The 72089-nt window shown below is 37.5% G+C and overlaps 3 protein-coding genes and 1 long non-coding RNA gene across 5 annotated transcripts; 1 reads left to right on the forward strand and 3 right to left on the reverse strand.

Annotated features, from left to right (window-relative positions):
- Nucleotides 1-5391: 5391 nt before the first annotated feature.
- On the reverse strand, nucleotides 5392-10699 carry LOC126708976 (la protein 1). The gene is made up of 10 exons (XM_050409031.1): nucleotides 10527-10699; nucleotides 10309-10387; nucleotides 9788-9937; nucleotides 8909-9051; nucleotides 8338-8486; nucleotides 7751-7852; nucleotides 7255-7666; nucleotides 6774-6921; nucleotides 5866-5944; nucleotides 5392-5746 (listed from the first exon to the last, which is right to left on the reverse strand). The coding sequence occupies exons 1-10, from the start codon at nucleotides 10575-10577 to the stop codon at nucleotides 5647-5649; spliced, it is 1413 nt and encodes a 470-aa protein (XP_050264988.1). The 5' UTR covers nucleotides 10578-10699; the 3' UTR covers nucleotides 5392-5646.
- Nucleotides 10700-20025: 9326 nt separating this feature from the next.
- LOC126708758 (uncharacterized) lies at nucleotides 20026-25934 on the reverse strand. The gene is made up of 6 exons (XM_050408684.1): nucleotides 25689-25934; nucleotides 25411-25543; nucleotides 24647-24745; nucleotides 24447-24534; nucleotides 24114-24175; nucleotides 20026-20536 (listed from the first exon to the last, which is right to left on the reverse strand). The coding sequence occupies exons 1-6, from the start codon at nucleotides 25799-25801 to the stop codon at nucleotides 20384-20386; spliced, it is 648 nt and encodes a 215-aa protein (XP_050264641.1). The 5' UTR covers nucleotides 25802-25934; the 3' UTR covers nucleotides 20026-20383.
- On the forward strand, nucleotides 24619-25678 carry LOC126708759 (uncharacterized). The gene is made up of 2 exons (XR_007649260.1): nucleotides 24619-24745; nucleotides 25411-25678. It is a non-coding gene; the product is annotated as an uncharacterized LOC126708759 (long non-coding RNA).
- A 5129-nt stretch (nucleotides 25935-31063) lies between the features above and the next one.
- Nucleotides 31064-34953, reverse strand: LOC126709349 (uncharacterized). 2 transcript variants are annotated; one of them, XM_050409558.1, is made up of 4 exons: nucleotides 34737-34930; nucleotides 32807-32902; nucleotides 32136-32208; nucleotides 31064-31378 (listed from the first exon to the last, which is right to left on the reverse strand). In XM_050409558.1, exons 2-4 carry the CDS (start codon nucleotides 32889-32891, stop codon nucleotides 31318-31320), a joined length of 219 nt encoding a protein of 72 aa, XP_050265515.1. In that variant the 5' UTR covers nucleotides 32892-32902; nucleotides 34737-34930; the 3' UTR covers nucleotides 31064-31317. The 2 variants fall into 2 exon arrangements, with proteins under 2 accessions (XP_050265515.1, XP_050265516.1); XM_050409559.1 differs by having other exon boundaries at nucleotides 31334-32003; nucleotides 34737-34953.
- Between the last annotated feature and the right edge of the window lie 37136 nt (nucleotides 34954-72089).

Here is a 72089-nt window from a genome sequence, read left to right on the forward strand (position 1 = left end):
TTTTCTTCGTGCTTTGTTAGCTTCTAACTTCTCTTCAGGCAAGACATCCTCTTTAAGAAATAACACTATAAAGTCTATCTAGTTAGGTCACACCCTAATCTGATGGATATGGACCATCTCTCTCTTCATCTCAATAGGCTTGCACAAGTCTTCAACAAGGATAACTCGAGGTAAGCCCTGTGCCGAAGAGATTGCAAGAGTGATCAGAGAATCAGCATGGGTGTTTCCATTTCTGGGGATATGCTGTAAGTTGAAAGACTCAAACCTTGACTGTAAACGCTTAACCTGATTTAAATATTCTTGCATTCTCACATCCCTAGCCTCTAACTCTCCTTTCACCTGGCCCACAACTAATCTTGAATCCGAAAATATCTCAATTGCTTTTCCTCCCAATTTCTGAACCATGGTCATCCCTACCAGTAGGGCCTCATATTCACCCTCATTGTTTGTGGCCGAGAAGCCCAATCTCAAGGATTTCTCAATAGTGATCTTCTCAAGAGATATTAGAACTAGCCTCATTCCAGATCCTCTTTGATTTGCCGCACCATCAACGTATACCTTACAGGATGAAGGTTTTTGCAAGGAGACCACACCAACCGATTTTCCATCCATGTTCTGCTTTTCAACTTTTTCTTCCAATGGAGATTCAATGAACTCGGCCACCAAATCTGCGAGAACTTGACCCTTGACAGAGGTGCTAGCCATGTACTTGATATTAAAAGCCCCTAGGATTGTACCCCACTTGGCAATCTTTCCAGTGTAATCAACATTCTGAAAAAGTGATTTAAGCGGAAGTTGTGTTATGACAACAATTGAATGGGATTGGAAATAGTGGGGGAGCTTACATGTAGCATGCACGACCGCCAAAATGACTTTTTCCAGTGGTAGGTAGCGCACCTCGACCTCACACAATGATTTGCTCACATAGTAAACTGACCTCTACACACCACCATCAACCCGCACCAGCACCAAGCTCACTGCATGGGAAGCTACCACAATGTAAGCAAATAAAACCTCATCCACCTCAGGCTTGGACATAATGGATGGCCGAGATAGGTATTCCTTCAGCTGCTAGACGGTTAGGACACACACCTCGGTCCATTCAAATCTCTTCCACTTGTTCAACAGCTGGAAGAAAGGCCTACACCTATCTACTGACCAAGAAATGAATCGTTTTAGAGCAACAGTCATCCCTGTCAACTTCTGGACCTTTTTGGGATTCCAAGGTGGCCGTAAATTGTTAATTGCTTTAATTTGGTCAGGGTTGACTTCAATTCCGTGATGAGTGACTATATACCCCAAGAATTTCCCTGAACCAACACCAAAAGAACACTTAAAAGCATTAAGGCGCAGCTTGTGTTTCCTTAATACCTCAAAGATATTGCCAAGGTCGTTAACATGCTTTGACTCTAACTTACTCTTAACCATTATATCATCTATATAAACCTCAATGTTTTTTCCTAACTGTGGCTCAAACATCCTGGTCATCATCCTCTGATAAGTAGATCCCGCATTCTTTAAACCAAAGAGCATCACCTTGTAGTAGTAATTCCCAATAGGAGTAACAAAAGCTGTCTTCTCTTGATTATCCAAAGTCAAAGGTATTTGGTGGTACCCTTGAAAGGCGTCCAAAAAGCTCATCCGAGGATGGCCTATAGTGGCATCCACCAACTGATCTATTTGAATCTATTTGAAGCATAGGGAAATGATCCTTGGGGCAAGCTTTATTCAGATCTGTAAAATCTACACATACCCGCCACTTCCCATTCTTCTTTTTCACTACCACCGTATTGGCCAACCACTCAGAGTAGAACACTTCCTTAATAGCCCTAGCCTACTTAAGCTTGTTCACTTCCTCCTTGACAGCATCAGAATGCTCTTTAGATGAGCGCCGAGGTGGCTGCTTCTTAGGTTGGACAGCTAGGTTGACATTTAGATGATGACAAATGAAGTCTGGGTCCACCCTAAGAGCTTCATAAGCATTCCATGCGAACACATCAATATTCTTTCTTAGAAACATGATCAACTCCTCCTTCTCTCGAGGAGGCAATTGAGCTTTGACATGAAAAAACTTCTCTGGATCACCATCTATAACAATTTCCCTCCAGCTTCTCGCACTTTGCCCCTTCCAACACCACATCTGTAGACAAGATCGAGATCTTTGACTGCTATGAGCCCCCCTCAGCGGAGGCCGAGGACTTAACTCCTGGCTGATGCATAATTGCAGATACCAAGCACTGCCTAACCATAGATTGACTCTCAATTAGTTCCTCACTCTGGTCTCCGGACAGATACTTAACTTTCGAATGCAAGGTGGAAGAAACGGCTCCTAAGGCATAGAGCAAGGGCCTTGCCACAATGGCAGTGTAGGGGGAATAAGCATCCACTACAATGAAATCCACTTCCACCACTTCGGACCTCGCCTGTACTGGTAATCTAATCTGACCCCGTGGAATCACAACTTTCCCATCAAAGCTTACTAATGATGAATCATAAGGTGCTAAGTCCTCAGGTTTCAACTTCAGCCCCTCATATAGATCAAGATACATGATTTCTGCACCGTTGCCCTGGTCTACCAACACCCTCTTCACATTATAACCTTTTATCCTGAGGGTGACTACTAAAACATCATCATATGGCTGTATAGTTCCAATTTTATCCTTATCCGAAAAACTCAATACCGGTCGAATCTCCACCCTAGCCCTCTTCGACTCAGAATTAGAGTCCTCGGCAGGTGGCTGAGCTACAGACATCACCTTGGAGGGATGAGAATCAGTTCTCCCAGGAGTAGTAAAGATGACATTAATTGTGCCCAAATGGGGCCTTAAAGAAGCATTCCCCTGAGCACCAGATCCTACTTGGTCTCCCTGCCCATTAGATCGATACAAAAACTGCTTTAACCTTCCATGTCTGACCAATTGCTCCAAATGGTTCCACAAAGTTCTACAGTCCTCGGTGGTATGTCCTCGTTCCTAGTGGTATTGGCAATGAAGACTTTGGTCACACCTCATGGGGTCTCCTCCCATCTTGTTTGGTCATTTGAAATATAGCTCAATCTTGATTTTCTCTAAAACTTGATGTACTGGTTCTCGGAACATCGTGTTAACTACTTGAAGAATCGTAGACCCAGATTGCCCAGCAAAATCCCTTCGAGGTCTGTTATTATTGTATCTATCTGACTTAAAATCCCTCCTGTCTTGAGGGTAACCTTAGCCTTTCCCTTCCCTTGCTGCTGATCTTCCTCAACTCGCTTGTACTCGTCAATACAGTCCATAAGCCGACGCATACTCCTTACCAGCTTCTTGGTCAAGGACTTTCTCAAATCATGCTCGGCAGGTAAGCCGACCTTGAAAGTCCTTAAAGCCACATCATCAAAGTCTCCATCGATCTCGTTGAACATCTCTCAATATCTGTCCGAATACATTTTCAGGGTCTCCCTTTCTCTCATGGACATAGATAATAGGGAATCTAAAGGCCAAGGAATCTTACTGCACGTAATAAAGCGAGATCCAAACGCTCGAGTGAGTTCCTTAAAAGAATCAATGGAACTTGCTCATAAGCCATCAAACCACCTCATGGCCATGGGCCCTAAGTTGGAGGGAAACACCTTGCACATCAAGGCTTCATTCTTGGAGTGCACAGTCATTCTCTGGTTGAAGTGGTTTACGTGTTTCACAGGGTCTGTTTGACCATTGTACATGACGAACGTGAGCTGAGTGAACCACCGAGAAAGTCTCTCTCCCTCAATTCTGTGCGTGAAAGGTGATCTGGAAATTTGGTTGAACGCTCTGCTCATCGCATCATTTCCCAAGCCTTTGGAAGATGAGCTCATGTTCCTGCGCTTATGGCGATAGTCCTCATCATACGAGAAAGACTCACTAGGAGGAGTCCTTAACCTGGGTCTATAACTACCATTCTCCTCATCGTCAGAAGAGAAATCAGAATTGGAGGGAGTTCGCCTTTATAGTTCATGGCGCAACTTCCTCTTTAGATGATCAATCTCCAGTTGCATGGCTCTGGTGTTCTCCTCATGAGAAAGGTGGCTCCCGCTTCGAGACTGGCTCCTACTAGTATGGATGGTATACACACTAATCTCCCAATCCCTTCTTTGCTCAAGATTAACAAAATGATCTCGACGTTGGGACCCTATAGATTCCTCCAGATTCGGACCTGAACCTACCATAGTTAGACGTTAAACTCACTAAAATACAAGAATTCCCCATAAACTGCGCCAATTGTAAGGTCATAGTTTGGCTCCCAAGCCGAAAGAATGGATGAACTTAGGCCCAAAAAATCCAATACAATGAATTTGTAAAGAGTGGGTTGGAAAACTAGGTTTTATTGAGTCAAACAAGAAGTAAAGTGGATCCAGATGACAAGAAAATAAAGATAGACTGGTTTAATGTAAAGAAAATCGTTATCGGCATAATCCGAGGAGATTAATTATTATATATTTCTTCTCAAGTTTGATTACAAGTTCAACTATTGATTGCTACAGTGTTTTCCTCTCAATTTCTATATCCCTTCCCTTCAGGGTTTGCCTTCTATTTTATACTATCTTTCTTCTTTCATCTCTACCCTCCACGTGTAGGGTAGATTACTAGTGTTGATCCTTGTCCCATCAGCACCTTCCTGAAATCGCTGGTAGTAGCTGTAAGACTGAAAACTACTATTTAGGTATCACCTCCACATTAATGCAACCAATTAGTTAGGTCCAGATCTCTTTAAATATTTTAGAACTTCCTTCTATCCTGTGATTCTGTGATGCTTATCCGTGTCAATAGAATCTTCTGGAACATAACCCTAGATGGTAAACCACCCATTCGAACCTCATCTTTGATCAACTGAGGAGGCATTTGTCCTCGAACCACCCTCATAGACCCTTATGCTCAAAACTAACCTCTTCACTTACTAACACGAACTCCTCTAATGATGTTCACCCTTCCTCGAACTACTTCACGTCCTTGAATTAGGCCCCCGACCCAATATATACATAGATATATATTGCTGGGTCCAACACCCCTGCACCTTTTATGAATATGATATGTTTTAAATTTAATTTTTGCACGAGTTTATTAACTATTCTTCCAAAAACATTTCTTGTATTGCTTTTATGATAAATCTGCTACTGTTATCTAAAGCATTCATTTCAGAGTTAAAGATTTTAGTTCGTCTCACCATTTTAAGAAAATAGACTTCAACAAAAACATTTTAATAACTTTGTTTCGCTAATTTGAGTTCTTCCAGCATCAAAACAAATTATTTTTCTTTTTCAAGTTTTTCAAAAAGGGTTTCTTTTTCTTTCTTTCTGAGAGAGCAAAAAAGAAGGATTTCTCAGAGTTCTTCTATATAATTTCTTCATAATTACGACTTCCTAAAAGACAATTCATATTTACGAATGGTAACAAATAGAACCAAATAACAAAATTTGTTTAGTACATTGATAGTAGAAGGGATCGTTCAAAAAAAAGGCAATTTAGTAAAATTATTCAACACATTTTATACTATGAAAAGCATAAACTTATATAGCTAAGAGACACCAGGTGATCAATAAGCAGTGCGTACTTATTCACCAAAAGTCGAAAGGTGTCCAGAAAAAAATGATCGATAACCGATTTAAGCTTCACTGATGGCTGATGACTCTTATTAAGCTCCAACTTTCTGAGCTTTATTTGGCCGACCTGTTCCAGAGTCGTTTTCTCTAGAGCGGCCATGTTTCCCACCTCTATTATTGTATCTTCCTCCCCTAACAAGTGCAAATAAATTTTCACAAAAAGTGGGAGTAGTATTAAGTAGGGAATTTGCAGGTAAAACTTTTTGATCTAGATGAACGTGAAAATTGGTTGGATTTACACTCATACTAACCTTCCTCGGTTGCCCTTGTTATCCCGGCGCCTATCTTGATTATTACGGAGAAAGCTCCAGTACTCCTTTTCATCATCACCTGAAAGCATAGTGGGTAGAACACTCTATTAGTGACTCAATTCATAACATGCATAATAACTATAGTAATAAATTTCAACAAGGGATCAAACAGGCAACAATTGCATTACATGGGCTTAGGTTTTAGACAGTAAAAACAACATAAAATGTGTCACTATTAGCAATCACGGATCCAAATAATCTCCAAATGAACCTCTACTTCAACTGTTTGCAATGCCCAAATCACCAAGACTTTAGTGTACATTGCCTCATCTCATTAAAAGTCAGAATAAAGGTTGGCATGGCAGTAAATACGCTCAAAAGGAATGTAAAAAAAGACCGATAAATGTCATACACCCGTGAATGACACCACTCAGATGCATTTAATAAATTATTTTAGCCCCCTGAATAACAAAAAAGAATGACAGCAGCCATTCTTAATTTCCCATAAACATACATAAACAGAAGTAGTTCCATAGGTTAATTTCCCATAATTAATGAAAAGCCCCAAGAAAAGAAAAGATAATATCAAACCTTCAGCAACAAACTCAATTAGGAACTGTCTTACTGTACACAAAAAATAGTTTCATACCAGTCCACATGTGCTGCTATGTTTTCTCATGATTTACATCTCAACATCAATAGCAAACGCCAAGGTGAATAGCATCTCACTCTGTTGCATATTCATAAATTTTACCATTTCCCAAACTAGCTATGCTAGCCACTAACATAGTAGTTGAACATTCTAAAGACTAAAACTAGGAAAAGAAAATTAATCATCATGCAAGCACTACTGAACTTCTAAAAAACATTTTATATGCATGTGTGTGAAGATAAAAATTGCTGCCTACCAATTACTGGTTCTAGGGTGGCAATGAAATTCTTCACAGGGAGACCCCCTTGTTCAGCAAGGACAGCGGCAGCACGAGCTTTCTGAGCTGATTCAGGTTGCTCAAACCGAATGTATCCCGACTCTTCTCCAATCTTGAAATCAATGAACTTCACAGGAAAAAACAAAAGCACATACAGAGATATGTCAGAATCAAGTAAAAGAAAGCATAGTCCCAACCATTTGGGGACACTAATGGAGATCCTTTTCACCATCATGATCAAATAACCCAAGAAAAAGATGAGCAAATTTGCCAATAAGAGCACAGTCAACTTGGATTGGCATAATTATTTATGTTTTAAAATCACAATAGGATGAAAACATGAGTAAAGAGAGCTTTGAAGGATATGACATGAAAAATCATGACACTAAAACAAAAGGTGTAACATATTTCACGTGTAAAATCTCAAGCAAGGAAGTAGGAAGGGGAATCCACAAGATACCTTGACTTTGCCAAACTTTTGAAAGATGACCTTCAGATCCTCACGCAAAACAACGTTCATGTCATCCTTGTAGACAGAAGCAGCAGATTTCTCTTCTTTATCACCACCTGCTTCAGGAGAATCCTCTACGTCTTCAGTTTCTTTTTCTTCACTTCCCAAACCATTGTTCTCATCAACATTTTCTTTGTCATCCTTCTCAATATTCTCTCCAGGGGTTTTTTCATCTGTGCTAACATCATCTGCAACCATCTTTTCAGTTTCTGTATTCACATTTTCTGAGGAATCTAATCCTCCATCTGTTTTGCTAATAATTTTACCATCATTGGCTGTGTCATTAGTATCAATTTTTTCTGTGGAGCCACGATTTGACTTGCTCTTCAATGTAAATGCAACAATTAAGCCTTTTGGGTAGCTGCAATCATTATATATGGAGTTAACCACGTTAACAAATACATAGGCTGGGAAGATGGTAGAAAATAGGATATCAACTACTTACTTTGCTTCTGCATTTGAATTATTCTTACGATTTGAAACCCCAAGGGAACGAGACTTCTCATATTCCTCCGCCTCTCTAGCTCTCTCGACATCAAAATCCCTCCTGAAACAGGAAATTTCTGTTAGAGCACATATGCCAGGACAAAGGTACCACACAACCACAAGCACGAACAAAAACTCTTCTTCCCATAAGCAAAATGTCAAATAAACATTAAAGAATTTGACTTGAATGATAAATTCTTCAATCAGGAAATATCACATTACACAACATGAGCTGTTTTTTTTTTTCCAACTAGTTAATAATAATAGTCTTCTTAGGAGGTGAATGAACTACAAAATTAAATTGCATGAAAAATTCCACAGTTTTAGCTGTTCTCTTTTTTGGGTGAAGAGAATCAAGAACATCAACATCATTAGTGATGATAGCTTTCAGCATTGCCTCTGACAGATGAACAACATCAGACCACTAAAGTTACTTGTGAATGTTTTAGATGTTTCATCAAGTACACTCAAATGACATGAATTTCAATTTTAAAAACAATTCCCAAAGAAAGATTCTTAAAACCCCCAGCTAGAGGAACAGCTTACTTGGGTTTTAGTTCTAGTGTCACACCCGCATAAACCAAACTTTGCTTCAAAACCTTTTCAGCATCCTCCTCTGTAGAAAATTCGATCAAAGCAGTGCCACAAAAGAACTTCTTATCTCCAACATGACGAGGCAACCTCACACTATTAACCTGAAACAAGTTAAACCAAACTCTTATAAACAGGAGTGTAACTAAAGCAGCATATCTTTTCTCAGTAAATTGAGACACAAGATCTAAAAGTCTAAAAAAGCAATTGAGTTCATCATAGCATAAAAATTCAAAGAACTAATATTTCAAACCAACTTCATAATAAACAAAATCCGCCATCCTAAAAAATATAGAGAACTCAATTTTTTCTAATCAAGAAATGTATCCCTGGTCCAAACCTTATATGTGTGTAACACTTTTGAGCTCTATTTTTTTCTTTTTAAACTTAACCCACAGTAACTGCAATCTTATAACTACTAAAAGAACAACAGAGGGAAGCATGCCTCAAGAGTATTGATGCCAAGATAACTTGTTACAATCTTAGTTTCTTACTGAAAAACAAATGATATTGGGACAGCCAATACCTTGGCAAATTCATTAAAAAATGTCTCCAAAACTTCACGAGTCACGTTGTACTCAAAAGGTGATGCAGCTATTGTTTTTATGTCTAACTGCTCTATTACGTCTTCTGGCTTTAGAAGTTCTGTAGTCCTACCCACCTTTTTCCCTGAAACACAAAAACCAAGATTTTTTTAAGAAAAAAAAAAATATATATATATATATATATATATATAAGAAGTGTTAATCCTCAGAACAATCAATATAGACATAAGCTAAACAATCAATATAGATACAAGCTAAATTCATATACACTAAACAAATAGTACCAATAAAGTTCAGCCCTGTAATTGATTGACAAGATATAGAGGGAAAAAAAAAACAAACAACAATTATTAAATATTGATAATGAATTTCAGGGGAAAACTGAGAAATTCAACTAACTGAAATAGCTGAATCAAGAAAAATCTTGCGGGATGGTTTAATATTCACAGGTCCCAAATGATAAAAACACATGATTAGATGCCTTTTCCCAACATTATCTCGTTTTTTTTTTTTTTTTTTTCAGGACATATCTAATAAGGAAAGGTTAAAAAAAAATTCACTTTAGTAGATGGTGACATTGCTCATCATAGTCAAGTTTATGCAGACAAATTCACCAAAAATAGAAAAAGAATTAAATTTTTATGTTCTCCCAGCTCACAAAATACATAGAAGCTAAATCCATCTAAGGCACAAAACTCTGTCCAGTGTTTATCAATTTTCTCTTATTCCAATACAAGGACAGTATTACAACAAATATTTACACGTATATTCTATTTCCTTTCATTAGCTGCATAATCTTGGAAACCAATATGGAATACAGGAACAATAATAGCCTTGAAAATAAAAAATAAAAAACTCACCATCTTCAGAAAGTTTTAGACAAGTAGAAGTTTTAAGAGTTTCGGCAACCGCCTTAACAGTATCTTCAGGGACCTCATCAGGCTTCATGTTCCCCAAATTGAGATGACCTCTCATCCGAGAAAACGAACATATCAATGCCAAATCCACCACTATACTCTCAGTCAAGTTCAACAAAAAAAAAAGAAAAAAGGATGCATTGAAACAATACACAAATAATATCACTACCCAAAATCCCAAATCCCAAAACAAAGAGCTCAAAATACTCTGAAGGGTCAAAAAAAAATCTTTATTCACAACAGTACTTCATTCACACTTAATGGCAAATTAGGAGGATAGAAGCATAATTTTACACCTAACCTTGCTATTTTCTCGGAAAATCTTGCCCAGAAAAATTTTCCACCAAAGCAAACAGTGCTTTAGTATGTACCAACACAAACCCACGTACACACATATCATATATTTGCATACAGAGAGAGTATAAAGCGAAAAAAAAAACCAATGAACTGAAGAGCAAGGATACATCCATCTTCGCTCTCACTGATGGTTTTCTTGAGAAAATTGTCCCTTGGAAGATTGCTATCACTGAAGTAAAACTCAACCTGTAAACAAGAGCACCCAAGAAAAAAAAAAAAAAAAAAAAAAAAAAACCCATAAGCATTCAAATATACATAACACGAATTTCGAAGCCTATGAAAGCGAAACCAAAAAAGTAGCAAGAATCAGTGGTGTTTGTTTGACCTGTCGGAGAACTTTCTTCGCAGTTTCTTCGTCCAACGAATGTGTTGCCATCGTTGTACAGAGAGAGCTTGAAAAAAGAAAGCGATAGCGAGAGAGAGAGACACACACACAGAGACAGAGCGTGCTGTGTTATTTTGTGTGTTAGGGTTTTGTAGGACATAATATATTTGGGGGCTTTATGTATATATAGTACACTGTGTTTGAACTGATAAGTAGACCGGGCTTGTGAGTTAAGTTTCTCTCTACAGTTCCAATTCCTTTGGTTTTGTTCCTTTCCTTGCCACGTCAGCATGGGAACCAAACTGGGACCCACTTTTTAATTGTTCATTTTTTTTCCTAGTTTTAAAATTACCATATTATATATTTTTAATTGTTCTAATCCTTTCATCAAAAAAATTGTTCTAATCCTAAGTTTTATTCACCATACTATTAATTCATAAATTTTTTTAAGTATTTTATGTGCTCGAAGTGTAATAGTTAGGTCAAAATCAAAGATGACTTCTATATATTTGTATAAAGAGTAGACGATTCCTTTTTTTTAGTCCAATTATATAGACAATAAGAATAGATCTAGCGTTTTTCTTTTTAGGATGCATATATAACAATGTCAATGATATGATTAGTGTAAAAGAGACTTTCAATTTTTTAAATTGAAATTGGAATATGTTCTTGTTTATGATTTGGGTAGATTACATTTTAAATTCCATCAATTAAAGTGGATTCAAATTTACCCTTATGTTTTTAGAAATTTCAAATTAATCCATATACTCTAAAAGTTCAATTCAATTCAAACCATTAACTCGTTATATGTAAAGTTGAGTTGTGATTTGAAGTGAAATAATATGTATGTATAGTAGGCACGTGTTAAAATAGCTACACGTTAGAAATATCACTATAAATGGGTTTATGGTTTAAATTTAAATGTTTGTTTTTAAAAAATATATATATAGCTTAAAATGTAAAAGTTTTAAATTCAAATATTTTAATTGGTATAGGTAGAGAACTAAAAGAGTATATACTAAATATATCTTTATTGTTAATGATATTACAATGTTTTGACAGTCTAAGGAGTTTATTTTCAAAAAGACATGGTTGTCTTAGATTTTAGGATTCAAATCAATAATTTTGATTATAAAAAAAGTCAATAAATTTGAAGAATAATTACTTCTAGTTATGCAATTTTAACATGTAATATATCAGGTTTTAAGTATTTTGCTCTAATAAGAACACTTGTATTATAAATTAAACATAACAACATGCACATAAATGATTTCAAATCCACGTGTTAATTATAGACTATTTGAAGCTGTGAGGCCCAACAATATATGGGCCAAGCCCATTTGTTCATGGGAAGTTTTAAGGCCCAAGCCAAAGAAGATGGTAGTCCAAGCTCATTAGTGTAAAGCACACATGGGCCCAGAGAGGCAGCCGAGGACGGTGCAGCCCTCGGCTTGGTCCAAAGCTCCACCAAGAAAAGGGGCAAAAGTGGCATAGGGACAATCTTAAAAGAAAATCTGAAATATCTAGGAAAGGCTGCCCTTACTGCCTTTCCCAGACTGAACTTTGCACCTAACAGAGCCGTGTTCTTTAGCTTTATCAGCTACTCCCAACGACTTAGGTATGGGACAGATGGGACAAGTATCAGTCTTGGAAAGGTCGACCCTACACGTGGACGAAGGAAATTGAACGCATGCTAGTATAAAAGAAAAAATATGTAACCTAAAGAAGGGCTCTAGTCCCACTGGGAGAGAGGGGGGTTCCAGAGGTGAATACACCTGAACCATGTATGAACAACTTAACAAAACCACCGCCGGGTAAACATGACTTAGCCTTTCGATCCCACTCTCTACAAATGATATTGTATGGGCCCATTCGTGTGCGAACCCAACTCTACTGCGGTCTGTCGCAAAACGTGTCCCTACAATTGGCGCCTACCGTGGGAAGGCTTGCGCGTTAGCTCGAGCGGTGGTGAAGTTGAGCTTCTGTCGAACAAGGGTCTATGAAGGTGCCTTTATGACCAGCGACATATTGTTGCTATTCCAAAATAAGTTCCCATTAGGGGCTACGTCTCACAGAGTCGATGGTATGGGCAAGTCTAGGGGCTTCAAACATCAGACTAGCTTCTCCCACCTTGTTCGAAGAGCTAAACCTTCGGAAGGGAAATGAATAAAAAGAGAATAGAAGTTTTGAACAGAACCAAGGCCTTGTATGGTCCTCGGACCCAAGCCTCTGGGGAAACCAACCACTTAAAAGAGAATACAAGTTTTGGACAGAACCAAGGCCTTGTATGGTCCTCGGACCCAAGCCTCTGGGGAAACCAACTACTTAAAAAGAGAATACAAGTTTTGGACAGAACCAAGGCCTTGTATGGTCCTCAGACCCAAGCCTCTGGGGAAACCAACTACTTAAAAAGAGAATACAAGTTTTGGACAGAACCAATGCCTTGTATGGTCCTCGGACCCAAGCCTCTGGCGAAACCAACTACTTAAAAAGAGAATACAAGTTTTGGACAGAACCAAGGCCTTGTATGGTCCTCGGACCCAAGCCTCTGGGGAAACCAACTACTTAAAAAGAGAATACAAGTTTTGGACAGAACCAAGGCCTTGTATGGTCCTCGGACCCAAGCCCAAGGCCCTCGGACCCAAGCCTCTGGGGAAACCAACTACTTAAAAAAAGAATACAAGTTTTGGACAGAACCAAGGCCTTGTATGGTCCTCGGACCCAAGCCTATGGGGAAACCAACTACTTAAAAAGAGAATACAAGTTTTGGACAGAACCAAGGTCTTGTATGGTCCTCGGACCCAAGCCTCTGGAGAAACCAACTACTTAAAAAGAGAATACAAGTTTTGGACAGAACCAAGGCCTTGTATGGTCCTCGGACCCAAGCCTCTGGGGAAACCAACTACTTAAAAAGAGAATACAAGTTTTGGACAGAACTAAGGCCTTGTATGGTCCTCGGACCCAAGCCTCTGGGGAAACCAACTACTTAAAAAGATAATACAAGTTTTGGACAGAACCAAGGCCTTGTATGGTCCTCGGACCCAAGCCTCTGGGGAAACCAACTACTTAAAGGAAAAAACTGCGTTACATGGATTCTCCAGTTTGCCCTCAGATCCTCAACACTAAAGGGACCAGTATGGAATGGAGTAACGTGTTTCCCAAAAGCATAAACGAAGTCATGCAATGCTTGGTCACTCCCTCGGATGAATTATTTAGAATTCGTCGTTCTCAGACAGTACTCTCGCACTTATTACAGAACGTTCAACCGTTATCTCGGTTAGTTTCCTAAGTTTAGCTTATTATTAGTTATTATTATTATGCCTGATAGTGTCGGTAGATTAGAATTAGTTGGATTGTGTTTTAAGAGTTCTTGCTCTAAATACCGCCGAGGAGGAACACACACATGGAGCACACCCACTCACAAAGTAGTGTTGTCAAAGGAACAGCATTCAAAACAAGTAAAGAAATCTCCATTTTTTACTAAAACAAAGAAATAGTACAACGTACAATGAAAAGCTAGAATCAGTTTGTGTCAAAGCTCACTACATAACCAAAAGAAAGGAAGGTACAAGAGAATAAAGTAAAGCCGAGGAAGTAGATCAGAGGAGAGGTTGGCTACAGCTCCAAGACCTTGTTCTTCCTCAATGCTTTTACTTGCCCACAACTCAAACAGCAAAAGAGACCCAACTTGAGCCTGACACCGCTGAAGAAAAGGTGCAGGGAGTTGGAAGTTGAGGGGCTTTCTCTAAATATTCGCCCGCCACAAGGCAGAGGCGCTGATGGCGGAGAATCTTTCTTCTGACACACCAAAGTTCTGGCGTGAACAGAACCTGTTTCGGATTTTGACTAAAAGAGGGAGAGACATCCTTTCCCCTCGATTGAAATGAAGTACTCTCTTGAACTTATGCTTCCTGTGCCCATATCTCACCATTTTTAGTCTCATAAGGGCGCGGCGCTTTCGTGGCGGACCGAGTTCCTTCTTCCCAACCCTCGCCCCAAACATGTTGTGCTAAGGGAGAACAGCACTGAGTATAGGAGCTGTGATTTGGGAGAAAACTAAAGAATTGGTGCGAGGGTGAAGTAACTTTCTCTCCTATTTATTTAAAGAGATAAGGTGGTGGCATTTAATGCACGCAGCGCCCCAAGGAACGCTATAGACAAGATGGCTTAGGCTTAATCTCCCACGCCACCTGTAACCAGGGGATTAAAGGAGTCTCTAGAAGGTGCACCTCGAGCATTGGGACGCCAGAAAGTACCACGTAACCATAAACTACATAAATACCCTTAAAGTTATGGGCCAAGTGAATTCGCGGCCCAGGCCTGTTCTGCATGGGGGCCCAAGGGCAATGGCCCACACCGAGGAATAACCGTTGCCGAGGACAACTTGCTGCTCGGCACCTCGTGAAATACCTGAGGAAAGGGAGAAACTGAACTCAAAGAGTCTTGGACAGAACCTAGGCCTTGTATTGTCCTCGGACTCAAGCCTATGGGGAAACCAAATACTGAGAAAACCTAAGTTTTGGACAGAACCTAGGGCTTGCGTCGTCCTCGGACTCAAGCCTATGGGGAAACCAAGTAATGAGAAAAAATCTAAGTTTAAGACAGAACCCAGGCGTTACGAAGTCCTCGGACTCAAGCCTTTTGGGAAATCAACTGCTCGAATGGAGAAGTTTCTCGGCTCAAATACTGGAAAAGGTTAAGGCCAGTATGCTAAGGAGATGACGAAACGGCCTGATGATCGTTAGCCTTAGGAAACTGCTCATTGGGAAGGTGACATGTCCTCGGATAACTACTTCTTACACCTTATCGAGCACTTAGCCCCCATCTCGGCTAATTTTAAGGTAAGCCTCGTTTCTCACTGGTCGGATTGTTGTGTCGAATAATAATTTTATTAAAGTCATGGTGGCGTCTTTTTATTAACAAATATTTTAGCCTTAGTTGTCATTAATTCAAATGCTATATTATTGTGCCGAGCAGCGTGTGTAAACTTATAAAACATAAAAACATAACATACGAAATAAGGTAACAACAACTTTTATTATTGTGAAAAGTTATTACAACGTACAAAGAAGGGCTTAAACAAGCCTATACAAAAAATGAACTGCCTAAGCAACACTAGCATCCGCAATACAGATAAGTAAATAGTCAGCTGTCTTTTAAACTCGCCTTCAAAGCTTCTCCAATCTCTGCCTCAGTACTGCTCGTGTCAGGGGAAGAACCTTTTTAGAAAAAGATAAAGGAGAAGGAAGAAGAATTGGAACACATGGAAGCACTTCAGCAAGCTCTTGTCACCGAAGAGCACAAAGGAAGAAGAAGATGGAGGACATGAGCAGAAGATGGAGGACATGAGCAAGAGAAGGAGGAGAAAAAGAGGGAAGAAATGAAAAGAAGGGGAAATGAGCAAAAGAGAGAGAAGGAAAAGCCCCAGGATGGAGCTGGTGGTGGAAAGAAGAAGAAAGAAAAGTAAATGGTGGCACCAGTGAACAAAGAGAGGAAGAAGCAGGGGCATTTAGTCCCTGCCCCAGTCCTGACTCCTAGCACACCGGTACCACATTAGATATGCTCATGAGAGAGCGGGTGGTGATGATGCTGTGTGTCCTCGGCTCAGTCACGTCGAAGGTGCGACGTGACGAGTTCCTGCTTCGGATTTTGGCTGAAAGATAGGCGAGACAAATCTTGAGTCTCCGCCATCCTTGCCTCGATCGAGCCATCTCAAGCTTAGCCAGAACAAGGTATTTTTGGGAGGGAGAAGGTTTCTTCATCACCTATGATTGTGGCGAACGTATTATGAGTCAAGGTATAATCAGAGGGTAAATGTAAATTCTGGGAGGAATCTAAGGACTTCAGTTTTCTAGGGGATTAAGGGATTCACATATGGAAGAAACAACTCATGTCCACCCTCTTTATATAAGGGACGAAAAGGATGGCATTAAATGTGTTCAGATCTTCAAGGAAATCTGCCAGCGAGAATGCGCCTGTTCCGCTCCCCCACGTCATCAGTAGCCATTGAATTTAAGAGATCCCGTGAAGGGAAAACATTAAAGACCTACTTTGGGTAGCCAAACGGACAGAACGTATCAAGGCTAAATCAAGAAGGATATCTCGTAGGTCGGAGCGTTTCCTGGGTATTTGGAGAATTGCCAACGCCAGGGAAGGGTAGAATTAAATGAGCAGTAATGAAGGCTCGGAGTTACCAAAACCCCCCTTTCCAACCAAGAGGTCGGACAGCAGGGTTTTGAGGGGCTATTGTGGGGCCCAACAATATATGGGCCAGGCCCATTTGTTCATGGGAAGCTTTAAGGCCCAAGCCGAAGAAGATGGTAGTCCAAGCTCATTAGTGTAAAGCACACATGGGCCCAGAGAGGCAGCCGAGGACGGTGCAGCCCTCGGCTTGGTTCAAAGCTCCACCAAGAAAAGGGGCAAAAGTGGCATAGGGACAATCTTAAAAGAAAATCTGAAATATCTAGGAAAGGCTGCCCTTACTGCCTTTCCCAGATTGAACTTTGCACCTAACAGAGCCGTGTTCTTTAGCTTTATCAGCTACTCCCAACAACTTAGGTCTGGGACAGATGGGACAAGTATCAGTCTTGGAAAGGTCGACCCTACACGTGGACGAAGGAAATTGAACGCATGCTAGTATAAAAGAAAAAATATGTAACCTAAAGAAGGGCTCCAGTCCCACTGGGAGAGAGGGGGGTTCCAGAGGTGAATACACCTGAACCATGTATGAACAGCTTAACAAAACCACCGCCGGGTAAACATGACTTAGCCTTTCGATCCCACTCTCTACAAATGATATTGTATGGGCCCATTCGTGTGCGAACCCAACTCTACTGCGGTCTGTCGCAAAACGTGTCCCTACAGAAGCCATTCATGAGTCATTCAAGTCATTTAAAATAAAAAGTAAAAAATTCAAAAGAAAATTATTTTCTTAGAGGTTTCCATCCAATTGAATCATATATTTCTCAAAATCATGAGAAAATTAGTATAATTAAAAAAAAAAAATTATGGTCATTTAGGTAAAAACATCTATCACTTTTTGAGGGCGAATGCAAAAACACATGCAGTCTTAACATGGTTTGATTTTTCATATTTAAAATTTTATTCAATGTTCATAAAGAATTTAAGATAAAAAATAACATAATAAGTAATATGTAAATAACCAAAACTTATATTATGTATATTCCTTTATAATAAAAACAAGGACAACCAGTGCACGAGTACCAACCAGCAAGCTCCATCTCAGTAGTGCAGCAGTGACTAGCGAGAACCGCAGAGAACTGAAACCCGTTGAGATCAAAATCAAATCAATAGATAGATGCTTTTAGAAGGAAATATTTCTAAGATAGTAAAGCGTGTGCACAATCACATGGGACTCTGCACGGTCGGTCATGTACTCATGTACCTGAATTGAATGAAATTTTTTCCTTTTTTTCCCAAGCCAATTGAGAGATTTTTTATACACATGCCCAGAAATTTATGACACAATCAAACTGCATCTTTTTAAGTACTTATTACTGCTTAGGCAGAGTTCTGAATTTTCATTTACTTTAGAAAATTGAAACGCTCTTTATATGGTTGTATATAGACTTATAACCAGGGTTGTCACTGTCTTAAGCCATTGTCATCAGTCATTACAGCCCATATAAACTAGGCCCATATGGCCGAATGGATCCTTAAAGACAAGAAATGTACCCAGCATTATATATAGACTTCTTATTAATCTCTTATCGCTGCCTAATTCAAACAAGCGGTTTATTGATAAAGTGTAAAGAATGCAGCACATTGTACAAAGAAACAAGGATTTTAAAGAGATTTTGCTTCTGGAACTACAGGCATCTATGGCCCTGTTTGAATTTCAACCAGCATTCAATGAGTCAATATACACTAGCAGTTGTGTGGTAACATATCAAATACACTAGTTATTTCAGTAGCGAGGGTAAATAGCTAAGGGGTATTGATCTCTTCAATGATTGGAGATGTCTAGTGTGTATCACACTTACCCATTGCAGTCTTTAAGAGGATAGGTAACTATTCCGTCGGGAATTGGGAGAATTATCCTCCAGAGAAATTAAGGTAACTCCGCCATAAAGTTCTAAAAATCTTAGCCATTCAAAGTTCAATGAAGGTTTAAGATTGTCACATCATGAACAAAGCGAACAGACTAGCATATCGTGTGGTATCCATTGAAAATGGTGATGATGTGGCAAAATCTGAACTATTCATTTAACCATGAATGATTAGATTTTAAGAATTCTACCATAGAATTTCCCTAAGAGCTTTAGGGAATTTTAAGCAAGATCCTTGAGTTCATCAGAAACAAGGATGAACGTCAATACAACATCCTCAGACATTTATGTCTTTGCAAAACCAGCTTGGGGGACCCCACAGTTCTTCCTACATTCTCCATTTGTAGCAAGGGAGCAATTTTTAAGGGTCCAGGAGTCATATTCAAGCCTAACAATAAAACACATACAATTCTTGCTTTTGTAATTAGAATCTACACAATAACCAAGAGCACCAATTATAATTTATAAGTGGTCCGTAGCCTTCTCTATCCAACCTCAAAACAAAATCTTGCTAATAGCCTAAAACCATTACTTTACATCTTGTTTGGGAGGGAGAAATGGAATGCAATGGAATAAAGTATTAAGTGATATTCACGTATTCCTATGCTAGGGAGCTTAATAGAAAGTTATGGAAGGATTTGGAAGGAAATTCCCTCCTAAGCATTCATTCCAAATATAGGGAGAACAATTGTTTATGAAATATGGGAGAAATATCAATTTTATATCTATTTTTACAAAAGATAAGTAAGAGGTCAAGGATATATGGTAAATTATATATTTCTTTCTTTTCATCCTTCTTTTATAAATGCCCAAACACAAGAAAATACACCATACCAATTGCATTATCCTATTCTTTTAGGAACTCTCAAACAACGTGTTTTTTTAATAAATAAAATAAAATTTATGACTCTAGAACATAGTGTAAGTAAATCTTAGAACATTTGTGTGTGTGTATAAGTTGACATATATGAGGCAATCTGAACCAGGTGAAACCTTAAACAGACTAGACATGAGTATTGTTTATAAATTATACAACGAAAACACAGCTTTCATCACCCATTATCCCAATGCCGAATACAATTAATGTTACTAGTCATAACCCAAGTATGAATGTGGTAGTTAGAGGAGAATTCATTCCCCCACCCCCTTCCAACGTCTGTTAAATATAACATATGTGTGTGCATAATTGATATATATGAGACAATCTGAACCAGATGAAACCTTAAATAAATTAGACACAAGTTTTTTTTTTTATAATGTTAGACAAAAAAACACAGTTTTTCTCATCCACTATCCCAATGCAGATGTGATAATGTTTCTCATCATAGCCCAAGTTACATATATGGTAGTTAAAGAAGATTCATCCCCCCACCCCCTTTGTTAAACATAACATGTGCATGTATGCATAGGTTGATATATACTAGACAATCTGAACCAGATGAAACCTTAAATAAAATAGACATAAGTTTTGTTTATAAAGTTGGGCAAGAAAACACAGTTTTATCACCCACTATCCCAATGCAGATACAAATAATGTTTTTCATCACCATCAAAGTACATTCATGGTAGGTAAAAGGAGATTTCTTCCCCCCACCTCCTTCCTCCTCTGTTAACATTGCAGACACCATTTTCTTATTTAACATCCACAGGAAACAGACTAGGGAATGTGTTATTCAGGCATGATGAAATTTCTTGAGGCCTAGAATCACAAACTATATGTCACCCTTCTTTATAGGCCCAGTAACTTTGGCAGCTAGCATCTATTGAACATTTAAACAAATGATGCTCTTACATGAAGTCTTCTTCCAGTTCCTGCAAGGACTTGCTCGTTGTTGCAATCTGTTTATTAGATGTCATGTTTTCAGAAACCATCAAACCCTTGTAGCTTCTTAGCTCTGATTGTCTCTCCTTTTCAAGCCTTTCCATCTCCTCGCGTCGTTTCTGCAAGGACAAATGTCAAGGACTTTAATCAACAATCTTCAATATATATATCTAACACATTAAAAATGTGAGATTTTTTCTGTTAACTCAAAAAAAAAATTTTATTTAAATTTTGATAGTTACAATGGAGGGGTTATTTTAATCTTGGATGTCTCTGTTGTTGATCTACAAGAGGCTCTTGGCTGTTTGGGAACTCAAAACTAAGGAATAAAGTTGCTTTGCAATCCAATTTAATCCAAGAATGTTACTGAGCTCACAAATAAGTACCAGTAATCATAGCTAAAACACACACAAAATACAACTTCAATGTTTCTTACTTAAGAAGATGGGACCTAAAATATTAGAAAGACTTAATATCAAAATCATAATTATGTGCAGCAGAATGGCACTTCCTCCTCCCAAAAGAATGAGTGGAAGGTGAGGTCGTGAGTTCAAACTAGTTGGGTGCATGTAACTTACCAATTCAACATGTGTGTAATCTTCTAAAGCTTATGACTTAACCATCAAAAGATTGACCATTCCTCTACAACCATGTGCACTAGAATCAACTTGTCATCTAAATATTAAAAATAAGAAAAAAGCACCCCAAGTTCTGCAGTTGAAGACTTTAGTCTTCAAAACACCAAGTTTTTTTTTTATAAGTAATATTGATTTTATTAAAGACAAAGCTCAAATAGGAGCGCTTCCTAAATAATTACACGCTCAAACTCAAAAGATCCTGAAAATCAACTTAATTACAAGAACCACTCCCCCCCAACACACCAGAGAGAGAGAAGCAGCATAGTACAACAATAAAACAGAAGATGTAAAAAGCAACTTAAATTCAATGATTGATCTCTCCACATCTTTGAAACCAGTCCCTCCAAATCATCCACATGAGACAATGAGTAGTCACATTCCACATGATGATGCTTCCCATGCAACTCTTGCCAACAAAAGTTGACATCTACCAGCCTCTTTGACCTTAACCAATGTACACCAAAAGAAAAGCAGGGAAAAAAAACAAGTACCACAAATCATAAACAACCAAGCAATGGAGTAATAGATGGTCTAATATTCACCGGTTCTTTTGCACAGACAACACCAATATACTAGTGATATATTTCTCTTCATAAGATGTCTATAGTCATTCAGCAAATAAAAATATAAAGATTTTCTATAGTCAAGGTTTTACTCAAGGTAGCTGTCTGCACAAAGAAAGCCACTTTCTTAAGCACCTTTTTATTCTATAAACCTTTCCAAGTAAAATGCTTTTGCTGGCAACTTGTAGACAATTATAATAATATTGAATGCTAAGACATCAATCGGTACCTCTAGAAAAATGAGGGTATAACAAGTCCATCAGAGAATCCACCTCCTCCAATTCCCAATCATAAATTTTTTGAACAAATCTCAAATTCCAGTACTGAGCACCCCCCCCCCCTTTCTCTCTCTCTAAAACCTACCAAAGATGAATCTGAAGCATCTGTGTTATCTGCAATCAAATACCCAAATTCATCCCCTTCAAAGCTACACCACATGTCATGCCGTTTTTTTGTCCTCCTACAAGCCCCTTTTTTAAAAGAAATGAAAGGAGAGGACTTCCACCAACCAGCTCTAATTCCCTTCCAAAGACTACAGCCATACATTACCCTAAAAGCCCATGAGCGCTAACTCAAATGGCCTCTCCTCCTTTGTAAGAGCAAGATTGAGGGTAAGACTATGGGTTCAAGAGCTGACCAATAAATATATATACGCTAACTCAAATTGCCTCTCCTCCTTTGTAAGAGCAAGATTGAGGGTAAGATTATGGGTTCAAGAGCTGACCAATAAATATATATACTAAGTACCATAAGCCATTTGATGGATTGCAGGAGAACTCCCTAAACTAATGGCAATGACTAATGACATACAGCAAGAGAAAAAGCTGAAATCGAATACTGTGGGAACTTCAGATGACAGGAAATGACTGAACTGTTTCTTTGTTTTACCTATTTGATAGGAAGCATGCATAGCACAAACACCCCCCCCCAAAAAAAAAAAAAAAAACCAAACAAAAAGTAAACAAGAGAGAGAGAGAGAGGAAAAGAAGAAGACCTACCTGGTTTTTCAAATTTTGTAACAAGATAAAGCATTTGGAGATCAGCAAAAAGAAAAGGGAAGAAGACAAGTGCCTAACTGCATTTTAAATTTTGTAATCACAAATGCACCCAGACGATCACCAAAACATTTCCAATAAACCTTTTGTGCAAGCCATACTTAACAACCCTTTTTAAAATAATAATAATAATAATAATAATAATAAATCCTTTTGAAAGCTTCCTTGTTCTACTAAAAGCACCAAACAGGAGGAGATCTAAGTTTCATTATAACATGGGTGGGCACGGACCTAAGGGGAAAGTCAAATGTGGTACTTATCTTATACTAGTAATAACATTTTTCAGATGACAGAAAAAGTCCTACAGCAGTCAAATGATTGTGACCACAAGCAAGGTGAAATGAAAACTACCCGAGCATAACATGATAACTAATTTAGCAAGAAGTAGTTGTATAGATCTATAATTGGAACTCAAGTACAATTTCATGGTAAGAGAAGGAGACACCTTAAGCAAGAGAACTGGAAAGTGGACAAGTTCAATACCTCACAATTCCATTAAAAAAAGTTGTTCCCATTCCATTAGAAGAAAAAGGGTATCTTACTTCAAGCAAAGAGTATAATTAATTTTAAAGATGGAATCAACATGCCTTCCATGAATAGTGATGTTCATGATCAAGGAATATCGTGCACGTTAAACTATGAATAGTGGTCAAATTTGAGCAAGAGGAATCCTATTCCCTCCTTAAAGCCAGCTTATGGAATCAAATGGGAAGGGGCATGGACAATTAGATAATCAATTGGAATTTTGGAATTCAAATCCACTGGACATCTGTCCAGAGGTACCCTACCACCATACTAGTTGCTAGAGAAGCAAGAACTAGTCTATGATGCTTACTGGTCCTCAGGCTTTATATATAAAATGGAAGGAAGATGATGTTCTGTGTTGGACATGATTTTCCAGAGGAAAATATTTGAATGGAAGAGATCTTCAGAATGGTCAGCCCATAAAACCATAGTGTAATTTTTTAAATAACCTCAGTAAGATTTAAACCTTAGACCTAGCATAACCTCACTCCCATCCCTTACCACTTGAGCCAAAGCGTATTTAGTATTTACACATCACAAAAGTCAAATGTAAACCTCACTGCATCATTGATTTCAAGGCATCAAGCATATGAATCTGTTTTAATAAGCAGCCTTCAAGGCACCTGAAGTGAATCTGAGCTCTATGAAGGTTCCACCACCAAGAAACACATGTCAAATTCTACTGTGCAAAACCTTTATTTGATTTAAAATTAATTCCAAAGTAATTCCTTTAATCGGGGTAGAATTCAGAATTGTGCGCTTGGCAAGTTTTATGAACATTGTATACCCATAAGGCTACATCTATATTGGTTGCTGATGTTCCGTGTTCAACCAAATATTAGATATCTCTTGATCTTACTGACCTCATTGTGGCCAAAGAGGGAAACAATCATTAAAAGAGTATACCGAACTCACTTTGTCTCTCAGCTGTAGTTTTCTCTCTGCTCGTTCCGCTGCATTAACCGCTTCTCGCTCAGCTGCAATTACGTGATATAAGTAAGTGACTTGTAGTACCATTATGACAAGATAATAGAATATGAATTAATTCATAAAATCAGAATAACTCATGAATGAATTCCCAAGCATATAAATATAAAAGTGATACCAGAGTCTATAGATAAATATCATTATGAGGAACATAAGACCCAAAAGTTGCACACAAATTCCTTCATAATGAGCAACAAGTGTACTAGCTTAGCATATCCATCTAAAAAGAAAACCTCAAGAAAAATGAGATACTAATTTTACCTTTCAAATCAGGTTTCCTTTCCACTTTTGTCCTGTTCAACCTATTAACTATCTCATTAATCCGCTTCTCCACTCTCACAGTTCGAACCTATATTTAGCATAAAAATCCAAAAAAGATCAAACTCTCATGTATGCTCAAACGAAAAAGATACAAAAGTTAAAAATCAAAATAGCATCCCAAATAAGATATTGAGCCCCACCATTTTTGGGTTGTGAAAACCAATTTGACCAACATCCATAGAAGCAGTTTTCTTCAAATTGGACCAGGGTGTGTAAACAACATCAATGTTATTCACCTTGTTGCCTGCCATATAATCCCAAAAAGTGAGTCATCTAAAACACCACAGCACTACCTAATTCATAGCACAATGGAACAACAACAAGAAGTCAATTTTAAGGAATAATTGATAACTCTCTTCTACTTTTTCCTGATGTCTAGTAAGTGATATTTTTTGGATAATTCGAAAATTGGGGGAGGGGAAATTTGAACGCTAGATGTCTCCATTGGAAACACCAGGAAGTGATATTTCTAGTAAGTGATTTTATGACATATATGTGACCCTTTTTTAATAATCATACATAAAACCTCAATAATAATCAAATTGCACAATCTATTCCAACAATTATTAGCTAAACACTGATTCTTTGAACACGTAAAAAGAATAAATGATAACTCTCTTCTACTTTATTCTGATGTCTAGTAAGTGATATTTTTTGGATAATTCAAAAATTGTGGGAGGGGTCTCCATTGGAAACACCAGGAAGTGCCAATCGAGCTACAAGGCTCTTGGCAATGTCTAGTAAGTGATCTTATTACATATACGTGACCCTTTTTTAATGATCATACATAAAACCTCAATAAAATAATGAAATTACAATATCTATTCCAATGATTATTAGCTACACAATGATTCTTTGAACACAAAAAAGAATAAAAATAAACAAAATGACAGTAATCAGATAGTTTGCCTTGGATGGAATTTGCTTTGACAAGCTGAACACAATCCTCCAATACACCTTCACTAATATCATCAATAGTCTGACCTTTGTGCAGTCTTATATAAACATGGGCTGAAGACATTTTATCCACATGGAACCTAGAAACAAACAGACAAACAAACAAACCCTACTAAGATCAAAAGTGCAATGTTGTACTAACTAACTTAGAAACCAGTAATTAATACACAAAAATCAAAAAAACGAGAATTATTGCTGTGAATAGGTAATGAAAATTGAAAAAACCAAATATCTTCGGGGAAGCCGTATTTGATGAGCTCCTCGTTCTCGAACTTGTCGAGGCCCATGAAAATAGTGTAATCGCCAGCCTCTGGTCGAGCTTTGAAGTAGAACACCATGGCTTTTCCGATGAGGAAAACCTAGGCCACCAGAGATCGACTCGTTTTAGATTAGGGCTTCTTCTCTGTTTTTTTTCTTTTCTTTTTTTTAAAAACTTTTTTAACTTGCGAGAAATAAGTAGTACAATTTAGAACCCCGTTAAAAAAGAACCCCGTTAAGGTTTCGAGTTTCGACAGAGAACTGACATTAAATTAAATGTGGTCTGTCAGTGGATGTCCACGTGGAAAAGTTGGGATTGCGTTTTCCTTACGCTTGTTTTTTTTTTTTTTTTTTTTCCTCTCTTTTATTAATCCCTAAACCGCGTCATCTGTGATAAACTTTTGCACGTATGTGTGTGTTGGACTTGGATGCATTTTCCTTCTTAAAAATAACACTTAAAAATAAGCATAAAAAAGGGTTTTGTAACTTTTGTTTAAAGAAAAATTTTGGACTTACAGAACACACTAGTAATCATAGTATCTATATATAAAAAGCGCGAATGCGCTAAAGCAACAGTTAAAAAAACTACAGTATTTTGATTTATTCAATACTTTGCACTGTTTCGCCGCTTTTTTGTTTTTTTCTTTTTCTTTTTTGAGGCATTATTGTCTAGTCTACTCCTTTATTTTAATTTTTTATAAATCAAAATAAAATATCATACTAAAATTAATCATAACTAAAAATAAAAATATTGTAAAAAAAGAAATATTATATGTATAATATTTTTCACAACACTTTCATAACAAAAGTGTGAATGTGTAATTGTTGAAGTGTTAATTCCTTCTAGGTCAAAATAAAATATCATATTAGAATTAATCATAACTAAAAATAAAGATATTGTGAAAAAAGAAGTGTTACATCTATAACATTTTTCACAATATTTTTATAACAAAAGTGTGAATGTGTAAAGCTATAGTAATAGCTACTTTTTTTTTTTTTTTTCTATTCGATTTGCACCATTCGCTGGCCTTTTTTTTTTTTTTTTTGCAATATCACCCCGTCAACTCTTTCTTTATTTTATTTTTATATATAGCTGTTAGTTAACACAACAAATTATCACAATATTTTCACAATTGTTGAAATATTAATTCATTATATGTCAAAATAAAATATCATACCGAAAATAACCACAACTAAAAATAAAAATATTGTTTTACTGATACAACAAATTTCATAATAATTTCACAATTATTGAGATGTCAATTTTTTATAAGTCGAAATAAAATAATAAAATATGAGACTATGACTAACCACAACTAAAAATAATTTTTTTGAGAAAATGTTGTAACATTTGTTGTGTGAATGTGTAAAAGTTACTATAGTAGCTACAGTACTTTTTGATTTATTCAATATGTATTATTCATCACTTCATTAGGCCTTTCTTTTTTTTTCCAATCATCGGTTTGTGCTCTTTTTTCTTTTTTCTTTTTTAAGTATTTATATGAGCTGGCACATATATTGTTATACTGATACAATAAATTTCACAATACACAATTATTGAGATATCAATTTCTATAGGTCAAAATAAAATAATAAAATATGAGACTGTAATTGACCACAACTAAAAATAAATGTTTTGTGAAAATGTTGTAACACTTGTTGTTATCACAATTTTTTCACAATTGTTGAGATCTCAATTGCTTATAGATCAAATAAAATATTCCTAATTCCACAACATTTTCACATTAATTTCACAACAAATCATATGTGGTAAGCTACTATTAATAGATAAAAAAGTGATATCATTCGTGGGTCCATTTTAAAATCACTAACAATTTACCATCCAGAATTTGTTATGGAAATATTATAAAGATAGCATTTCTATCAAATAAATAATAATATATCAAATCAAAACTTACCACGATTGAAATTAAAGGTATTGCGAAAATATTGTAACATTTTGTTGTATTTCTAGACTTATTTTTTGGTTTAGTCAAATTTGGTAAGCAAAAATTCATTATTTCATGCACAACTTTTTTTTTTTTAATGCATAGTTTAAAGTGGTTGTCCCAATTAAAAATCAAAATCAATAACAATTTACTATCTAAGATTTGTTGTAAAAATGTTGTGGATGTAGCATTACTCTAAAATAAAATTATAAAATATCATACCAAGGCCCACCATAGCTAAAATAAAGGTATTGGGAAAATATCGTGATATTTATTGTGTTCCTGACTTTTTTTTCATGTTTAGTCAATTTGTTGAGCCAAAATTCATAAATTTACAGACAATATTCTTGGGTTTTTTTTTAACACATTGTTTAAAGTAAAAAGCACATAGTTTTACCAACAAAAAATTTATAGAAAAAAGTACTTTCCTCCTTTATGTTTGGGGTACTTTCATCCCCCAACTTTAAAGTTGAATAATTTCTTCTTTTATATTTTGTACACAAGCATATAGTCCCTGTTGTTACTCTCTTAGTTAAATCCTAACAAAATCTTATGATTCCTATAATATTTCATTGTACCATATCTAAAATGCCTCACTAAATTTTAATATCTCAAAAATTTTCTTCATGTATTTTGAGTTTTATATATTAGTCATACTTAAAAAGTAAAAATTGTGATCTATGGAATTCTATTTGTTACCTAGAAAACACAAATTTATTAGAGGTTTAATCTTCTAGATTTATAATTATATATATATATATATATTTTTTTTTTTTAAAGAGTACTTATGATGTCCGCTTCTGATGATAATTATTTATTATTAGACCAATACATCAATCAGTATTTGGTGTAGGCGGGAATTGAATCCCAGATATCTTATTCAACTATCATAGACTTTACTAGTTGAGTTAACTATAACCCACAATTTTTATAATTTTATCTAATAAAACTTCAATGACATGTGTCTTTTGTTATTTTTTTTTATTTCTTAAAAAAGTGTTCATCAAAAATTAAGTTAAGCATCGTAATTAGGCTTATAAAATAAAATGATAAAGAATGAAATATGAATAACAAAATATTCATTGCAAATGGTTGTAGGTATTTAGTTTGATGAAGAGTTTCAATTGTAACATATGTCATCATTTATTGCAAAAATTTAAATATTGTGACAATATTTTATCAAAATTTAGTTATTTATTGTTGGAAGATGACAACATTTGTTAGCATTCTTAATAGAATTTTTTTATGAGTAGATACCATCTTAAATAATTAGGTTATAAGAAATTATCATCCTAAATAGATAGTCATACGTTAAATAACTATTCTAAATTTAAATACATGATTTGATACTACTTCAAAAATAAATTTTATCTAAGTTTTTTTCGCTGAAGGGGCTGCACGTGCAACCCTTACTAGTATTATTACTATGTACCTATTTGATTTGTTTGTTAATGTCGAATTTATCATCCGACCAAGACACTGATAACGCCTTAGAATGTATACTTGTTATATATTTATGTGGGTGTTATCTCCTTATTACTATACTTAATTTGTATAATTAAATAATGATTTGCATTAGTCCCTATTATTTATCTTTACATAATTTCTTAAATAAAATGTTATTCATTGTGTGTAATTTTCTACTTTCATAAAATCATGTGAAAAAGATGAGTTTACAAGAGTTTGTAAGAGAATGGAGGCCAAACTAGAATTAAAGAGGAGCTAAAGGACCGTGCTTAAATGTCCAAGGAGGTATAGCTGGAGTGCTTGGGTCATCTACCATGTTTGGAAGTTTCAAATAAGGAAAAAAATCAAAGAGGTAGAATTTGAAAAGGAAAAATCAAATTCGAGTACTGATCAGTATTTTGGGCGTATCTTTTTGCTCAAAAATCCAATTGACACAAGATCAGATAGGTTGGAACCGTGACTTAAATATCTACAATTTTCTAGTTTTGAGTTTTTTCGAAATTCACAATTTTTGAAGGCCGAAATTAACTCACAAGTTACTGCTATAAATCTGGACGAAAATCAAAATAGTAAAAGTTTTATTTTTCTTGTTTCTAAAAAAAAAAAGGTTTTATTTTTCTTTGGACACTTTGACGTTAGGGTTTTGGATGGAGGAAAACCTAGTATTTTCCTTCTCTAATAACAGTCTAAACTCTTTACTAGAGCTAGGGGTTATGTTTTTTCCTTACGACTTGAATATTCAATGTGATTCTTTCTAAGATTTTAGACAATAACATATTTGATTATTTAATTAGGTTTCTTTTGATATATTAGTTATTCCATACTTTCAATAAGTTCAATCATATTTTTCTTATTGTTTAGATGAATTTTTAATAGTTTCAAATAGAAATCACGTTTTAAAGTAAATGAATTTTTCTGGAAACTATTTTAACTGCATTATTAATCTAGGTTATCTTGCGTTCTTGAATTGTTTCAGTTCAATTGAACCATAAATTTTTAATTGTATAAGAACAATCAATTATGAAATATATATTTTATTAGATCACAAAGAATTTCATATCGATATAAGGAAACACCACAATGCCCTGGTATTTACATTATTGATTTAAGTCAAACTTTATTATTATTCTTGTTAACAATACCGAACAAAAGTACTTTTCTTTTTCACCAAAATTGTTGTTTAATTATATTGTCTTTAAATTTATTTTGCTCTTTGTTGTTCAACTTTGGTACTCTGAGAATTATATTATTACAATCTCTTACACTTGAGAGTGAGTAAGCAAACACCAATCAGTTTTTGGTGTAAACGGAGATTGAAACTCAAATATCTTATTTAATTATCAGAAATTTTATCAATTAAGTTAACTAAAATTCACAACTTATTTTTTTCTCTTGAGAGAGAATGTGATTGAAAACTTGAAAACTTTATTTATTTTAAGGATATAGATTTGAGATAGAACATGAGTTGGAAAATAGATTTACAAAAGAAAAATTAAAAAGGTTACAAAAATTTTACTCTAATTTTTTTTTCTTTCCAAAAAAAATAAGACAGATAAAAGTCAATTTAATATAGATATAAATACAAAGAGGTAATTATATAATAATAATAAACTCAAGGTTTTTATTTTAGTGTTCGTTTGGAAAAGAATATTTTTGCCAACTTATTTTACTATTCAGCTTGTTTTTGTTACTATGTATGGGTCTCACTGCATATTTTGGTACTATTCATAAATCTCACTGTACTATTTCAGCTAACTTTTACCTTTATCTATAGTATTTTAAGTAAAAAGTTTTCAGTTTCAGTAAAATAAACAAATTCCAAACGGACCCTTAGTTATTTCTATCCATGATTGGCGTGTATCAAATTATCAATTTCTATCCATAATTTTAAAATAATAGTAATTTGAACTCTCAAGTCTCAAAAAGTTGTAGAATCTCTAGGCAGTCACATGTAACAACATTTTCTGATCAAAATATGTTTGACATGGACAGCATATATAACAAAGACTAAGGAATATAAAGAATTAGTACAAAGCATAGCAAAGATTTTTTTTGCCTTAGGAGTATAAATAACACAAGAAATCCTAAATGTAGGAATTTGGGGGGGGGGGGGGGGGGGGGGGGGGGAAAGAAATGGAAGAAAGAAAGGCATATGCGATGCATTGTACTTCCAGCAGCTCTCAACTCCCATGTATTCCTGCCACTGAATTCTGCCAATCAGGTTCAATATGCCAACCCCACCTAGCATACAGCCACAAACATTTTAAGGATTTGATTCACTAAATTCAATGCAGGGAACAATAACTCGCCACAGTACAGTGAACATTAGCCCGAGAACACCCTCCCCCTCCCCCACTCCGTTTCTTCTTTTATTAGCTGATCCTTTATCATTTAGTATCTGCTACATTGATAATTGTGCAAAACAGTGCTATTCAGAGAGATTTTCTCCTGACATTTGAAAGAAAATACATATCCAGAAGAGTCATCTGTGAATTAGACTGAGTCAAAAATTACAAAAACTGAAATGAACTGAGATTCTGAAACTCCCTTATGGAGCAAAATTCGACACTATCAAATAATTTACTTGTCTAAGGCAATGCCAGGAACATTAAGTGGTGGGCGAATTTTCACATATTGCCATTAAATAACTGGCAAGCTTCTCCAGGCTAGCTTTTATCATTTTTTCTTTCTTCTGAACCAACCAAAATTCAATTTTAAATAGCAACAAAGTTATTATAAAAAAGACAGTGTATATATTAACCATGCTGAATCAGACATGAGCTCTATGATCTCCAAATCCCCAATCATAACATTTGATATGCAAAAACTTACATAATGCATGAAAGATAGTCAACACATATAATAACTGCAAAGAAAATCAGCACGAGCTTAATAAGTCCCACGCCAAAGTAACCAAGTACAAAGCGACTAATTTGTGAAGCAGGGGAGTGGTAGTTATGCTAGCAGAAAGGAACCAGAATAAAGGTTATTTAGATACCTCTTGCAGAACTCAGTCACATATCGTGATCCATTGTAAAGAACGAACCACATCAAGACAATCACCAACGTATCTGGTAAAGTTTAGGAACTCAAGGACAATATCATACAAGCATACAAGAAGAGGGCAGGAAGATTACTTTCAGTTGACGTGGCACATGAAACCAACAAGATAACACTCTACAAATCAGATGTCAAACTTACTTTTCATTTTTGCCTCACAAACCAAACTTATATAACTACTTGTTAGATTATGTTAGAAGCATGGCAAACAAACTGAGCACATGTTCATGAATCTTGTTTTCACAAACTTAATTGTAAGAGGAACTTGAAATTAAAACTCCAGTTCTTAGTTACATGGCAGATTTCACAAAGCCCTGGGCTACCCAACCAAATCATTAAAGCAACAAGAATTATTACATGGCACCTACAAAACGTTCATTTTATTATTATTATTATTTAGCCACTGGTCAAATTCATGAAAGTTATCCAAATTTGATCATGATTTTTGCAATTTCATCTACATGTGAGCAAGAGCAACAATACTACATCACACCAAAGCGCAAGTCACTTTGAATCGAAACTTTCAATAAGACGTGTATATATATATATATATATATATATATATTAAGCAGATCAGATCCTTAGAGAAAGTTATGTAATAAAGGATACTGAAAAGATAACGCTCCCACCAATCCAACATGTAGAGCCCAAAAGTGACATTGTAAAGATAGATCTTGCGCTGTATCCAGTTCATAACTTTGAAACCTATGAACAATAATAATATAGTTAACAATGAAGCTCAGAAATATGAGAGCAAGGTTGGATGACTAATAAACAAGAAATTAAATTCCCAACAGAGAAAAAAGAGGGTGGGGGGGGGGGGGGGGATGCAAACACCAAAAGTAGTGCTAATTTGAATTTCGAACTTCCATTAGCAGCAGGAATCTGGTTCTTACTTTCATACTTAAATTTAAATCATTAGGAGGAACCAACCTGCTATTACTGACTGGGTAAAAAAAAGGAGAAGCTTGAGGAGTATAATACGAGGTTCAACATGGTAGCAGGCCCATGGCTAGCACATGGCACTATTTCATGAGTATAAGATGAGGTGCAACATGGTTGAAGATGAGCTGACGACATTGCATAGATTTAGGAGAGGCCTAAGTGACAACTTCTAGGAAGAGTTAGTTCCCCGTGAGGTCACCACCTTAGACCAGGCCTACACCCTTGTCCAAAACTATGAAACAATCATCAAGTCACAATGTTAAGCAACCTATCACTCGATACTCAAGTAACCTTCAGTCTTCTGGTAGTAAACCACCAGTAGTTTCACCACAATCCAAGCCTAACTCCAGTAATGTGTCAATTAGTATATGAAAAAGGGGAAAATTGGAAAGTAGACCCCTCACTCTGAATTCTCGATTCAAATGCTTTAAATGTCAGGGCTTTAGTTGTGTTGCTGCCAAGTGCCCCAATAAAGTTCTCATCATTTATGAGCAAAGGAAATAAATTGATTATGAAGATCTAGAAGAATTATTTTATGAGCCTAACAATGAAATTGAGGACACAGATGAAGATTGTAAGGGAGACCTTAACCTAGGTTGCATTCGGACCATCCCATCTCAAGTCAAACTCCCTGGGAATAGTAGAATCTACCTAAGGTGAGTGAGGTTGACTATAGGATAGTACAACCTAAATAGGCTATTGAGAAAAAGCATTTTAAGCCTAAAAGGGATAGAGAGGGAAATGAGCAAAGAAATTTCAATTAGTACATGGCTCAGTAGGAACACACAGTCATCATGAATTACATCATGAGATCAATAAACAATCTCAAACAAAATCATATTATATGGAATTTCAAGTAGGGGATTATATCATGGTTCCAATTAGGCCCAAACAGTTTCCCCACAAAGCTGTTAGTGTTGGACCACTCAAAAGTTTCAAAACAGGTTGGACCAAATGCACGTAATTAATGATTTTCCAACTGATTACAAAAGTTGTTCCGCCTTTAATATTGAGAATTTGGCTGCTATAAAGGTCTAGCTATTACCCCATATGATACTACCCACCAGCTTTCCCATGATCCCATTACAAACCCTATGACTCATCCAGCACCACCAAACATTTCGCCAACATGTAAAGAATTTCGGATCAGCACGTTGTTTGTTTCTACCGGGAATGGAGGAGTTCAGTACTGCCTAATTCATTGGAAGGGACGATGAGAGTTAAATTGTACTAAGATCAACAAAGAAGAGCCAGCATCAACTAGACCCTGATCTACCACATCTACACCACTAACCAGGGCCGGCCCTTCCCTTAGGCGAGTTAGGCAATTGCCTAAGGCCCCCAAGTGGAAGGGGGCCCCAAAATTTTAGAAAAGAACCAACCGGGTAGTAGAAAATGAATTACAAAAATAATCTGGCACATCCTTTTAACCAAAAAAAACAAAAATTTTGGTAAATCCTATTAAACATTGGTTCTAAACAAAATCATTGACCAAAAATCAACCAGATAAACTACAAATCCGATCTAAGAGATTAACCACAAAACAATCACAAATCAAAACAAATAAATCCACTCAAAACCCTAAAAATTTTACCTTTCTCTCTACTCTCTGCTCTCCGCCTCTCCCTAGTCTCCAGTCTCCAGCTGAACCGCCTCAGCCTCTCTCTGATTCTCTGCTCTCCGCCTCTCTCAAGTCTCAACTGCTCACCCCACCTCACCGTATCAGGTTCTGAGGTTCAGGAATCAGGTATAAAATTATAAATATTTGGGCACAGGGCACTGCATTTTATTTGTTAAGAACTTAAGATAACTTTGTTTGTTTGGGCCCTCCCTGGCTGGTTTTGTAACTTGCTTATCACTTATCAGTTTATCATTATGGCTGGCTGGACCCTCCCTGGACTGGGCGTTAAGTTTGGGCCTTCAAGGTTTTTTTTTTTTTTTTTTTTTTTTTTTTTTTTTTTATATATTATTATTATTTTTTAAAGTCTGCATTTCTTTTTTTTTTTAGTTATAGATAGGATTTGTTTTTTGTTTGTTTGTTTATTTTTTTTTTATTTTTTATTTTTTGGTGGGTGGGCCTTATTAATAAGTCTTGTGTCAGTGTTATGGCTGTGCTTAAATTTTTGTTATGCTTGTGCTTAATTTTTTTTTCAATTTATGTAGGTTGAGATTACTAAAAACTTGTTATTATTCAGTGAAACTACAACAATACTTTTTATATAAATCAAGTTCTATTTCTCATTTGCTCTACACTTGAAAGTTATTTTTTTATTTTAGTCTTTATAAATATATTGTTTAATTAGAAATGTGGATATGAAAAACTTAAAAAAAAGAAGAAAAATTAATTGAGTCTCAAAAAGGATCAATGGATAAATTTGTTATTAATAATAAACAAAATATAACACAAAATTTAGATGAAAATATCACAAATGAGCAAGAAATTCACCAAAATAATTTAGAAGAAAATGATGTTCAATTTTGCAATACAACAAATCTTGATAATGAACTTCAAAATAATTTAGAAGAAAATGAAAATAATTATGAAAAATATAATATAAAAATATTAAATAAACATTAATTTAATTAACATATAAGTATAAAAAAAGGCCTAATTTTTAGTTCTCACCTTAGGACCCAAAATGTCTAGGGTCACCCCTATTTCCCTCTCATCCTCTCTCTGCTTCAACCCACGTCACACCGTGCTCCATGGCTGATCACCAAGCTCTCCTTCTAAACCTCTATGGCCAGAGCTTTTTAAGCTCATCACCTCTAATCATGCACCACTACTGAAACCCAGCCAAAATCAAATCACGACCACCACCACAGCCAAAACCCAGAAGCCCACCAAATCACAAATCAAATCACACCCACCGAAATCAAAACACAAAACCCACAAAACAACCAAAATCACAAAATGAAAACACTGAAAGTGAACCCACCATTAAAAAAATATATATTGGTTTTGTTATTATATATATATATTTTTTTGAAACTTGTTATTGTTATTGTTATTATATTTTAGAAGAATAATCATCTTGTTGAACTAATTTTAGATCCAAATTAATCAAACAAATAAATAAATAAACAAAAATCACACACCATAATCTGGTGAAGTCTCGTGAGCCACAATTTCACCAAAATGGATCGTCTAAGTTGAGAGGAAGAGATTTTCATAGTTTTTGGCTCGGCAGCACAATCTTCGATTTCCTTTCTTAATGTGGCTTTCGCTCGCTCCTCTTCTGTCAGCCTAGACGACGTATAAAGAGAAATAAAAGGAAGAAGAACAAAGCACCGCACAAAAAATAAGAAAAGAAAAATAGTGAGAGAAGAAAGACGAACTGAGATCAAGTGCACTGTCGCAGGTATTTTTTTATACATTTTTTACTCTTTTTTTTTTTAACTTTTTAACTCTCCTTTAATATATTTTATTTAATGGTTGAGATTGAAAGTTGTTTTTTCAACTTTTAATCTCAGCTATTAATTATAATTGCATCAGGGTATTGCACCTGAATCTGAAAAAGACAAAGAGATCTACAAATACACATACACATACAAATACACATACACATACACATACACATAAACATACATAAATATAACCACGTATAAACACATACACATACACATACACATACATAAGCACACATACACACACATACATAAACATACACATACAAATACACATAAATATATACACACATACACATAAATATACATATACATAAACATAAATACACATACACAAAAACACGTATAAACTCAAATAAACGTAAACATACACACACATAAACTTAAATATAAACATAAACACACATAAAAACTCGATTTAGCACACTAAAGTAACTAACGAAATTGTTTGAGAATTGGTGTTAATTTGCAATTTTTTCTAATCTATATGAAGGTTTAATTTTTTTTCAGTCTGTATGTGTGTTTATGTCTATGTATGTTTATGTTTATGTGTGTGTGTTTATGTGTATGTGTGTTTATATTTGTTTGTTTTTGTTTATGTTTGTTTATGCGTGTTTATGTGTATGTGTGTTTATGTTTGTTTGTTTTTGTGTATGTTTGTTTGTGTTTGTGTTTGTGTTTGTGTTTATGTATGTTTATGTAAATATGTGTTTATATTTATATTTATGTTTATAAATATAAATATATATAAACATAAACACATACATAAACATACACACGTATATACACACTCATACACATACACATTCATAAACATACACACATATATAAACATACATAAATATAAATGAACATAAATATAAACACACATAAACATAAACATAAACATAAACATACACATAAACATAAACATAAACATACACATACACACACATAAACATACATATACACATACACATACACACTCATACACATACACACGTATATACATACACACGTATATACACACTCATACACATACACATTCATAAACATACACACATATATAAACATACATAAATATAAATGAACATAAACATAAACATAAACATAAACATACACATACACACACATAAACATACACATACACATACACATACACACTCATACACATACACATACATAAATACACATACACATATATTTCTAATTCTCGCCTTAGGCTCCAAAATGTCTAGGGCCGCCTCTGCCACTAACCCAAAACTATAATCGACCAAAATTAGTACTAATTTGAATTTCCCTTGATGTAATTTTATTCTGTTATATGATTAGTGGGATTACGTTTATATATATATATTCCTTATTGATGTACTCCTAAAAGCCTATTTAAAAAAGTCTCAAGTAAACATAGAAGACAGATTAATAGATCATTGAGGAATGAAATTTTATGTTGGAAATTTCCAAATACTAGGTGCTGATTCCGAGGTTTTCCTGTTTTGTTCTGATTCCAAGCAAATCCTAAGTGTTGATTGTTACTTAAAATAATTCTTATTCTTCTTTAATGTAATATTGTCACCTTTTGAAAACTAAATATGACCCAGAACCAGTAATGATAAATAATAATAATAAAAATATACATATATCTTCATATTGACCATGAAATGGAATTAATAAGTTCATGACATATGCAATTGATTTGATAAAATTATAGGAACAGAATTAGAAACCAAAAGAAAAGAAAAGTAAGGTGTACCTGACAAGAGAGAATGAGATATGAGCTGAGGACTTGTCCGCCAAAGCTCAAAACGGCGCCGTGCGCTGGTCAACGGTGGTTTTGGAGTGCGAAATTTGGGTAAAGCTTTTAGCTCTAAGATCAGATCGGGAAGAACTGAGCAGGGGAGGGGAGAACAAAGAAAAGTAGACTAAGGGGTACAATCGTAATTTTATATATTTCAATTTACTTCACTGCTATTCACTTATTTGAAAGCTAATTTTAATTTTAATTTGGGCAATTACCCATTTAATACCATCCATCTGATTTCTTGATATTAATCAAGGAATATCAATGAATGAGTTTAAGCCGACTCAGCTAAAATAACAAACAAAAAAAATAGAAGGGCCTTAGCCCACTTTGTTTTACGCTCCGTTTATTTTGGCCCAAATTTTAACTGTTTTTTTGTTTTGTGATTTTTAGTTTTTGTTACCATGCCTAAGAGCAACCACATGCAAATTTTCTGTCTATTTTGTAAGAAAAAAACTTTTTTTTTACCCACCTATTTTTACAAAATACTCACATCATTTTTTCTATTCTACCATCTATTTTATTTAAATAATCATTTTTTTCACTTTTTTTTTATTATTTACCACCGATCCCACCACCTTACCAAACTCTCCAAAATATCTCTGACACTCTCTATCTCTTTATTTTCTACCTTCATCTTGTTTCTTGTTTCATCTTTTTTCCTTTTCCTTCACCCTCTTACATCTTTGGCATCTTCATCTTCTTCTCATTCTCATTCTCATTCTTTTTCTTTTTCTTTTTCTATTTGAGTTTGATTATGGCCAGTGATTTTGGGTTTGCAATTTTGGTAGTGATTTTGGGCAAATTTTTCCACTACATGGATGGTGATTTCGGGGCTCTCCATTGACTACTGCTGGTGCTGCTACTTCTTCTTCAACACCTTGTTCTTCTACTATTTCTGCATTTTCTTCTTCTTCTTTTGCAATTTGGGTTTGATTATTTATATAGGTTTGATTATTCATCTTGTTTCTTGTTTCTTCTTTTTTTCTTTTCCTTCACCTTCTTACATCTTTGGCATCTTCATCTTCTTCTTCTCATTCTCATTCTCATTCTTTTTCTTTTTCTTTTTCTATTTGAGTTTGATTATGGCCAATGATTTTGGGTTTGCAATTTTGGTAGTGATTTTGGGCAGATTTTTCCACTACATGGATGGTGATTTTGGGGCTCTCCATTGACGACTGCTGCTGCTGCTACTTCTTCTTCAACACCTTGTTCTTCTACTATTTCTGCATTTTCTTCTTCTTCTTTTGCAATTTGGGTTTGATTATTTATATGGGTTTGATTATTCATCTTGTTTCTTGTTTCTTCTTTTTTTCTTTTCCTTCACCTTCTTACATATTTGGCATCTTCATCTTCTTCTTCTCATTCTCATTCTCATTCTTTTTCTTTTTCTTTTTCTATTTGAGTTTGATTATGGCCAATGATTTTGGGTTTGCAATTTTGGTAGTGATTTTGGGCAGATTTTTCCACTACATGGATGGTGATTTTGGGGCTCTCCATTGACTACTGCTGCTGCTGCTACTTCTTCTTCAACACCTTGTTCTTCTACTATTTCTGCATTTTCTTCTTCTTCTTTTGCAATTTGGGTTTGATTATTTATATGGGTTTGATATATATATATATATATATAGATGAGTTCAAGTTATATCTGGTGTAATTTTAAAGAGTTACACATTTTTTAAACCATTGGATTTAAGTAGATCCAACGGTAAAAAAAATACTATCATTAATGCTAATATTCTAATTCATCGTATTTATTATCCCTTATTTAATACATGCCATACTTATTTCTAAACCCAAAAAATTTTATAACACAACTATTACTTTTAGTTGTTCTTTATCTCTACATTTCTCTCTCTAGAACACTTTTTCCTAGATTTTTTTTTTTTTTATTCTTTAAGAAAAATTTTCTCCTTCTCTTTTGTTTTTGTTTGTAGATTTAAGTTCCTTATGTTATTATGTTTGTGTAAATTAATTTGTAAACTATGTGCTGATGATGACAAACAATTGGACATGATCTGCTGCAACAACATTAGATGTTGTAGCTATGAAGATCAACTAATTTACCCTTTTGTTTCTAAGGCAGAATGTTCGAAATAAGCCATTAATCATTGTAATGGCCCCTTAAAAAATCAAATTTATCCTTAAAATCAGAGTTTTTTATATTCGTTTTTAACTTTTGTTTTTGTTGGTAGAGTGTCCCTATGTTTATCTATTTTTTAACTTTCATAACAATCTACTAATGATGATAAACATTTGGGCATGAGATGCAACAAAAGAGAGAGTGTTCTAGAGAGAGAAATGTAGAGATAGAGAACAACTAAAAGCGATAGTTGTGTTATAAATTTTTTTTTGGTTTAGAAATAAGTATGGAATGTATTAAATAAGGGATAATAAATTAGATGAATTATGATGATGCAAAGAAAATCAGTAGGCTGAATGCTCTGAGCTTCAATGGGCTAGTGGTTGCTTGGAAGGCTTGAAAAGAAAGAAATACAAGATCAAAGGTGACAGGGGTGAACCAGCCAAGAACCTTTCAATGCTTAAGTTAGTTTTTTCTCTCTAGAACTCAAGAATTCCAACTTTAGAGATAGTGGAAACTTACTTTCATTTGGTGTGGATGAGTCCTTATATAGTGAGCTTTGGAGTGGTTACTTGTTTAGTAACTTCCTCAACGTGTGTGGAAGTTGAAAGGTTTAGACTTAACTTCCACAACTGCTATAAAAGTTAGAATGTTCGATCTTATTTTCTACAACTGCCATTGGAAGTTAAGTACTTAGTAGGAAGTTGTAGAGATGAACAAGGATTTGCTCATACTTCAAAATAGTAGAACGTGGTCCAAATTACAAGCTTTTGTACACAAATCCATTTCTGAAAATTTTCTAAGTGCTGAGGGGTCTTCCAAGTGTTTTCTTGATGAACAACCTTCATGCCCACAGACGACCTCTTGATGATAGACGACCTTCTTATGTTGGGCTAACCTTTCTGGCTCTGGACAACTCTTATGGACAAATTGGAGATGATTCAATTTTTAGTTCACTATCAGTTGCCCCCTCATTCTTCAAACCAAAGGACATCACCTTATAACAAAATAAACCTTGACTAGTAATAAAGGATGTCTTCTCTTGATCTACCTCATCCATCTTTATCTTATTATACCCTGAGAAGGCATCCATGAAGCTTAGCAATTGATGACCTGCTGTTGAATCTACCAACTGATCAATGTGTGGCAAAGGATAACTATCCTTGGGGCAAGCTTTGTTCAAATCAGTGAAGTCCAGACATATCTTTTACTTGCCATTTGCCTTCTTAACCATCACCACGTTAGCTAACCAATCCGAGTAATAGACTTCTCAAATTAATTCTGCTGTGGTTAACTTCTAGACCTCTTCCTTGATAGCATTATTTCGTTCAGGAGCAAAGATTCTCTTCTTCTGACGAACAGGTTTCGAAGATGGATACACATTCAATCGATGAGTAATGTAAAGTTGTGATTTACAACTATGTTTTATGTTGGCTTTATTCCATGACAAAAAGTGTTGTAATTGCCTTAATTTTTTTCTTTGTATTTTGTGGGATTTATTGTATTGGGTTTAGTATTAAGATGGTGAAGAATCAAGTATGTATTGGATGAACAAGTGGATCTCATAAGTGTATAGCTAGAAGCTAACCGGCGAAAGAGCTACGTGAAAAGCACATGCTGGAAGCTGAAGAGTCATGCTAGGTTGTTGATTTCGCGGGTGTCTCGTGAGTAAGGCTTTCCCGCGAAGTACTCGCGAAATATTTTGCTTGAAGGATTTTTTAAGTGTAACTTTCTTACCCTTTACTCATACTATATATACCCTCATTACTCATAAAAGTATGAAAGACCATTCAGAGAGAAAAACCCTAGATAGGTTTTCTACAACACACACACCCATCTTTTAGAGAGAGAGCTACTCATCCTTAGTGAGAAATCATTCTAGCCTCTTCTCCTTCCCTCTCCCATTGTCATACCTTGAGAGGAGATTTGTACCCAAACACAACCCACACATTTTCAGAGTGTAGAGAGTGTTTTGGAGTTTGGAAAGTTTTGGGAATTTGCCAAAAGAACTCGATGAGGCTTGGTGGATGAAATCGGGCGTATTGCGGGATCCGGAAAGCTAGAAAAGACATGACTCCGAGAAGTCCGTTGGTAGCAGGAGCTTAGAGGGCTCAAGTACATTGGATAGACTAGGCTTGGAGGGTCTTTTGTTATTTGTGTACTCCAACTTTATTCTCTAGTGGATCGATTTATCACTTGGAAGGCGGCGAAGAGGTTTTTCGCCGAGTTCTTCGATTTCCTCTTCGATAACACATCGCAGTGTTATCTTGTATTTGCATCCTTCTTCTCTACTCTTTTAGCTTTCATTTTATTGTTGATATTTGATGAATATGGCTTAGATTAGTTATATTGTTTGTTCGCTCGCATTTACTCTATTCCGCATTTAATTTAAGTTAGAGTAAAATCAACTGAGCTATAAGTGACTTAAAAGTGAATTTTTTAAAAACTTTTAATAGAGATGAGCTATCAATTTGAGTAAAGCCACCTTAAAGTATTCTTTTAAAAACAATTTTATGTTAACTTGAACTAAAATTTGTACATTAAGTCAATACAATGTGAAGTATGACTCAATAAGACAACTAAAAGAATAGATCTAAATTGACGGTGTGAATACATAATCTAAAGACAAACTTGAGCAGAAATAGAGAAACTTGAAATGATACAAAGTAACTCAAAAGGTGAATAACGGCACAAAAAGATTAGGGGCATTAAGCAAATGAATGCCCAATTTCCCCACAATTATAGCCGATTCTCATCCATGCCATGGTCATATCCTTCTTATTGGGGCTATCTCATCATTCTTACTAGGGCGATTCTTGATTGCCCTTGATGCCAATAAAGTAATCATATCTGCAAGTATCACATAACATAAAAAAATCACCATTATAAGTTGACTTTATGCCATAACAGAACATTTGCCATTTCCAATAAAACTTCAATTCTAGATATATTCAATTGCTCACGCGCGTGCTTAGAGGGTTTTTTTTTTGGTTAAGATTCATAATTTGCATCAATTATAATTTTAGATTAATACATTTTCTTATCACAAAAAAACTTAGTAGTATGATGAGTTATGCATTTGTGGGTGAAATAATTTTTTTCATCACATGATATGTCCATGCAAAGCTAGAATTATTTTAAGAGTTCATTAAAGATATGAACGTTGGAAGAATATGGAAATAGATTAGCATGGAGTTCAATCTTCTTCTTTTTTGTGGAGATAAATACCCTTTATTTTATCTCTCCTCCTTCTTTTGGCTTTTCTCTCCCCATTTCTTCATGCCTGTCAGAAAAGATTAGATTTAGGAAAGGATTATAGTTATCTGACTCTACCATGAAAGAGTCAAATGACTATCATCCTATCTCATACTAATATTTTTCCTGTACACTACCCGCATTAAAGAGTTCAGATCAAACACAAACAAATAATACCATAAATTTTTGTGTGGAAGTTAATTTTTTTATTGAAATGGATTTAAGATTGTTTACATCCGTGGCTAACACAACAACAAAATACAATGAACATTCATAGCAGTACATTAATCCTGAATTCGGCCAATTGATGAGACATTCTAGAAAAAATTACTCTAGAAAAAATGTATGAAGTGAAGGCATAATGTGATCAGGACCATCAGAAACCCTTGAATAATAACAACAACAAAAAATTTCCGAATTATAATTATTGCAAATTGAAAGGTGTACTGGTACCCTTACTAATGCTTCTAGCAAACAAAGTATCATAATCTCCTAGACCCACAGTCGCAATCTATCTGTCCCCGACCTTCCTATTGAGGACCAACAATGGCATCAAAATTGGTATCAGTTTATGAACAGGATTTGAAAAAACTGTGAAGACTTAACAAAGTGAGAGTGAAAGATGGTGGAAGAAGATTGGGTGGATGATGGAAGAAGAAACTGAAGGAGAAGGATAATATTGTGGTGGATGTGAGAATGTGTTTTTTTTTTTTTTTTTGGAGAACGAACTTGGTTTTAATAGGTGTAGCAATCCGATTTTTACAACTACCTTCAATTATCCTTTTTTTTTTTTTTAACGTAAGATATATTTGAAAGTAGGGTTTTTTTTTGGATAAATTTGAAAGCATTTTTTTTTTTTTTTAGGGAAAAGTTTTTTTTTTTTTTTTTTTTTTGAGAATTTTTTAGGGAAAAGTTGAACGTGGGTTTATATATATATATATATATATATATTTAGATGTTGAACGTGGGTTTGAATGTGGTATTTGAAAGTTTTTGGATTTCTTTTGGATATGATTGATTTTTACTTTTTAGTATATTTTTTTCTTCCAAAAAAAAAAAAAAAAAGAGATTTAAGGGAAAAAAAAAAAACCAAATGTGAGATGAGATTAAGGGAAACCGGGTATTGAAACAAAAAAATTTTAAGTTTTACTAATTTATTTTTTTTATGCAAAAAAAAAATTAGTCTTGATAAAGGAAGGAAAAAAAAAATGAAGAAAGGTCGCTGAATATTATTAAGGGAGGCTATTAAAGTCAGCCAGAAAAACCGATAATAGATCTAGTGGTACATCTTCCATCCAGATTTGCATATTGTATGGTATGAGACTCCCAGGCTAGTTTTGAGCTTGGGCCTTGGACCCCAACCCTGCATCATGGTCCATGGGCCCAACCCTTTTGTCCACAATTGGGCTCTAGGCCTATTGAAGCCATGGGCCCGGGCCTCATGTCATGGTACCCGGCACTAAACCCGTTGGGCGAGCCATTATAATATATATGTGTTCATCATAGTTCATAGCCTGAGTTGCTCGGCAATGTACACCTCGGACGGGAGCATGATTGCTCAGGAACACTGTATTGCAGCTGCTCGGTACCGCCTTGGGAAGTATCACTGCCAAACATCCCTTCTGGAGTGGAGAGCCAGTCCTAATGCCACTCTCACCACACCCCACTCCCAACTAAACACCCACTTTGCGATAACAACATTGGACCCCCTCTTCCACTGATCACAAAGAGTAATCATAACTCCCCACTAATTCTAGGTTATAAATATGAGAAGCTAAGAAAGGAAAAAGGGTTGTTGAAAGGTTCCAGAGGAAATTGAGAATAGAGGGAGCAAGAGAGCAATAGGAGGGTAGTAGTAGTGAGAATAGAGGAATTCATAAGGAGAAGTTGCTTCGTTGGGTCTTTGTGTTAGGAACTACCCAAAATAGGAAATTCAAAGCCCATATCACAAATAGATTGTGAACCCAAATGAGGGCCGGCCCACCAACCTCATTTTTGGCGCGCACAATTGGCGCCATCTGTGGGAATCTCTTACATAGTTGTGGTTCCATCAAAACGAGCACAGGAAAATGTTTGAGGGTTAACCAGGAAGTTATGCTAAAAGTGGCTCTAGGAGGTCTTCGCGGGGATCTAAGTGGAGGGAAAGGAGGCAGAAAAGGTGCGAAGATAGAGAGCCTAAGGAGGAAGGGTAGTCTGGCCTCGGGGAAGGGTCATTTCAAACATACCGGACAATGTTCGACGCTTCGGAGCGTAACCGTTTTGATAGAAGGAATGATGAGCTTGAGCAAAGGGACGAGGAACTAGAGCGCCTCCGAAGGTTGGTGAGGGATTTAGAGTTGGAAGCAAGGGGTAGGCACCAGACAAGGGACCGAGACGATCAAGAAGGGAGGTCTGATAGTGGGGGAAATCGTTATGGAGCGGGGTCCAACCAGTTTGATTCCTGTCAACGCTGGGATCGTTCACATTCACGAGAGTTCCGTCAGGACTGTTCACATTCATGGGAGTATGTAGATCGGGGTTCAGACTCCCCAGAAGAGCGACAGCCCGGTAATGCTGCCATGGATGCTATGAGCTACGCCTTACGTAGAGCTGCTCGGTCCCCGTTCTTAAACAACATTGAACGGGCCTTAATGCTGAGCAGATTTATGCACTCGCCATTCAATTCCTACGATGGGAAAACAAACCCGGTAGAACACGTCAGCCATTATATCCAGATGATGTCTTTGCATACTCACAATGATGCGCTGATGTGTAAAGTATTTCCCTTAAGCCTCGGGCCCACTGCTTTGAGATGGTTTAATGGGTTATGTAAAGGTTCCATTCACAGTTTTGCTGAGTTAATCTAAGAATTCGGTGTCCGGTTTGTAACTTGTAGCCGGGTACCACAACCAGTGGATGCCTTACTATCTATGAAGATGAGGGTTAGGGAAACCCTTTGCAGTTATGCCAGTTGGTATTGGGAAATTTATAATGAGATTGGTGGGGGCAACGAAAAGATTGTGGTGGGCACCTTTAGGATGGGGCTGCCCGAGGACTCCGAACTACGGGAGTCATTGATGAGGAAGCCTCCCGAGGATATGAGGAAGCTCATGAGGCGTATTGAAGAGTACAAACGCTTGGAGGATGATCGGCTATAGAGTAAAGGTAAGGCCCCATTGGTGAATCGTCCTCGACAGAGCAGTTTTTAGCCAAGACCTCAAAAGGATTTGAGGATACGAGAGCCAAAGTTGCAACTAGGGGAGGTGACCGTGGCATTTAAGGACCCTGTGCATAGAATTGTAGATCAGATCAAGAACGAACTATACTTCAGGTGGCCGAACAAGATGGGGGGAGACCCATCTCGGAGAAACCAGAACTTGTACTATTCCTATCACAGGAATTAGGGGCATACAACCGAACAGTGCTGGGTGTTAAAGGACCATTTAGGGCAACTAGTGAAGGCGAGGTATTTGAAGGAGTTTGTGGCAGATTCAGGGAACAGGGGTGTTGGGCAAGGTGCTTAGCAAAGAGGGAACCCTCTCCTGCCTCTATTGGGAGTGATCGAAGTCATCCATGCCACTCCAGGAAGTACTGTTGTAGCTAGGAGCAGAGGAGTGTTGTCTGTAGCACTCGTAGGAAATTGCTCGAGCGAACAACCCCCGAAGAAGAAGATGAAGATTGGTCGGGAGCTCATCATTTTTAATGATGATGATTTGGAAGGAACAATTCAGCGACATGATGATGCGTTGGTGGTGACGGCCTGGATAAACAACTTCATAATGAAGAGGGTAATAGTAGACTAGGGAAATGGGGCCGAGGTGATGTATTCGGATCTGTTCAGAGGGCTCGGATTGAAGAAGAAGGACCTTTCAAAATACGATACGCCCTTGGTTGGGTTTGATGGCCAGGTGGTGATTCTCGAGGGGCAAATATCACTTTCAGTGAATATGGAAGGAAAGGAGGTAACAGTGGCTTTTATAGTTGTAGCTTCATTTTCTCCATATACGGCCATTCTAGGAAGGCCGTGGATCCATGTGATGGGGGCAGTCCCCTTCACCCTGCATGTGAAGGTTAAATTCCACACCGAGCAAGGCATTGCCGTAGTAAGGGGAAGTTGGCAAGGGCCAAACAATGTTTGGTGGCCGCGGTCGATTGGAAGCACAAGCAGGCTAAGTAGAAGGAGACCACCGAGGAGCTCCCTTTATAGCAATCACAAGAGCCCCAAGAAGGAATGGGGGCTAGTTGTGCCGAAGAATTAATTAGAGTAAAGATACTACCGGATGTTGATCGGTATTTTCAGATAGGGGCAAGCATGAGGGATGGGGACAAGGTAGAAACAGTGTTATTTCTTGTACAAAATGTAGATGTGTTTGCTTGGAGCTCGTATGAAGTGCTTGGGGTTGATCCCGAGTTCATCGTTCATAAGCTTAACATAGACTAGGTATTTCCTCTAAAGAAGCAGAAGCCGAGAAGGTCGGCTAAGGAACATGTTGAGGCAGTGAGACAAGAGGTCGGAAGGTTAAAAAAGGTCGGGGCGATAAAGGAAATATTCTTCCCAGAATGGCTGGCGAATACTGTGGTGGTCAGGAAGAAGAATGGCAAATGGAGAGTTTGCGTAGACTTCACAGATTTGAACCGAGCATGCCCAAAGGACCCGTTCCCAATGCTGAAGATAGATCAATTGGTCGATGCCACCTACGAGCACCCAAGGATGAGTTTCCTGGACGCCTTTCAAGGTTATCATTAGATTGCCCTAGCTGCCGAGGATCAGGAGAAGACGGCATTCATCTCCCCTGACGCAAACTACCATTACAACGTGATGCCCTTCGGGTTAAAGAACGTCGGGGGCAGCATATCAACGAATGATGACTAAAATGTTTCGGGATAAGATTGGGCATATGGTTGAGGTGTACATTGACCACATGGTGGTAAAAAATAAACAAGAGGCGCGGCACATAGAGGATCTTCGGGGAGTGTTTGAAGTACTGCGGAAGCATAAATTGCGCCTTAATGCTGATAAGTGTGCTTTTGGAATGGGGGCTGGCAAGCTTAGGGTATTTGATCACCAACCGGGGAATAGAAGTCAATCCCGATCAGATCGAAGCCGTGAAGTGCCTTAAATCGCCGAGCAACCTGAAGGAGGTGCAAGTATTGACCGGTATGTTAACTGCCCTTAACTGGTTTATTTCTAAGTTTGCCGATCGCTGTTGTCCGTTTTACCAACTTTTGAAGAAGTGGAGGGGATTCCAGTGGGACGAAGAGTGTGAAAAAGCTTTCCAAGACTTGAAGGAGTACTTGACACAGGCCCCCATGCTAACAACCCTAGATCCCGGGGAAGACTTATTTATATACCTCTCGGTGTCAGAACATGCTGTGAGTGTCGTGCAGTTGAAAGACAAAGGAGTACAATAGCCTGTGTATTACATTAGCAAGACCTTGGTAGATGCTGAGTTGAGATATTTACCCTTGGAGAAGTTGGTGTTAGCACTCGTGCGCGCTACGAGGAAATTGCCTCACTATTTTCAAGCTCATACAGTCTATGTCTTGACTGAGTACCCTTTACAGTCGTTGTTGAAGAGATCTGACTTTACGGGCCGGATAGCTAAATGGGGGACTCGGCTGGGATCCTTCGATATAAGGTATAGGCCAAGAAGTTCGGTGAAGGGCCAAGTTCTTGCAGACTTCGTTGCAGAGTTTTCTCTTAAGAACGAAGGGGAAATGGTTTGTCATGTGGGATGCCACCCATGGAAGGTGTTTGTGGACGATGCATTGAGTGCCATGGGGGCTGGTGTCGGGATTGTCATTGTTACTCCAGATGGAATACGGTTGGAGCATTCTTTCAGGTTGGGGTTTAAGGCCTTCAACAATGAAGCTGAATACGAAGCTTTGCTCACTGGATTAAGAACCGTTTTGGATATGGATGCTCGGGATGTAGAGATTTATTTGGATTCTCGGTTGGTGGTTAACCAGGTACAGGGTGGTTTTAAAGCCCGGGTTTCTAGAATGAAAGAGTATTTGTAGGTGGTAAAGCAAGTCATGAGTAAGTTTTGTATGGCAGAGGTGGCCCAAGTGGCCCAGGGATAGAACAAACATGCTAACTCTCTAGCTACGTTGGTGTCATTGATGACGGAGGATGTGCCTCGGTTGATCAAGGTGGAGCTTATAGCAGAGCCGAGTATTAATGTCGTGGTGAGTATTGCAACGATATCAACGTTCGAGCCATACTGGATGAACCCAGTCATCGACTTTTTAGTCGAGGATCGAGTCCCGGATGATGAGAAGGAAATAAACAAGGTACACCGGGTAGCCGCCCGGTATTAGTTATCGGCGGATCATAAACTGTACCGGAGGTCTTTTGGGGGGCTGTACCTTCTGTGTTTACACCCTGAGAAAGTTAAAGAACTCTTGGCTGAGCTACACGGTGGGGTGCGGCAGTTATGGAGGAGGACATTCATTGGCACACCTAGTGAAGACTCAGGGATTTTGGTGGCCGCAGATGCAGAAGGATGTCGCCGAGTATGTGTAAAGGTGTGGACAGTGCCAGAAGCACGCCCCCTTGATCCATCAACCAGCGGGCCATCTGAACCCGGTCAACAGCCCTTGGCCTTTTGCACAGTGGGGGCTGGATATTCTTGGCCCGTTTCCCCAGGCAACCGGTAATTGAAGGTTCGTTCTGGTAGTAGTTGATTACTTCACCAAGTGGGCGGAGGCGGAACCTTTAGCTAATATTTAGGATGTGGATGTCAAAAAGTTTGTGTGGAAAAACATAGTCACGAAATTTGCCAGACTCTCTTATATCTAATAACGGATTGCAATTTGATAGTAGGGCTTTTTGCGAGTTTTGTAGTGATCTTGGCATCAAGAACAGGTACTCCACCCTAGCTTACCCTCAGAGTAATGGTCAAGTGGAAGCCACTAACAAGGTGATCGTGAACAGGTTGAAGAAAAGATTAGATGGAGCAAAAGGTAGGTGGGCTGAGGAGCTGCCCAGTGTTTTGTGGGCATACTGGACAACTCCTTGAAGGTTTACTGGAGAAACTCCGTTCTCTCTCACATATGGGGCAGAAGCCGTAATACCTACTGAGGTAACTTTATGTAGTGCGCAGGTTGCAGGATTTGCCCCTTCCCAAAATAACAGATTGCTAGTGGAGCATTTGGATTTATTGGAAGAGTACCGAGAAGCCGCGACCATATGATTGGCCGAGTATCAACAAAAGCTCGCTTGGCACTATAACTGAGATGTAAAGACAAGGGAATTTAGTGTGGGGGACCTAGTGCTACGGAAAGCAGTAGAGAACATGCGAGACACGAATGCAGGGAAGCTGGCCCCGACCTGGGAAGGGCCTTACAGGGTAACTGCCATCAGTTGCAGGAGCATACTACTTAGAAGATTTAGACAAGAGACCGCTTCCCCGGCTATGGAATGTCCACAATCTGAAGAAGTTTTATCAATAAAATATTGGCACGCATGTATATTGGGTAGCGTGAAATAATGGAAGAACGACGTTTATTCATGTTGGCATTCTCACACTTGTGGTTTTTACTACTACTAACTTGTTAGTCTAAGGAAAATCCAACTTGGATTACTCTAAGGACGGAAGCCTGTCCCCGTTCAATCACCATCACCGGGTAGGTGGAAATATTAAATCACTCTAAGGGCAGAAGCCTGTCCTCAGTTCGATCATCATCATCAGGCAGGTGGAACCCTTATATTAAAACACTCTAAGGATAGAAGCCTGTCCTCGGTTTGATCGTCATCACTAGGCAGGTGAAAACCTTATATTAGATCTTTCTAAGGACAGAAGCTTGTCTCCGGTTCGATCATCATCACTGGGCAGGTGGAAACCTTATATTAAAACACTCTAAGGATAGAAGCCTGTCCTCAGTTTGATCGTCATCACTAGGCAGGTGAAAACCTTATATTAGATCTTTCTAAGGACAGAAGCTTGTCTCCGGTTCGATCATCATCACTGGGCAGGTGGAAACCTTATATTAAATCACTCTAAGGATAGAAGCTTGTCCTTGGTTCGATCATCATCACCGGGTGGATGGAAACCTAATACTAGATCATTCTAAGGAAATAAGCCTATTCTCGGTTCAATCACCATCACCGGGCAGGTGGAAACCTTACATTAAATTACTCTAAGGACAAGAACCTGTTCCCAGTTCGATCACCATCACCGGGCAGGTGGAAACCATACATTAAATTACTCTAAGGACAGAAGCCCGTTCCTGGTTCGATCACCATCACCAGGCAGGTGGACAGAAACCTCACGTTAAGCATTCCTAATCATACTCTTACAATTAAAGTTCCACACAAGGCAAGATTTTGTGCTCGGTGAACTTCGTGCACAGTTCGGCTTAATTATCTAGCTTTCTTTTCTCCTAAATTGAGCAAAGCACAGCAAACACAACTTGTAACGGGTTATTCTTCTAATGTAGGAAATTATTTTAGGCCTGTACCTGCCACTAATAAAGGTACAGATATACCCGTCCTTATGCAAAGGGAAGGGCACACTAATTGAATTGCCCGACCGGGAAGCAAAAATAGTTAGCCAGACATATTTAGAGAGAACCTAACGATAATCAAACAATCGTTCATAGAATGCTCAGTCTCCAAAGTTGAGAAATAAAGCAATTAAAATGAACAAAAGCAAATAAAACCAAACCATTGTTCAGTTACCACAACCCAGTGACCATAGGAAAATAAACTCGAAAATAAAAGAAATTAAAGTTAAAGTTATTTTTCCGTCGCCACAGCCCGGTGACCCTGGGCAAACCAGAAAAACAACAAAGAAAAATCAAATACGGGTGAAAGACTAGTTAAACATAAGTATTAAACGGCTGGATCGGTGGGCGGGAATTGGGCTGCTTCATCGGTTGGCTGGCTGGGGATGTCCTTGGTCGGTGGTTGCTGGGCTGGTGCATCATCGGCAACATTGAGGTTACTGGTAACCTTGAGATCAACATAAGCGTCAATTGCTTGGACCAACTCCTTCATACTGGTGGTCTCTTCCTCTTCCGTAGCATCGACCAGACTCTAGGAGGGGGGGTGGAGGAACCGGGTAAGGGATTCAATTTGGGTTTCTTAGAGGGGAGTCCTCGGCCACTCCCATCGCCTGAAGGGCCTCCAGCCACCTTTCACTGAAACCATGAAGCCACGCCTAATGGACAATAGGCTACGCGGATTTCTCGACATCCCTCGTCATACCATTTGTTTTCGCAGGCTTTAAGGGCCGCCTTTAGATTGGCTATTTGATCGGCCTGGGCCAAATTCAGGTTGACTGCCTCTGCTAACTTAAGCTCGATGCCCCCCAGCCGGTCCTCCGCCTTTGTCAATTTCTCCTCTGCCAATAGCCGGGCCTTCTCCAAAGATTGAGCTTTCTTTTCGGCAGCCTCAACAGCCATCCCCTTTTCCTTAGCAGTGGCATTGGCGACATCCTTCAACGCCTTCTCCCGATCTGCATCCTCGGTGAGATCCTTCAGTTTCTCACCAAGGACATATGTCATCTGTACGGACTGGTAACACAAAAACAACGGATATAAGGGTAGAGGAACTATTCATGCATTAAAATAAACGAAAAAGAAAGGAAAGGAAAATTACCGCCACGGTGTGCCATTGTAGCCACCGTACTAACGAATCCCCGTTTCCCTTAGTAAAAAATCGAATTTCCTCGGGCAGCAGGCGGCCATGCACCAAGCTTTGGGCCACCTTTCCCCCTTCACCCTTATCCCAAACCCTTACATTGGCCGTAGCTGACAAAGGCCCATCGCCGAGCTTAAAGGTAGGCTGCCAATGGACCTCGGGCTGGGAGGAAGACGCTACGTTAGCACTAACCTGGGCAGCAGGCTGAGATTCACCCACCAACTCTCAGATCATGATCTTGCTAGACGGTCGAATCGGGGTCTCGGGAGGGGCATCGCTAGGAACCTAGGGTGATTGATTGTTAAGGCGCTGCTTCTTTTTGGCACGGCTGGAAGAGGGGGGAGGAGGGGTTCGTCCCTTGCCCTGAGGCTATTGAGGTTGGGCGGGAGGATGAGTGCCGGGCAAGAATCGGTCGACTGTCATTTTTCGCCTTGTCACCATCTCAGCGTCTAGTTCGACCTCGGCTATTTCTTGCTCAGTTGGCGGGGCAAGATTTGCCGGTTCTTCAGTGAGAATATGTCTCTGCTCCCTAAGAGCCCGAGTAACCCATTTGGCTGACTCGTCCTTGATTGAGGTGAGATCTTTTGCGATTGTGTAGCGAGGGCTGAGATCCCAGGCTTCGCCGGTGGTCAGTGAAGGGGGGAGGAAGTTAGCGTGCCATACATCTACATAAGACAGTAGGGGGTTGTCTACCAATAGGGCTTGGTTGAAGGGTTGCCAAGTCTTGTATACGGGGGTGCAACTGATTATGAGGTGCGATGCCCTGAGCTGTCCATCCATATGAACTATATTTCGAACTTGAGCATAACATTCAAGTCCCTTACATGCACCACTTTAAAGTCCAAGAAGAATCCTTTGCTGTCTGCAACGAAAGAACACTGTAAGTTAGTATCCAGAAAGACAAAACAATCATGAATAAACAAAAAGAAAATAGGTAAGTGTGCAGTACGAACCAACTTTGCATGGCCAAAGTAGGCAGGGGAGCTCATCGGCAAACTAGTTGCTGCTCACTCGGACAAACTCCCCGGCTAAGTTTCTATTAGAATCGGGTAGGCATGAAATTAGCCGTACCTAAAAATCTCTAACTTTTAAGTAGTAATTGGTCTTTTTATTTCCACATATGCTATACATGAAGTTTATATCGTGATGGTTCAAATGCAAATCGTATATCTAGTTCAACCTATTGACATAACTAACTACTCGGTTAAAATTGGGAGGAAGTTGGTTAGGACACAAACTATAAAATCTAAGGGTATTGAGTAGGAGTGGGTCCACGGGAAACCTAACTTCACCATCCAAAATTGACATTAAGGGGAAGAAAGCGGTATTGGACCCAGAGTGTCTGTGGAGAGTGATCTCGCTTTCATGGCAGTATGCCACATTCACATCCTTAGGGATACTGAATGTCTGCCTAAAGGTGGCTAGGGATGCCTCAGTGTTTAAAAGGTGAGCAAAACCTATCCTAAACTCTAAAAGTTGAAGGAAGAAACTAAAACAAGAGAAAGAGGTAGAGAAACTTACTTTAGGCTCTAGAGAAGAAGGGTACTCTAGGTTGGAGGATGAGTGCACAGAGAGGTATGCATGGCAAAGAGGAATTTGGAAGGTGAAGAATGTAAAAGTGAAAAGGAGATTCACAATGAACTATTTATAGGAGCCAAAAGGGGCGAATAAATGCCGCTTAATAAATGAGGAGCGGGTAACTCTACGAATCCCATCTTAATTGCCACACGCGAGTCGCCTCAGTTTACGAACCGTCAAACAATGATGACGGCTGAACTGACAGTTAGATACAACACACCTTTTTAGGGCGCATTAATGGATCTCCTAACCGTCCAGTATCTACCCGTTGAGCTTCCCGGGTAGTTTCTGTCCTTTGACTTCCTTAATTCGTCCTCGGTAGTCGGGCATGAATCAAGGGGGGGTAATGTACGGTATGAGACTCCCAGGCCAGTTTTGAGCTTGGGCCTTGGACCCCAACCTTGCATCATGGCCCCTAGGCCCAACCCTTTTATCCACAATTGGGCTCTGGGCCTGCTAAAGCCATGGGCCCGAGCCTCATGTCATGGTACCTGGCACCAAACCCGTTGGGCGAGCCATTATAATATATATATGTGTTCATCATAGTTCATAGCCTGAGTTGTCTGGCAATGTACACCTCGGACGGAAGCATGATTGCTCGGGAACACTGTATCCCAGTTGCCCGATATTGCCTTAGGAAGTATCACTGCCGAGCATCCCTTCTGGAGTGGGGAGCCAGTCCCAATGCCACTCTCACCACACCCCACTCCCAACTAAACACCCACTTAGCGATAACAACATTGGACCCCCTCTCCCACTAACCACAAAGAGTAATCATAACTCCCCACTAATTCTGGGCTATAAATATGAGAAGCTAAGAGAGGAAAAAAGGGTTGTTGAAAGGTTTTAGAGGAAACTGAGAATAAAGGGAGCAAGAGAGCAACATGAGGGTAGTAGTAGTGAGAATAGAGGAATTCATAAGGAGAAGTTGCTTCGTTGGGTCTTTGTGCTAGGAACTACCCAAAGTAGGAAATCCAAAGCCCATATCACAAATAGATTGTGAGCCCAAGTGAGGATTGGCCCACCAACCTCATTTTTGGCGCGCACACATATGATTGAGGGATTTTGAGTTCCTCGCTAGAGAATGAGCTAACTTATTACTCGAGCGGCGTACAAGAGAAGTCTTGAAAGCTGAAAAGAAACTACTAAGGTATAAAATGTCTTGCACCAAATGTCCGTAGGGTGTGAAGTTTCTGCCTTTTGCTAGCAATGCCTTGTGTAGAATTTCAGAGTCCCCTTAAAGTATGATATGGTCAAATCCCAGCTTCACTGCAAATTCAAGTGCTCTCCTTGCTACAAGAACCTCGACTTCGATGACTGACATAGGCAGGGGAATTTTTAGAGACAAAGACGCCATAACATGACCTTCATTGTTTCGAATGACAACTCCCATTCCTACACTTTTATCTACGGAAAATATGGCACCATAAAAATTGATCTTGTACCAATTGTCTTGGGGCAGAGACCATACTGCTGTTTGAGTGTTTTTTTTGTTTTGTGGACGCCAGGGTACTGGAATGGGACTCAAATTGTCGCTCTTGAGAGTGTTCCAGTACCTTGTCCAATGGGAGTGTTGGTTTCCCTAATCGAAGATTATTTCGTCGATTCCACAAGTTCCATAAGACTAAGGAAAAGAGCTCTGGATCTGCTGTACCTACAAAAATAAAACCAATAAAATCAGTGAAGCGTGTGCTCTGCTTAAGGGTGCCTTGGTTCCACGCTGGTATGCTGGTCTAGAGAGTTTGTAAGGCAGGACAGCGATAGAGTGTGTGCATTATATCCTTATCCTCCTGTTTGCAAATTTCGCATTGTCTGTCAGGGGTTATCTTGCGTCGAAACAGGTTTGCCTTTGTGGGTAGAGAGTTCTTACATCCTCTCCATATCAATGTCTTCACTTTGTTCAGAACATCAAGAGCCTAGATTTTATTCCACAGAGGTTTTAGAGGTTTGTTTGATGACTGACCCGGTTGTTGCACTCTAAAGGCTTCTTGTAAAAAACGGTATCCCGACTTGACAGAATAATTTCCATCCTGCGTGAATGGCCATATGAGAACATCATCTTGAATGGAGCGGCATAAAGGAATGTTTTTTATGATCGATGCTTCAAAGTCATAAAAAACTTCATCAATTAAATCTTCTTTCCATGTTTTTTTTCACTTGATCTATAAAATCTCCAACCTTAGCTTCTTCCCCACCAGCCACCACGGGTGAGATGATTTTTGGATTATGTTTTGTAGCAGCCAATTCCACCCCCCCCCCCCCCATACTTGAACAGATAGGCCCGACCCTATTCTCCATGCTGCACCTCTCTTAATAACATCCCTCCCCTTCAAAATGCTCTTCCAAGCGTATGAAGCATTTCCCGGATTTTTTGCTTCCATGATAGTAGAGTTTGGAAAAAATTTCGCCTTAAACACCCGGTAAAATAGAGAGTTGGTGTCATGAAGTAGGCGCCAAGTTTGTTTGGCTAAGAGAGCATCGTTAAACAATGCAAGGCCTTTGAAGCCCATACCCCCTTGGCTCTTGGGTTTACATAAATCTTGCCATTTCACCCAATGGATTTTTCTACTATCACCTTTTTGTCCCTAAAAAAATCTGTAAATCATTAATTCTATCTCATGGCATAAAGAAAGTGATAGCTTGAAGCATGTCATAGTGTAGGTGGGTAGAGCTTGGGCCACGGACTTGATTAAGATCTCTCTTCCCACTTGAGATAAGAGTTTTGCTTCCCAACCGGCTAATATTTTCCAAACTTGCTGCTTGATATGGGTAAAACTCTCCTTTTTCTGACCCACAAGTGATGGAAGGCCTACATATTTTTCATATTGTTGTATGACCGAAACTCCAAGCATATTTTTGATTGAGGTTTGTACCTCTTTCGTTGTGGATTTGCTGAAGAAAAGAGTAGTCTTTGTGCAATTAATTTGTTTCCCCGATGCATTCTCATATTTAGCCAAAATATCTAGTAGGCATTGACATTCACTTTCCTTGGCCCTACAAAAAATCACACTATCGTCTGCAAAGAGTAGACGGGTTAGCTTAGGTCCATTTTGACAAATAGATACTCCTCTTATATCGCCACTATGGGCTGCCTTCTTGATTAGGCCATGTAGGCCCTTGGTGCACATGAGAAAAAGGTAGGGGGATAGGGGGTCCCCTTGCCTAAGACCTTGTAGGAGTAATGTTGTCATGGGGCTCTCCGTTAATCAAAATAGAATAGGATGCATTTGTAATACAGAGCATCATAAGGTGCACCCATCTATCATAGAAACCCATCTTCTATCATAAGCCTTACTCATATTGAGTTTCAAGGCCATAAAACTTGTCTTTCCTTTATTGTGGTTTCTTAGATGATGCAAGGTTTCAAAAGCCACTAAAATATTATTAGAAATTAGGCGATCAGACAAAAAAACACTTTGATGTTCTGATATAAGCTGAGGCATTATCTTTTTAAGTCTATTAGCCAAGACTTTAGCAAAAATATGCTATAGCACATTACTCAAGCTTATAGGCCTAAATTGAGACATATATTCTGGATTTTTTACTTTAGGGATTAAGGTTATAAAGGAATGACCAAGAGATTGTGGCAAAGTACCTGTGTTCGAATAATGTAAAATGGATTGAGATACGTCTGAACTAACCAGGGACCAATAGCTTTGGTAGAACAAAGGGGGCATGCCGTTGGGGCCAGGTGCTTTCAAGGGTTCCATTTCTTTTAGGGCTGCTTCAACTTCTTCAATGGTGAAATCCCTTATAAGTGTGTCATTCATAGATTCAGTGACCACTTGAGGAATGACTTCTAAAACATCTGCCAAATTTTCCGGGTTTGTCGATGTAAAGAGCTCCTTGTAGAAACCGAGGATGATGTCATCAACCTGGGCTTGTCTTTTGCACCACCTACCCGTGGAGTCGTACAATTTGGTAATGTAATTATGGTAGTGCCGCTGTGATGCTTTACTGTGAAAGAATCTAGTGTTGCGGTCACCATCTTTCATCCACAAAATCTTGAAACGTTGTCTCCAAATTTGTGCCTCCTTCTCAAGAAGAAAATTTATTTCAGATTCCAATACTCTCACCCATCTAGAATCTTCAGTCTGTACTGAAAGTCTCTTTGCCTGCTGCAATTCTTTTATTTTTTTTCTCCAAATCCCGTCGTACATTACCGAAACTCCTCTTACTCCAACGTGATAGTTTATGGCCACATTTGTCTACTTTTTTCAGCACCTTAGCGTCCCACGGGTCCAAGCTATTTTCTGTCCACACGGCTTCAATGGTTTCCCCACAACCCTTGTCTGTCATCCACATCTGTTCCAAGCGGAAAGGTTCTGAAAGTTTGTTTCCATACCTTCAGGATTGATCCAAATTGGCTTATGGTTTGATGTTGTTGTGTCCAAGTGTTGGACCTTTGTTCCTGGAAACATACTAAACCATTCATTAGTAGCCAATGCCCTGTCTAACCGTTCCTAAATAGTGTAGTCAACAAAGTGTTTATGCCAAGTAAATGGGAAACCCACAAATCCGAGGTCCATAAAAGCGCATTCGTCAACCACATCTCTGAAAAGTTGCATTTGACTGTGTGGCCTTGGTCTTTCACCATTTTTTTTTTCAGATTGCCGGGTAATTTCATTGAAATCTTCGACACACAACCATGGTGAAACTCTCCTATTTTTTAGTTGTCGTAGTTTGGCCCAAGATTCGTGTCTTTTTTATGTAGCCTATTCTCCATAAAAGCCCGTAAATCTCCATTCATTAATCTAATTTTTGTTGATAGTGGTATCATTATGGTTTGGGGAAAAAGTTTCAATGTTTGATGGAAAATCTTCCTTCCAAAATAAGGCCAATCCGCTTGCGTTATCTCTCCTTGGTGATTCGAACATATGTTTGAATTGAATTTTCCTCTGAACTCTCTCTAGCCTACTTTATCGGTCCATGTTTCGGCAATGAACACTACCGAGGGATCTTTTGCCCACACCATGTTTGAGAGCTGATCTTCTGTACGTAGGTTCCCAAGCCCATGGCAATTCCATACTAGTAGACTCATTGCTCTTGGCAAGGCTGGGAACCAGCCTCCGCCAATATCAAGATGTTTTCATTATCAATTTGAGAAATCATATATTTTTTACTTGGTAACTCAGACTGATGTGCATGATGAGGTGCTGTTCGTTTCTACCCCAATGGTTCAGCCTTAGTCATAGCTTCTTGTGTTACAGCTTGTGGGATACATTTCCATGTAGCCAAGGAAGGGGTGTTGTTAGGGACTCTGTTTATCAAGGAAGAAATAGAGGTATTTTTGGAAGTATGGTGGGGTGGTGGGGTTGGGCTTGGAAGTTGCTGAGGTGTTGTAAGTTGGTTAGGAGTTTGGGATGGAAAGGGGGTACGTGTGATTACAGGATGAGTGTTGGTGGGAGTTTTGTCTAGTATGGGAAAAGCAGGGTTATTTTTGGGAGTTTTGAGAGGTGGTGGGGTCGGGTTGGGATTCTGGTGGGGTTCAGCTGTGTAATTAGAGTTTTGGGAGAGAGGGGGAGTAAAGGTAGGGATTGGGGATGATTTTTTTGGCTGAGGAGAGGTGTATTGTGGGGAAGTATTTTTGTTTTCCATACTCTGATCATGATCCTCACTCACAGGTATGTCAAACTTACGTAACTCTCGGTCTATTTCCTCAATTTGTTTTTCCAACGTTTCCATGCTAACCTGTGGTTGCACCAAATCCGAAATTGATTGAGCATGGCCAGCTCGACCATTCTATGCAAGGAAAGAATTTTTTGAATCTAAATTTGGAGTTTCCATCGATTCAACACTTTCCTAATTAGTCTGAAAGGCTCTTTGTGCATGTGTTGGCAAGTCTGTCACTGGCGGCTGCCATGGTAAGCCATCGGATTTATCTTCTTTTGGTATGCCCTTATTTTTCATGTCGAAACCCGGTACTGTAATCACTGCCTTGCTTGAGCCCTCAAAAGGAGGAGTTCGTATCCATGGACCATACCGCTTTTCTGTTTCCTCGAGAGTACCTTCACTGTTTAGCCACAACTCACAATCACGATCATTGTGTGTTAGGTGCCCACACCAATAACAAGGATTAGGCAGCCGCTTGTATTTGAAGGAAACCCATTGTTCTTTATCATCCTCAAGGTAGATTACCCTTCCACGACATAAGGGTTGAAATATGTCGATAAGAACCCGCACTCTCATGAAACCACCACCATCTTTAATGGGTACTTTTGGGTGGCAGATAACCTTCCCAACAGTTTCACAGAGTCTTGCCACCACCATCGAGTTCATATATTGTAATGGAATGCCATGTACCTGCACCCAAAAATGAGTAAGATTATAGTTCCTCCACAAGTGAGTCCTTACCATATTGTTGTAGGACCATAAGATGCTTGTCAAAACTCCATGACTCATTGGCCATGATCGTATCCACCTCTGCCTCATTGTCAAAGGTGAATAGGATAACGTGGTTTCCAAGGTTTTTCACCCTGAAACCGTTTTTGGATCGCCATAACAGATTGAAAGTTGCTGCAATTGCATCAGTGTTTAAAGCTCGCTTCGCCAAAATTTTTGCAGCAATGGTATATTCGGTAGAAGCCAGGTCTGAGTGTAGCTAGAACTTAGGTCCTTCCCTATGCGAGAGAGAGAGCCCATTCCACTATATAGTGAGATCTTCCATGGTGCAAGAGATGGTGAGTGTTTCCCTAAACCCTGAAGAAGAAAACCCTACAACAAAACCTTAGTGTAATGTTGTTACTCTAAGGGACAAAAACAACACCTTCTAAGAGGGACAACGGTTCTACAGCCTAGGAGAGGTTAGGGGTCCCAACCTTCACTAGCGACAGAGAAAACACTAATAAAAAATAAATAAATAAAGAGATTTCTACTTAAAAAAGAGAACTCCTAAAATTTAGGATTTTTTTCCCTTCAAGTTGAAAAAAGAAATTACAATTACTGCTTATCTTTAAAGTTTATCATTTTTATTTGTTTGAAAAATTTTAAAAAAAAATCTAAATTATAATAGATGTAAATTATTGACTTTTACTCAAAAAGTAAAAAAGCCTCTAAGCACGCATAACATGCTTGCTTAAAAGCTAATTGTTTATAAAGTCTTTTTGTTCATTCTCGTTAATTAATGATATGGATGCTAAATGCTAATTAAACTCAAAAAGACACATTCTTTTAAACACATTAGAAAACAAATGAAAATAGTTTGTCCCTTTTATGTTTTTTATTAAACTTTTTTGTCACACAAAAAAAAAAAAAAAGATTTCTACTTACCAAATAGCAACAACAAATCTCACATGACACAACCAATAGCAACAACAAATGGAGGAGCTTGGATTCTCTAACCAACCAGACACACATCAACTAAAACCAAATATAAGAAACCCCACAAAAAAAAAAAAAAAAGGCCCAAAACCAGCAAAATAATTGTTGGGGCCTTTTTTTGTGTATTGCGTTGGGCTGGGCTGCCTCCTGCGGTAATGAGCCCGAATGTTTCTGAGTAAGGAAGTTGAGACCGGTCCAACTGTAACTCAACTTGGGCCGGCTTGTGCACAAACTATGCCTCGTTTGTTAGGAGTATGCTTACGGCAAGCAGAACTGTTTTAGATGAGTTACGGCATATAGATATAATAATAATAACAAAACAGAGTACTCTGACTATTTAATGAAAAATGGCCAAGTAATCCTTACTTATAAAACATAATTACAGTCGTAACAATGTCATTTACAAAGAAAGTAAAGGAGAAAGAAAGTAATATGGACTAATCAAGAATGGGCATAAAGTCAAGTTTAAGTTTGGTCCGCAGAAGCAAAATCAAAGAGGGGAGAACGTCTCCTCTTAATGCAAATAATCTCCCAGGAAAAGATCCTGCCGTGGGGATTAATGATTTTGAGGGAGTCGGACCTGAATGGTTAATGCCCAAAAGGAATCCTTGTTATATTTTGGAAGATAGCAGGATTTGAAGGGGGAGAGAGGGAAATCGACCTACTGGTGCATGCCCATTGTATTATCTCTCTTTTTTCCTCTATTTCCTCTCTTCTTTCCTCTGTTTTCTCTCTTATCTTTTTCTTTTCTTTCTCTTGTTTTCTTTTACTCTGCTTTCTTTTACTCCATGAATACCCTCTGTTTTTCGATCCTTTTTTAGGGCACGACAAGGGTCCTTTTATAGTGCCTGCCATGACCAGTTTTTTACCACTTTGCCCCTTAACCGCCTTTGTCTGGTCTGGGCGTACTTGCCGATCACCAAAGGGTTCGTCTGTGTGCCACTCACCCTTGCCAGACAAAGGCAGGTTTGTTTCATTCGTCAGTCCACCGTTGCACTCTTACCTGCCACGGTATAAATGTTTTCTCTCTCTTTCCCTCAAGGCATGCACCTAACGGTTCTCCCATCAACCTTGCCTCTTTTGGGTGGTCTATCATCCCAGCAGGACGTACCTCCCAAAAGGGCTTGGGCAGGAGCCACAAAATAGGTCTTTTCCCCTCTCCCCACCACCAAACCATACCCCCTTTACCTCTTACCTCTGGCCCATGACCCCACCATGTCCTATATTGGCTGGGTACAGGCTGGTGGTGCTTGGGCCTTGTGCGTGCTTTCCTTTCAGATATGTCCAAAAATCTGCCTGCTGCTCATGTGTTTGCCGTGATCTGGAGGCTCGCCATCCGTGTTTTTTGACCTCTTATGTGGACTTTTCTTTGTTTTCCCACTCCATTCAAGAGCTGGACTTTGTCTGATGATGGGCCTTACATTTCTTTAGCCCACTCCTTGGTTTTCTTTATTTCTTACAATGTTGTACTGTTATTCCTGCCGTAATAACTTAATCCTACTGGGCCAGCCGTTTATTCCTTCTCTCAGTGGCTTAACATGGCCACTGTTTTGCTTTTACTTATGGGCTCCTATGTCCCTTTGGGCTTTCCTTTGGGCATCCACGGCCCATTTGCTTTCTTTGGGCTTCCTCGGCCCATTTGCTAATTCCACACTCCCATGGGCTTTTTACTAACTTCATTGGGTTTCCCTGACCTAATAACCTTATTCTCATCCTTGGGGGTTTATGGACATGCCATAAACCCCTTACTTTCTTAGTTTACATTACACTGGGCCTGCGGTGACCCTTTCTCGCTTTTCTACCTCATACACTGCCCATGGGATGCTATTTCTTTCTTTCAGGGCTTCTTTGAGCCCATTTGCCTCTTCAAGACCCACTTGTTTATTTCTTGGGCCTGTGATCCATTATTCCTGCCGCTTGGGCCTAATGGTTTTGCTGCCTACTTTGTCAATTCTTTGTTGCCCTTGTTATTGGGCTTTCTTTCTCACTAATGGCCCTCAACAATAATTGATCACCAAGTTAGCAATCCAATCACAAGAATGAACAAACCCATGAGCCCCAAAATCGTTCTTAAACTGAACATCAAAACCACTCCATTAAGCAACCCATGGCCTATTAATCACATCCTCTGAAAGCCCATAAACTAGTCATTTAACCAAGTATTGATGTCCCTCTCCTCTTAGCAAATTGGTTGGGCCAAACATCACAAGTATGGATTGGGCCATTTAATGACGATATTGATATTGCTTCTCCTCTTAGCAATGTGTCGGCCTTGTATTATGTGACTCCATTATCAATGCATTCACACTAGTGAAGAGTAGTGCAACAACATATTTAGGTTGGGTTGTGTTGCATCGGGTTTGTTAAATTGGCGGATTGAATACACACCCATATTTACATAATTTAGTATATCGAGATCTTTCTTCTTCTTCTTTTTTTCTAGAATGGTTAGTGCTTTGATCATATATGTAATTAAATGATTCTTTTATTATTTTAAAAGTTATTTTAGAGAGTTACTTTAATTTTAAAAGTATTTTTCTTTAATAACCGAAAAGGACAGAGGAGGTGACCTAAGTGGCTTCCCTACATGGACGTTACAATAGTAGTATCTTGCCCACTATATCGATTTGGAACTACAAGCAAGAGTGTTGGACTTTGTGGAGCCTAGTTGTGTTTGATTCAGATTATGACCTGACTCAAAATAAAAGTACTACAAATTTTAATGGAATTTTTTCTTAGGCTTAGTCCATAATGAATAGTGACATTCCTACAATGCTGTGGAGGTAGGTAAATTGTCGAACTTCGTAAATATTATCTTGTGTGATTTTTTTTTTGCACACATTTTTCCTCTATTTTGCATCTCACAGATCTGGAAATTTTGTGATTATTCCCTTCAATAAACATCTAGGGGGCTTCCTTAAGTGATTAACATAATATATAAAGGCACACTTTAACCCAAAAAGCCTAAGCCTAATGAGTATGTGCGCAATTATGTTATACTAACCACTCATTCTCTGTTGGCTTCAAGACCTCTCCATGAGTCCTGAACAAGTCCTACTCACTCCCATTTGCCTAAAGGATTTTTTTTCTTTACTAGTGCATCATCCATGAGCATCCACATGTCAACCCAACACGTCTTTTATTCTTCATAGGAACCTCGCACATTACTATTTTCTAGCACCATTGGCAATAATACTCTTTTGTTGGGCCTTTTCAGAATCATTTGTGTGGCCTTTATGGGCTTGCTTGGTGCAATATACCGTCTCAATTTTAATTGCGAAATAGACTCATCCCTACTCTATTTGCGAAAGAAATTTTGATAACCTTGTCACTTTTGCCCCACACTAACAAGTGCTATCATAGCCCATGGTGGTGTGAGGCAAAGGTGGCAAGGTTATTAAGATTCTTTTCGCAAATGGAGCAGGGATGAGTCGAGTCCCTTTTGCAATTAAAACTAAAACGGTATATTGCACCAAGCAAGCCCATAAAACCGACGCAATCGATCTTAAAAAGGCCCAACAAAGAAATATTATTGTTAATGGTGCTAGACAACAGTGATGTACGATATACCAACCGACACCCAGTGAGTCAACTGTTATCCCAACCTCACAAGGACACTAGTGGACATTGAGTTAGGAGCGTAGGGTTTTTTTCTAAGCACTTTCTATTAAAAGATTTGAACCTAGAGCATCCACCTCCCAAAAAACTTAAAAGTAAGCTAGATAACCACTAGATCACCACCCAATGTTTTTTAAAGTGTAATTTTATGTTGGGCTATTTGTTGACGATACATGTTTTAGTTGGACCAGTTAACATAATGTGGGGACTCCAGGTTTATTTGTTATTTAAAGTTCGCGTCATTAGCTTTTTTTTTTTTTTTTTTTTTTTTTTTGAGAGTGAATACTACGAACTTTATTAACGTAAAGAAGCCAAATCAGCTTGTACAAGAGACTGAATGTGTGGTGGAACATTCTCCATCCACACTAAAAAATCCAGTATGCTACTCGCATATCTAGCCAGACTATGAGCTACATAATTGCCTTCTCTTTTCGAATGGGAATAATATATATGTTATTAGCTAAATGGAAGGATCACATTGACTTTATATATGTTAAACTATTGTTATATATATGTGTGTGTGTGTGTGTTCACTTTTGGTAAATTTAAGAAGGGGTGTGGTCTTGCCCTAAGTTTTGGTGATGGTTCTTGTATTTTTCTTTTGCTTTCATTAATATAATTCTATTGTTTTTCGTTAAAAAAAAAAAAAAAAAAAAAAAAAAAAAAAAAAAAAAAAACAAAACACACACACACACAGAAGGGATGTGGTCCATGTGGTGTGGATGAGCCCATAACGTGATTTAAAATTGGTTGTGAAATTCATTACACACCTTTTGAATTGGATGACAGTACGGCCTCAAATTTTTTTAGGCCAAGCTTCAACTGAGCTCTGTTAAGTGGAGCCCAGCCAGCCTGAAATTGTTGAACCATTTTTCTCCCTGAGCATGAGAGTCAGACCTAATATTGTTTTGAGGCTATGCTTGAAATGGAGTCAATGGACATTGTTCATATAAACTGAAAAGCCCAGTCTTGTCAGTTAAAATTACAAAGGAAATTTAATTACGCACTATAATTTATAGATGGTGGATTATAAGTTGGGTCCGGTTGTGTCATTAGGGCACACATTAACCATCTATTTTGGAAAAGTTTTTTTGGAGAACTAAAAAAATGTCAAAACAGTTAATTGCTTTTTCGTTTTTTCATAAAAAGTTTCCTAAAATGGTTTACTAATGCATGCCCTAAGGGCACACGTTAATAACTCTCTTATAAGTTTATAACTTTATATTAACCTAGGGCATATATTAGTAATCCATATATTAGTAATCCCTTACTAACGTGTGCCTTTATGGTATATATTAGTAATCCATTTTATAAATTTTTTTTATAGAAAAACGAAAAAATAATTCACTATTTTGACAGCTTTTTCAATTTCCTATAAAAACTTTCTCAAAATGAATTGTTAATATATGCCTTAAAGGCACATATTAACCGAATCCTTTCATCAAAAAGCAATTTTTCAAATAGGCTAGGATGAGAGATCAATGAATACCTGTTGATATTGTTGTCAGTTTAACTGCTGTTGATAAGATGTCTTGCATGATGACACAAGAGATCATAGTGATGTTTATGCTGATATATTGTTGGCTAGGAGTTATGTCCTCTCTAAGGGTTAGTTTTTGAGGCATACTCTAAGAAGGAATTAATTAATGCTGTTAATGACATAATTCAACATCTAGGATTTATCTTATGATTTTTGCAATCTTGCTTTTGTAAATTCCTAAATCTCTAGCTATAGCAATACAAGGTGAATAATAATACATTTATAATTTTCTAGCAGTAACTTTGGTCTTCAGGAAAAAATAAAAAGAAAATAAAAACCTTGAAGATTCTCTTGGAGAAGTCAATTAAGTGAAGGAAGCAGGAACGCGACACCCCCCCTCCCATGCCAAAAAATATGAGTCTAAATCTCCTGTCTCACTCTCTCTATCTCATTCTATACTCCACAAATAAAAACTTGACACATGTACATCTATTTTGTTAATTGCTAATTTTTAGCCCTTGTTATTTCAATTACCTTAATTAATTGAAAATTAAAAAAGACACAATAGCCAACACATCCCCACCATCGGCACCACCACCATCTTTCTCCAAGCCACATTCCCCACAACCACCAACAACAACCATCGCTAGCCCCATTAGCAATTGCAGATGCGGTCAATGCCGCCAGACACAACCATCCACTGTTGCCATTACTAGGTATTGGTACTTGTTATCATTGGCGGATGTCATCATTTGAACTATTAAAACTTTTTTTTCACAGATCTGAAGAAGATAAGGTAGCAGTAGGTACCTATCATAGATTTGAAGAAGAAACTTGTTTCTTAGAATATGATGTCAATATTTTCTGCTCCAATGTTTTTTCCATTGGTAGTGGATGGTATACAAACTATTGGTTAAGAATGGCTAAAGACTTAGGAAAGAAAGAATAAAGAAGAAACAAGAGAACAAAGGAAGAAAAATGTTGCTGGTGACTTGTTGCTAGTGACCTGTTGCTGGTGATAAGTGGCATCGGAGAAAGATGGTAGTGGTGCCAGTGGTGGGGATGTGTTGGCTGTTGGGTCTTTTTTTAATTTTCAATTAATTAAGGTAAATGAAATAACAAAGGCTAAAAATTAGCAATTAGTAAAATAGATGTACATGTGTCAAGTTCTTATTTGTGGAGTATAGAGTGAGATAGAGAGAGTGAGACAGAAGATTTGAACTCAAAAAATATAATTGGTTCATTAGTGCTGAATTTTGACATATTCCGTGATGCAATCCATTTGTTATTTTTGGGGAAATCCATTATATTATTTCTGTATATTGGGGTTTCTATTTTCTAATAAAATATTCATATTACTTATTAAAAAAAAGGAAGAATAATTAAATATAGCGTTCTCTAATACTGTGTTGTATTTGTGTCTTTGGATTATTGTGTTGGAGTTGTCTCTTATTAGAAGATTGTTACTGTACGACACCGAGGTTCCCAGACCTAATTGGGTCCTGGGTTCAGGCCCAATGGCACGGCCCCATTACTTTAAATTCTGCTTGAAACTACCTTCACAAACTACGAGTTTTGAGCCTCAACCCCTAATCGATGCTCGGCATAAATTTCCCAAACAAATAAGGAAGTCTTGTCCAAACGTACCATAGGATGCTCGACAGTTCAGGAAACATCACTACTGAGCATATTAACCTGAGTTGGAACCAAGTTCCAAAGCCATAATCGCTGCGTTCCACTCTTACCTAAACATCCACTTACAACAGATAATATTGGACTTTCAATTGCACTAACAATGGCAGTAATCATGAACTCCCCACTAACTTAGAGCTATAAATAGGAGAAGTTGGGGAAGAAAAAAAGAGAAAAAAACAGTTATTCAGGAAGGGAGAGAGGATATTACTTTGAATCTTTGTGCCGAGAACGACCCAAAGTAGGAAATCCTAAAGCCCACCTTATAAATAAGTTGTGAGCCCAAGTGAGGTTAAGCCTAATAGTCTCATTTCTGGCGCGCACAGTTACTAATAATATTACTACTTACTTTCTGCGTCTTATAATGCAGATATATATCAGATGAAGGGCCTCGAGGATTGAGAGAAAATGACCCTTATTGAGGAGAAAGTATACCATGTTTCAGTAATATCAACTCAGCATCTGTTTTGGTATTTTCTACCCAATAAATGAGTGACACTTGTTTTAGAAAATTACATCAGACTACTTTAATAAATGATTAATTTATCTTCCCGATAGTATAGAAGATTGTGATTAATTTATTGGAGTAATCTGATGTGGTTTTTTGAAACAGGTGTCACTCATTTATTGGGTAGGAAATACCAAAACAGATACTGAGTTGGTATTACTGAAACATGCTATACTTTCTCCTTATTGAGGTTTGCAGAGATTTGCTTTTTAAATTATGTGCTTTATAAGATACTTGTGATGGTAGTTTTAACACTGAATACACTTGTGTATATTGGTCCACGATTCTGCTTGAAGCCTATCAAGATATTTGGTGGCAAGTTTGGAGGCCCTACCCTGTACGAGAATCCGTTTTTCGTATCACCAAATCGTATTCATTGATCTCCCATTTCATCAAAAAGCAATTGTGAAATCAATGAAAATGGGATTATTTTTCAATTTTTTTTGTTAGACTGTGTTGAAGAAAATATTATTTGTTGGAAAGCAATAAATAAGGAGAGAGAGAATGCTAGTATTAATTAGGTAATGGAAAATAATATCATTTAATGGTGTTTTTTTAACCGTTAGATCTCTTAAAAATCTATGATGTAAAAAAGGTGTAAGTTTATAAGAGTTACACCAGGTGTAACTTGAATCTATCTATATATATATATATATATATATATTGTGTTTTCAATATATAAACTGATATGTTCTAATTAGCATTCCAATTTTAAAAATATTTCCAAATGAAAGTACAGGGCCATTTCTTATCAATGGTCTTTAGGTCAAGGTCTAAGTGGCCAATGCATTAAGCCGCCCCTAAGTTGACATTAGAATGACAATGCATGTGAAAAAAAAAAAAAAACATATTACATTTTTCTCAAAATAAAGTAAGAGAGATGAAGGAAAATTCAACCCAAATTAAAGCATGCGAATTGGTTAAGAATAAATTTCATTTTGTGATAATTGAATGCAAGGAATACAAGTCAATTAGGGATTAAAGTTTTAAATCAGTGTGTCATCGAGACTTCCGTAAAATCAATCTCTCTCTCTCCAAAAAAAAAAAAAGATTGAATACTTCGTTTATTTGTGTTAATGGGTTTGAGATAAAATTATTGGATTCAGCTGTAACCAAATATTTCCAACTTGATGTCATTTTTTTTTTTTTGGGTGAAAAACTTGATGTCATTGGCTCTTTTGAAGTAAAATTATGGGCGGCTATCTGTCTAACGTGGGTCTAGTTTTGAAAGAAATCCTACAGTTTAGTTTTTAAAAGGGTTTTACTAATGTAATACCTCATGCATGTATTTGTAAATTATTTAAAAAATTTTTTACAAAAAATATAAAAAGTAATAATTTTTTTTTCAACATTTTCAATTTCTAATAAGAAATTTCTTAAAATTAAAGATTAATATCTACTCTAAAAATATACATTAAACTAGACTCTTTTTTTTTTGAAAAAAAAAATTGGGTTTGATTAATAAGTGTCTTTAAGATATTTATTAATGAAAAAAAATTTGACATTATGAGAAATATAAAATATTGTAAAAAAATAAAATCAACTACTCTTTCATTTTCTCATTGAAGAATTTCTAAAATATTTTTTAAACTAATATCTTTAGCGAACTTTTTTCATAATATAATAATTTAAAGGGTCATATTAACGAGTATCCTTAAGATAAAAGTTAGTTATCTATTTTAGAAATATTTTGATACCACTTTTATAAGAAATAAAAAAAACTGTCAAAAAATATATATATATATATTTTTTTTATAAAATGTTTATTTAAATAAATTCTTCACCATTGTCCGAATCCGAAATATATTCGTGAGCATTTTTCTAATTTAAAAGTTATGTACTTCTGCCGTGCTCCATAGGACCATATAATGCTAGCTGCGGCCCCGAGATATTGTGAGCCGACATTTCAATTCTCTCAGCTGAAAAGTCAATCACAACTCAAATTGTGAATTGTGCAAGTTGCAAGTTTTTTCACAAGTACAGGCACAGAAAGCTTCGCCCCTCTCGATACAATCACTTCTTTCTCCCAAAGTCAAGAGCATGTCCCTCGCATCACAAAGTTGCAGGATTCGGACAAATTGCAAGTTGCTGGATTCGGACAAGTTGCTAAGAATGTCATGTTCTAGCAATATTATTTAAGTGTTATGAAAATATGTGTAAATAAAAAAAAAAGAAATGCTAACGAATGTCCTTAGAGCACTCATTGATAATCCATTTAAAGAAAGTTTTTATGGGAAATGAAAAAAAGTAATAAAAATTTTGACAGTTTTTTTCATTTATCATAAAAGTGGTATAAAAACTTTTCTAAAATGGATTATTAATAAGTGCCCTAAGAACACTTGTTAGCATGATCCATAAAAAAATATTATAAAAATACATGTTAAGTTGTTTAAATAACACAATCCAACAAACCCTAAAAATAGTGAAAAAACAGTTTACATTTTTTATCCAAATATTTAATCTTAAAAGTAATTTTTTGAATTTTTAATCTTAATCATCAATGGTGGTATTACAGCCATTACATCAAATCTCAACCCCAAATTGCGTGCGAAGTGGGAAAGAGATAATGAGAGACTGATGTAACAGAAGAAGGAATGAAA

The sequence above is a fragment of the Quercus robur genome, chromosome 12 (assembly GCF_932294415.1).
Source record: "Quercus robur chromosome 12, dhQueRobu3.1, whole genome shotgun sequence".
Classification (NCBI taxonomy): domain Eukaryota; kingdom Viridiplantae; phylum Streptophyta; class Magnoliopsida; order Fagales; family Fagaceae; genus Quercus; species Quercus robur.

Coding starts and splice junctions, on each gene's coding strand:
- LOC126708758 (XM_050408684.1), bottom strand. CDS start 25,801: ATGGTGTTCTACTTCAAAGCTCGACCAGAGGCTGGCGATTACACTATT. Junction 24,746..25,410: donor CAAATTCCATCCAAGGCAAA/CTATCTGATTAC, acceptor ATGGCAGGCAAC/AAGGTGAATAACATTGATGT. Junction 24,176..24,446: donor AAGGAAACCTGATTTGAAAG/GTAAAATTAGTA, acceptor ACGTAATTGCAG/CTGAGCGAGAAGCGGTTAAT.
- LOC126708976 (XM_050409031.1), bottom strand. CDS start 10,577: ATGGCAACACATTCGTTGGACGAAGAAACTGCGAAGAAAGTTCTCCGA. Junction 7,853..8,337: donor ACACTAGAACTAAAACCCAA/GTAAGCTGTTCC, acceptor TTCCTGTTTCAG/GAGGGATTTTGATGTCGAGA. Junction 5,747..5,865: donor AACAAGGGCAACCGAGGAAG/GTTAGTATGAGT, acceptor TGCACTTGTTAG/GGGAGGAAGATACAATAATA.
- LOC126709349 (XM_050409558.1), bottom strand. CDS start 32,891: ATGAACTGGATACAGCGCAAGATCTATCTTTACAATGTCACTTTTGGG. Junction 32,209..32,806: donor GTGGGAGCGTTATCTTTTCA/GTATCCTTTATT, acceptor AAACTTTACCAG/ATACGTTGGTGATTGTCTTG. Junction 31,379..32,135: donor GTGACTGAGTTCTGCAAGAG/GTATCTAAATAA, acceptor GCTGTATGCTAG/GTGGGGTTGGCATATTGAAC.